The sequence below is a fragment of the Schistocerca gregaria genome, chromosome 3, assembly GCF_023897955.1.
Source record: "Schistocerca gregaria isolate iqSchGreg1 chromosome 3, iqSchGreg1.2, whole genome shotgun sequence".
NCBI lineage: Eukaryota > Metazoa > Arthropoda > Insecta > Orthoptera > Acrididae > Schistocerca > Schistocerca gregaria.
The window spans coordinates 361,949,143-362,021,231 of record NC_064922.1 but is presented as its reverse complement, the minus strand read 5'-3'; positions in this window follow the sequence as shown (position 1 = coordinate 362,021,231).

Sequence of the window (72,089 nt, the reverse complement as noted above, 5' to 3'; positions counted from 1 at the left end):
GAATATGTGATACTTCAGCTGCAGCAGTTCTGTTATACACTTGGACCAGGGGGTCGCATTATTCTGTTGCGTAATCTGTCGGAAACTAGCCCATAATATGTTTAATAAAAATCAAACTCCTCCAGCTGTAGTTAAGATTTTATATTTATTTGGCTACTAGTTTCGACGTTGCACCAACATAATTGATGTGGAGCATGCATTTGTCTCACCGCTGAATTCTAGTACTTAGCCACACACAACTGATTTCATCAAAGTGTACGGACCTGAAGATGGCGTTGACGCAACGTCGATACTAGTAGCCAAATAAATATAAAATCTCAAGTACAGCTCGAGAAGTTTCATTTTTTTTTTAAACTGTACCAGCTGTGTCCCGCCATAATCCAATTTAAATATGGATGAACGAAGATTAGCCCATAATAGTCTGCGCCAAGGTAGATACAGGCATCACATTCGCTGTACTGCTTAAGTACCAGCTGCACCGTGTCAGATAACGCATTTACAAAGTGCTATTTTTTAGTTGTTAACTGAATAATAGCTGCTGATTTGCAGAAATACCTCCACCCTCAATTCTTTGAAGAAACTAACTCCCTTGTGCCTCCCCAACTACGTGTAGTACAGTGATGCAATTTTGCAGGTACAATAAGCGGTACATGTGGGTACTGCCTGCAAAATGTCTTGCGAATAAAGCCATAAGGAAGTAATGGGTTAAAATGCTACGCCTGTTGCTTCAGTTTTACTGTATGAAAAGCAAAAACGTGTTGGCCTTTAAACGTTATTTTGTGGGGTGATGACAAAGAGAAAACGTTTATGTAGGTTTTATTCATATTTTCGAGCTTCAAACGTGACTGTGCTCAATACACTGGAGGTATGCATTAAAAAACGCCTTCAGTCACAATTTTTCATGTTTTATTCAGTACACTATGTTTTTCGGACCCTGTGGGTCCATATTCAAGTGTAATTCGTCTTAATACATGATTTATTTGTTCCCTTGAATGAGATGAAATTCATATTCCTGTCACGAAAATGTCTGATGTTAGCTTACGAACTTCGCACGTTAGACGCGGAAACAGGTATGATATAGTAAAAAAGATTAATATTGTAAACGTACTATCTTTTTCACTATTTCACACATATTTTCCGCGTCTGACGTACGAAGTTCGTAAGCTAACATCAAACCTTTTCGTGACAGGAATATGCATTTCATCTCATTCAAGGAAACAAATAAGTCATGTATTAAGACTAATTACACCTGAAGATGGACCCACAGGGTCCGAAATGTATCGTGTACTGATTAAAACACGAAAAATTGTGACTGAAGCGATTTTTTTTTTTAATTCATACCCCGAGTTTCGGAAAGGTTTGAAATCAGGTGAAAGTTTGTTGGAAGCCGCCAAGGCCTGTCAGTTTCAGATATTGAATTAATATTGTGTGGCTAATTTGTCTTACGCTGCCTCAAGGCACAACTTTAATGGTTGGCTTAACTGCGTTAAGCCTTTAATACAGGGTATACATGAAGTCTGGGAAAACTTTCAGATATTTATTGCACGAGAACTAAACATTGTACATATGTCATACGTATTGTATTTTGAAGAGAAACCATGAAAGATTTTTTTGTTCATATATACCGCCGCCGCTTAGTTTAGTAATTTGCTAGTCACAAAGGTGGCTCTTCACTCACACTCCACTCCTCTTTGCCGTGCACAAGCAAATCGTGATAACGAATTTGTTGCCAGTGGTAAATGGCCTTCCTTGCTGGTTGGTTCTTACCGTACTTGGTTCTAAACACCCGTTGAACAGCTGTAGCACACTTATTTTTTGTCAAAATCCGACACACAGAAAGCTCGCTCCGCACCTTAACTCGACATTTCTGCGACTATCGCTGACTATCGGTAAATTACCAACCTACGCTGTGGCGGTATACACGAAAAAAGGCATACGTATGATATCTGTACAATTTTTGGTTCTTGTGCAATAAATAATTGTGTTCCCGGACTCTATGTACACCCTATACAAGATTGCAGCTCTCAGTGAGTTGATTACGTCAGCATTTTCAATTTTGAATACAGTCAATATCTGAATGAAACACTGAAAATTAAATTTTTGTTGCCCCTGGAAGCTGTTAAATAGGCAACCTGCAATAGAAATTGTTCTCAAGATTATCCGTTATATATCCGTGCTAGATATATATCTCGTGTATCTTCTATAAATAACAATAAAAAATTACCAACATACATGCGAGCTTACGTGGGTTTAAGTCAACGGAGTGGTGAATTAAGGAATAAGTCTAACTTAAAAATAGTCTTTACTGTGATAATAACAAAAGCAAGCCAACGAAAGCAGTCTCTTCGATAGTGCATATCTTTGCACATCTGTAAAATCAGAGTCTGATTCTGAGCGACGTGCAATAATCAAGCCGGTGTTTTGCTACATTTATATGCCAACACGCAGGATCCTAGAACCAAACACTCAAAGAGCAGTTACATGCCCTCAAACGTAACTTGCGAAACACCGTGCTAACTTATGGTCGTCGAACACAGACTTGGGTGCCGTAGTTTCCGCTGGCAGTCTGTGCTCTTACACTATACGCTGGTCTGAGACAAGCAGCGAAATTTCACTCTTTGTGAGCCGTTTCAGAGCAGGCAAACTTGGTGGCTTTTCTGAACTTCAGGCAAGGAAGAAGTATGTAGAGCCTGGAACGCCACCCTTGTGTGTGTGTGTGTGTGTGTGTGTGTGTGTGTGTGTGTGTGTGTGTGTGTTTTCCGTGACGTAGAATGAAGGCTGAAAAGAGGGCAGTCACGATAGAAAGTTGCTGACAGCGCTTCTTTGTTCGCGAGTAGTTTGAACAGCGACGACAAGCCCTGACTGCTATAGCGGTAAAGTGTTAAATCTCCACATTCTCATTGATGACGTGCGATCGGAACCGTCAATTTATGGGCAAATGGAGACGTTTGTTAATTCTATGGAATGCCATCGACTGGTATTTCGTTGCATCTTGGTGCGATGAAAGTGCAGTGCAAAATCGGATCATCACGATAAACATATTTGTGAATAACTGCCTTAATGATCAAATCAGTGTGACACCCACACTTTAATTTCTTTACATATTTGTACAAACGCGCAAACAACAACTCATGACTGAGTCAAGTTACCTTTCATTATGAATGTGGGTGCATTCGACGTCTGTTATATGTTTTCCAAATGATAGAGCACAGCAATAAGTCGTCCTATTCTTCAAGGCTTTATTAGACAAATCTAGATTTCGGCTAGTGCCTAGTCATTAACAATGCACTATTTCATAGTACCAATGCATTTCCTATTACGTCAGTCCCCTCTTGTTCGGGCTTCTGTCACAGATCGTTCAAGAATACTGAGCAGTCACAAATTAACTGTGATAGAAGCCCGAATAACAGGGGACTGAAGTTCTAGGACATGCATTAATACTATGAAGTAGTGCATTGTTAATGGATAATCACTAGCCGAAATATAGATTTTCCCAATAAAACCTGAAAGAAAAAGGAACTTCACTTTAGTTCCTATGACTGATGCTAGTGACATATAACTGTCTACTAATAATGAAATACTACCGTCAAATTCGTAAAAACGCGAATTCGTTTCATCGAATATTTTGTCAGTGATATGTACCCTGTTGATTAGTCTTTTTGAAGATCGATTTTTATGTCTCACTTTATCTTAGGTTTCATTAAGTTTCCTGAGGTGAATCTTGGTTTAATGCTCTAGTGTTGTAGCTTTTTCTTTCTTTCTCGTCAAAAATAAATGTTTCTTTTCTTTAACACTCGTGAAGCTCAGAAACTTTTACACGTTTAAGGTGCTCAATTGTTCAAAACACAAAGAATCGAACCCAAGTTCGACGCACGTCTTCAGAAAGGTTTTACTGAGTTAATTTATGATTGTGAGAGATCTTACACTTTAAGTTGTGTAATAAGCCACAAGTATCTGAGATCATATTACAAATGTCACTCGTAAAATTATTCTGCGGTTGATATGAATGCATTGCTATGTAATCATGTATATAGTTCTGTGAAAGAACATACGACGTTGGAAAAGTTTAGGGTAAAAGTAACTCAGTCAAATATGCACGCTGGACCTATTCGTTGTAAATCAAGGGGTTCATATTTGTTTGAATCTTTAAAAATATGGGGAATAACAGAACAGTTCCGACTTCATATGCAGGTCAGCGAGTTTTGCTTTCGTGCAATTGTTGTTTCAATATGTGTGTCAAAAACGTACATCTTTCCGGAGAGGTAATAACTTTTGCATATCGATCGCAATAGCAAGGGGAGCTGCTAATCGTAAAATCTGTAGAAGACAGATAGTGTGCCTAGACGGCACCCAGAAGAGTCCCCTGTCTGACTAACAAGATACTCACAGGAGTTCCCCGAGACCGTAATTTCGCGGGTGCCGTCTTCTGCCGCGACTCCGACGTATCACACGAAGTAGGATGCTTTATTGCAGCAAAGACAGATCTATTAGCCTAATAACTCGCATGGCTTAAGTATACTTCTTGCGTTAAGAAAATCTGATGTTTTAGGTCAACGATAAGCCATCTGTTTACATTAACGAACCGTAACAAAGCGTTACGGAAATGATAAATAAACACCAGTGGAAGACTCTGCAGAAGAGACCCTCAGTAGCTCGGTACGGGCTTTTGCTAAAGTTTCGAGAACATACCTTCACCGAAGGGTCAAACAGTATATTGCTACCTCCTACATATATCTCGCGAAGAGACCATGAGGATAAAATCAGAGAGATTAGAGCCCATACAGAAGCATACCGACAATCCTTTCCACGAACAATAGGAGACTGGAATAGAAGGGAGAACCGATAGAGGTACTCAGGGTACCCTCCGCCACACACCGTCAGGTGGCTTGCGGAGTATGAATGTAGATGTTTTTACTGTCCCACTGTCAAACGGCGTTGTGGCAGAGCTAGAGTGCACGAAGACACAGAAAGAACCTTAAGAATTATTTTAAGACTAATTTAGTGCCCGCTGTTTCACTACTTTTGGTTTTCTTTAACCGAATTTTCATTTTGTTCTAAATTTTCATGCTAATTAAGGCTATACAAGCATGGTCTTTTCGGAATGTGCTTCTGACCAAAAAGAATTTCTGGTTGCTGGATTCCAAAGTTTTATTAACTTCCTTTTGCGTTTTCATAGGAAGTTTCTTCCTCTAACACTATTCAAATGGCTCTGAGCACTATGAGACTTAGCATCTATGGTCATCAGTCCCCTAGAACTCAGAACTACTTAAACCTAACTAACCTAAGGACATCACACAACACCCAGCCATCACGAGGCAGAGAAAATTCCTGGCCCCGCCGGGAATCGAACCCGGGCACCCGGGCGTGGGAAGCGCGAACGCTACCGCACGACCACGAGATGCGGACACTCTAACACTATTTCTTTACATACAACTGAAAAGTGCCATACCAGTTTTCATAGATTAAGCTCTAAAAATTTTAATGTAACGACATATTTTCTTAAAATTTTTCATCCTTTATTCCGTCCACTTATAGGTTGAATTTCCAAATATAGCCAAACAATGCTGTCTACAGAGTGTTTCAGAAATGACCGGTATATTTGAAACGGCAATAAAAACTAAACGAGCAGCGATAGAAATACACCGTTTAATGCAATATGCTTGGGACAACAGTACATTTTCAGGCAGACAAACTTTCGAAATTACAGTAGTTACAATTGTCAACAACAGATGGCACTGCGGTCTGGGAAACTCTATAGTACGATATTTTCCACATGTCCACCATGCGTAGCAATAATATGGCGTAGTCTCTGAATGAAATCACCCGAAACCTTTGACAACGTGTCTGGCGGAATGGCTTCACATGCAGATGAGATGTACTGCTTCAGCTGTTCAATTGTTTCTGGATTCTGGCAGTACACCTGGTCTTTCAAGTGTCCCCACAGAAAGAAGTCACAGGGGTTCATGTCTGGCGAATAGGGAGGCCAATCCACGCCGCATGCTGTATCACACGATCATCGAAATATTCATTCAGGAAATTAAAGACGTCGACCGTGCGATGTGGCCGGGCACCATCTTGCATAAACCACGAGGTGTTCGCAGTGTCGTCTAAGGCAATTTGTACCGCCACAAATTCACGAAGAATGTCCAGATAGCGTGATGCAGTAATCGTTTCGGATCTGAAAAATGGGCCAATGATTCCTTTGGAAGAAATGGCGGCCCAGACGAGTACTTTTTGAGGATGCAGGGACGATGGGACTGCAACATGGGGCTTTTCGGTTCCCCATATGCGCCAGTTCTGTTTATTGACGAAGCCGTCCAGGTAAAAATAAGCTTTGTCAGTAAACCAAATGCTGCCCACATGCATATCGCCGTCATCAATCTTGTGCACTATATCGTTAGCGAATGTCTCTCGTGCACCAATGGTAGCGGTGCTGAGGGGTTGCCGCGTTTGAATTTTGTATGGATAGAGGTGTAAACTCTGGCGCATGAGACGAATCGTGGACGTTGGCGTCAGTTGGACCGCAGCTGCAACACGGCGAACGGAAATCCGCGGCCGCTGTTGGATCACCTGCTGCACTACCTGCGCGTTGCCCTCTGTGGTTGCCGTACGCGGTCGCCCTACCTTTCCAGCACGTTCATCCGTCACGTTCCCAGTTCGTTGAAATTTTTCAAGCAGATCCTTTATTGTATCGCTTTTCGGTCCTTTGGTTACATTAAACCTCTGTTGAAAACTTCGTGTTGTTGCAACAACACTGTGTTCTAGGCGGTGGAATTCCAACACCAGAAAAATCCTCTGTTCTAAGGAATAAACCATGTTGTCCACAGCACACTTGCACGTTGTGAACAGCACACGCTTACAGCAGAAAGACGACGTACAGAATGGCGCACCCACAGACTGCGTTGTCTTCTATATCTTTCACATCACTTGCAGCGCCATCTGCTGTTGACAATTGTAACTACTGCAATTTCGAAAGTTTGTTCGCCTGAAAATGTACTGTTGTCCCAAGCATATTACAACAAACGGTGTATTTCTATCGCTGCTCGTTTAGTTTTTATTGCCGTTTCAAATATACCGGTCATTTTTGAAACACCCTGTATTTCTAAAGGAGAAGTGAAATACAAGTCTTCATAGATTTAACTTTGAAAATGGTTTCATGAAGAAATAACGTAATAAACCATTTCACCCCCATTTCACTCCCGATCGGGTTTCCGAAAGAGTTTAGGTTAGGTTAGGTTCGGTTTCCATTTTTCATAGATGCAGCTTTAAAATTCTTTATTAATAATTTAATAATGATTTATTATCAAAAAAAATTCACCTACTACTTTGCCCTCTTAGTGATTAAATTTCCAAAAATGCTGAAACACTTCTTTCGTTTCTAATTGAGAAACCAAATAAAAACTATAGTTGTAGATTCAAAATTGCCTTAACAACGACATATTTTCAGAACGCCTTTCAACCAGAATTTCATCCTATTAGGAGTGGAATTTCGGATAATCAATTCTTAAAGGAAGCATACAGTATAAAAAATAAACAATTTTTTTCAGCCTTCAGTTGTAAGGTAATTTTTAATCGTTTACCTAGGCTGAAAAAATTGTTTATTTTCGGTACATTTCACGGTTGCTGACACGCTGCATTATGTTAAAGATTCATACTGTATAAGGTCCACACCCTCTCTGAATATCCATTTTATACCTTTAGCGGTTGGGGCTGGGCGATGACGAGTAAGTGGACCGGTTCAACCCTATTTCACTCCCTTAATGGTTGAATTCTCAAAATCAGTGAAACACGACTTTTTTCATCTCTAACCGAGATGCCGAAAACTAATTTTCAAAGGTTTAGCTTCAAAAATGCTTTCGCAATGACATATTTTCATAAAACTTTTCATCCCCTATGTCACCCCCTTAGGGGTTGAATTTCAGAAAACAGTGACTTGCGTGTGTTTTATTTCTAATAGAGAAGACAAATACAAATTTGCATAGATTTAGCCTCAAAAATGCTTGCATAATGAAATATTTCCATAAGCTCTTTCATTCCCTAGTTCACCAATGCAGGGGTTGAACTATCAGGAACAGTGACAAGAGTATTTCTTTATTTGTAACAGGAAAGTGAAGTACCAGTTTTCGTAGATGTACCATTAAGACACTTTGGAAGTTCTTTCACTGTTTTATTTTATTTTTTATTTTACTTATATAAAAAAATTGCCAGTCAGTGTTTCACACTTACAGGGTTTCAATTTGCAAATGTGCTGAAACACATTTTTCGTTATTTCAAATGGCTCTGAGCACTATGGGACTTAACATCTATGGTCATCAGTCCCCTAGAACTCAGAACTACTTAAACCTAACTAATCTAAGGACATCACACAACACCCAGCCATCACGAGGCAGAGAAAATCCCTGACCCCGCCGGGAATCGAACCCGGGAACTCGGGCGTCGGAAGTGAGGACGCTACCGCACGACCACGAGATGCGGGCTAAGTTCCTCTTCTTTTGACCTCCATGCTCTTAGAGTATCTGAGGGCTTATGTTATTTTTCTAATTTACTTGTATAAGTTCTTCCAAAAAGTTAGGGAAAGGGGCGTCCCTATAGGCGTGCTGAAGCCATGCCTCTGTAGTGAAGTAAGCCATGACTATAGTGAACATCCTGATCACTCAAGTTTGGGGTGGGAACGACGAGCCTGCAACTCATTCTTCATGCAATAACTCGTTTGCTGTGAACAACAAGTTTGTTTGCGTGGCCACGCACATTTATTTTGCAATGGTTTGGTTGCGCCTTCTAACTTCTGGGATAATTCGATTGTTTGTCTACAAAATTTTTCCGTCAGTGGGTGAGACGTGCAGCGAACGGGAGACTGTTTGACCTCTTACGCGTTACCGTGGTTCTCTCTTCGACAGAAGCGCCGTTGGTTGTGTGGTGGCCCTCTGCGAGATGCCGCGAATGGCATGGACTGCCATAACAGACCTGAGGTCAGTCGTCTGTAGTGTGTCTGAGGTGTCTGTTACTTGTGTAGCGGCGTACTCCGGCTTCCCATTGCTAGAGGCACGTATGCCTCGAAGGGCCCTATTAGCACCATGAAGAGGAGATCAGGAGTCTTTGCGCCATTTTGGAATTCTTGTGGAGCCTGCAATAAATTGGTAATATTGTGATAATCTGTTGTGGTGTACTTGTTGTTAGGTATTCATACCCTTGTATGCTGTCACCACTGTATTAATTCTAGGTGCTCTAGAGAGCTGAACTATGCGCCGATCGTTTCCTTCTACACGGTCTCCGAGAAAGCGATTTTTTGTACTACGCATCCTGTGCTGAATAGATCTAAAAGCCGAGTTAAGTTTATTCTCATGTCAACGTTTGAACAATGCTGTGGCCTCAAGTTGGTCGTGTTTTCTTAACGTTCAAATCCATTGTTATTAACATGACAAGTGTCCAAGTGCCATCCCTTGTTCTTCAGTTGTATTGGTTGCTTGTGGAAACAAGGATTGTGATGACCACCGTGATGGCTGATGTTTGTTAAAAACCCAGGAAGCAGCCATTTGACACTGGGGCTTGAACTTGTGTGTTTCTAATTGGAGCCGCGCTGTTTAAGTTACGTAAACTGGGTTTTAATTAGTAGTGTTGTAAGTTAGTCAATGTCTCAGTTTGCCATGATATAAACTAGTGAATGGTAATTATTAAGTGGTGTTAGTTACAGAAAATCGCTTTTTTATTCTAAAGGTCGCTACTGCTCTTTTGAGACTTCAACTGTTTCTAATGAGATGCATCAGCTCCTATAGGTTGATACTGGTTGACAAAGCTGTGTGCCTAAGATTTACGTTAAGTGATATCTGTGTATTTAATTTTTAAATTTTAATGTGCTTATTATCTGAAGTTGTGTAACTATTGTTGCTCCTTTTAAAATCTGTTCACTATAGTGAACTTTGTTAACGACTTTTACAAGTTTCAGTAATTTATGTGGTACCTGAGAGTTCATTCTTCACGGAATTGAATTACACGGAAGCGCATCTACAGTGATGCTCTGCAAATAAAACTTAAGTGCCAGTTAGAGAGTTCCTCGAACCAACATCACAATAATTCTCTATTATTCCACTACTGAACAGGGCACGGAAAAAACAAACACACAAATCTTTCCGTGTGAGCTCTGTTTTCTCTTATTTTGCTATGATGATAGTTTCTTCCTTTGTAAGTTGGCGTAAACAAAATATTTTAGCATTCTCAGGAAAAAGTTGGTGATTGATATTTCGTGAGAAGATTCCGCCACACCGAAAGGCGCCTGTGTTTTGATGGTGTCGTCTCCGAATCCTGTATATGTCAGTGAGACTCTAAGCCCTATAATCCACGATAATACAAAACGTGATGTTCCACTTTGAAGTTTCTTGATGCACTCCGTCAATCCTATCTGCTAAGGATCCCACACCGCTCAGCAATTTTCCATAACAGGACGGACAAACGCAGTGTGGGCAGTCTCTTTACTAGATCTGTTGTATTTTCTAAGTGTTCTGCCAATGAAATGCAGTCTTTGGTTTTCCTTCCCCACGACATTTCCTACGTGTTCTTTGCAATTTAAGCTATTCGTAATTGTAATTCCTAGGTACTTAGCTGGAGTTACAGCCTTTAGAGTTGAATGATTTTTCGTGTAACCGAAGTTTAATGGATTCCTTTCAGCAATCATGTGGATGAGCTCACATTTTTCATTATTTAGGTCAATTTCCATTTTTTGCACAGTACAGATATCTTGTCTAAACCGTTTAGCTATTCGTTTTGAACTTCTGGTTACTAAACGATAAACGACAGCATCATCTGGAAACAACCCAAGAAGGGTGCTCATATTGTGCGGAATATTTACTTCGTCTTCTTTGGTGAAGGAATTTTGGAAGGCTGTGTTTAGTAACTCTACTTCAGCCGCACTGTCGTCGAAACTATTTCCATTGCGCAGAGAAACCATTGATTGTGTCTTGTGGCAAGCATTCTTTACATACGAGCAGAGTTTCTTAGTTTTTGTGCCAGATTTCGTCACAAAGTTTTTTTTTCTTTTTTTTTTGTGAAAACGATTTTAAGCATCTCGTATTGAAGACGGCATTAAATTTCGAGCACCAGTAAAAGAACCCAAATCTTGGGGATTTAATTTGTCTTTGTTTAGTTGTTACCTAAGCTCTATGATACTGACATCCGTTTCGAAACCTTTTTCACCTGAGCTTTAGTTGTTGTGTAAAATTTGTTGTTTCAGCATTGTTTCATAGGAACCACCATCACACTTTTGAACTGTTATTTATTGTTGCACTAAGTCGTAATAAATTGTAATATGAAATACATAGCATGCATTATTCGCCCTGTGAAAGTTAAATCAAGGTTTTTTAGGTTTTAATATTGAAGTTAGAATTTCTGTGTAATAAATTATTTTAACCAAAATGTGCAATGTAGTTTCGGCCGTTCCTACAACAAGTTTGTGTTCAACGACGAGTAAGACAAAGAGAAAGAACTATTACTTTTGGCTTTTGGAATATACAAGTTCGGATTACATAGCATCAAGAAGTTTTTAAGACTACACAACGATACAAGCTAGATACCGGAAATGAAACAAGGCAAATGGAAATGGCAAGGAATGGAGATTGTATCTTTTTTCAGCATAGTGAGTAAACGTAAAAGATCAAACGTAGGTGTGTTCACAGCACTGTGCACTAAGTACATGAAGAACATTCGCAGTTGGGACGCTATTAATGAAAGGACAACAGCAGTTGATCTTGGCCTACGTGGCCATAAAATTTTGGTAATCGTTGTGCATTGCCTCAACAGAGTAGGCAGCATATTTGGAAAATGATGAGATTTTACATTTATACCTGACCCTATTTCATAAAGGGAGACAAAAGAAGACCGAATCGGGTTTAATGGCCATATTACTAGAAAAAGTGCCTACAAAATACGATGTTTTGTGGAGGACACAGTAAATGATAATGGAGTCAGATTAATAGAGACGAACAGTCTGACTTCAGTCTTAACTGCCTACGGGGAACGTGCAGTCAGTGCTTGATGGTTTTATTAGAAAGCAAAACCCCTTTATCGATCGAAGCTTGTTCTCCGCCACTAATGAACCTGTCATATACAGTTAAACCGTTATACGGTACACACATCCCTTAGAAGCTACAGCTGTCTACAGAATCTGATACCTACTGTATCAACCCATTACAATGTTTGCTAATGTCTGACGCCGTTAACGCCTTTCATCACTAAGACTCGAAACTTCAGTCTCCCTGGCCTACGATCATTATATTAATTAAAAGAACTGTATCCAAGCTCTAAACGTCCATTCATCTAGTGTCATAACTTTATACGTTCATATATGTTACGATGATGGCTTAACTTTACATAATGTCCTAATAAATGAAAAGCACCAGGTTGCTTTTGTTCCACAATATTGTAGAAAAAAGCAAACTGGTGCTTTTCATTTATTATAATATAGTTCTACCAAGAACCGACGGAAGAGTCTGTTAATATTACATAATGTCTTTCGCCAACTGACTCCAATCTGTGAAAGAAAATGACGTGACAATGTGTCATATCTCAAAACTTGTCTGTCTTATCGCTTCAGTCGTTTTGATGTTTTGACGATACTAATTTTTTTAACAGTGTTGTTATAATTTCCATGCTTTTGGTTGCGATTTAAAATAGAATAAAAAATTTTCTTTTTTCAAAAAATACTTCTTAGCCTTCAAAATAAAGAATGTGTTCCGTTCAAGTTGCAGGATTCTCAGTGTTGCGTCAGAGGAAAAGTTAGCGATCCCCTGGCCTACAGATATGCTGTGATAGTGGACTCTTAAGACATAATTCAGAACAGAAACGGGTAGGATATGGTCGGTTCGTCTTATGCCTCGTGTAATAGAGATAATTCAAACACAAAAGTGCGATCACGCTCTTCTCAGACGTAACCGGTTCAAATCCCACATGTGGAAGTAATTTTCGTGAATTACTGTGTTGTACTGAGTGAGAGCACGTGACACCTGTCTTTCAGACAGGTACGTCGAACTCGATGTAGCAGCGGCTGAGAGGAAAAGGTTATATGGTGCAGCCGCTGTACCCTCCTGAACATCTCTCATCATCATTTTCGCCACTATATTCCGATAAAACTCATGTCTCACATGTTCATAGAAGAACAGTAATCCTTATCCATAGACATCCGCAAGGCAGGGCAAGAGGAGGCATTTGCACCCTCCTGGAATCTGGCTACAGGCTTTGTGGTCGCTACAGAACTCTTTTGAATTTGTAGTAATCATTATCTGCGACTCCACTAAACAGTAGATGTATAATTTCCGGACGCGACAGCAAATACTGCAACTTTAGTAAATATAGTTGTATCGCTCTACAGGCGAAACTATGCCGATTCCGTGGCGCTGTTGCGTTCCGTTGCTGTACATAAAAGTGCAGGAATAGTGTCTTCGACCTTTTTTAATCGCTTCGTCGCGCACCCCTTGCCGAGCTGCAGAAAGGAGACGGTCCAGCAGCCCAGTTCCCGGGATCCATGGCCAAATGCCATCAAAACATAATCATGTAAGTAGTATACGTGTCATTCACCCACCTCAGTTGTTATAACGACGCCGACTCCGTGTTCCGAAATGGGATCACAGCAGCACTTTATCGTTTACCTGCAGGCAAGGAGAACCAATAATGGCTTCCTGATTCTCCATTCAGTTTTACACGATAGAGCTACTGTAGTACACTCACAAGAACGCAACCGATTTACACTACTAGTTTGCGCATCTAAACTTAAAGCCAAATACATCAACCGAAAAAAGAACATTTTCCACTCTAGAAGAAATAGAAACGTGTGAAATTTCAAGGTCTAAATCATGTTCTCTCTAGGATTGGGACTTTCTCAAAGTGTACGAGTGTAACCCTGCGTCGCGTGCAGTCACGGATTTACGAAATATGCGTTCCAGTTGACACGACTGGACATTAGTAAGACAGAATGGTTCAGTCCTAGGTTGCTGAAAGTCGATTGTAGCGGCCAATCTGCGAGTTGTTTTCGGAGGTTTTCCGCTTTCATCATGTCGTATACTGCCGTTGGGCTACAATTTATGTAACGAAAAAAAATATTTTTGCCTGTGAAATATATTTCGGTCAACTGCAAATGCACCGCTCACAATAAAATCCTGAAAGGATGAAAGTAATGTCACACATACATTAAAGGGAAAAGATGTGAAGTTTTGTAACAAAATAAAGTTAGTTAAATAATCCCTTTTTGAAGTTTATTTCTCGTTCTCCGCCTCAAGAATTAGTATCGCATTTTCTCAATCATTCTGACGATTTTACGTGTTTGAATCATTAACCCATCACCCAAGCCGATGTCGCATCATGATTTTTGCGAGGATATTGAGTTGTTGATTATTATTCCGTCGTCAAGGCGTCGCTACGTCGCGTATTCAGCAACTACACGACGTAATTCCAGAGATAACACACCCTTTTGCTATGTTCAGAATGCGTCATATTTCGGTGTAAACTTATGACTAATACTTCCAACCGTAAAACTTTTATACTTCAGATGGGTTTTAAAACAATCCAGTAGCGCTTAACATGCGCACTACTATTGCAGAAGTATAAGAGAGAAGTGAATTTAACATCTCCATTGCTGAGTTACATTGCAGTCACAGCGAACTTACTCCTCGATGCGGCTGCAACTCTTTCTAGGATAAATATTATCTTTGGTCAATTTATGGTATGAGGTTTAACCTTTGTAAATAATTTCTTTTAAAATTATTTCTTAAAGTTTCTGTTTCATATCATATGGTATTCTTTCATTCAATCCTTTCTTCATGAGAAGTTTTGGTATTTACATAATATTCTTGTTAAAATGTCAAGAGGGTAAATTTTGTTGTCAGTAGCTCTCATCACTGTCAGGATGACTGATTTTCCTAGTTCTTTTGGCAAGAAAAGGGTATTCATTATGGGTTCTATAACTGGGGTGTTACATTGCCCAGAAAATTTCCGTATTTGTCAATGTATCATATAATGGGAATGACAATGACAGAGACAAGAGCAAAAGTAAAGGTCCTTAGCAGAACAATTGAAAGCATTGACATTAATAAAGGTGTCCACTGTCCTATTCAACATAGCCCTGCATAGAGCAGTAAATAAAATCAACAAAAGAGGCACCATATTTATGATAACTAGCCACATATGTGCATATGCTGATGACATTGCTATAGTAGGAAAAAATACCAATAACTCCTATAAACATACCGGGCAATGGAAACAGAAGCCTTAAAAATTGGCCTCATAGTAAATGAAAACAAAACAAAATATAATGTAATGTCGCAATCTGAGGCCAGAAGAACTCTCAAAAACCTAAACATCAATGGGAAATGCTTCCATGGAGTGTCCTGTTTCAACTACTTGGGAGCCCTAATAACAAACGATAACAGTATTGGTAAGGCTATAAGGGAAAGAATACAAGCAGGAAACAGAGCTTACTTTGCAAATATGCAGCTCTTCAAAAGTAGCCTTGTTACAAGAAAAACTAAATTGCTAATATGTAATTCCCTAGTCCGGCCAGTTATCACGTACGGCTCAGAGGTACGGACGTTGACAGAACACGATAAAAATGCTCTAAGAAGCATTGAGCGGAAAATACAACGCAAAATCTATGGGCCAATAAGGGAGGAAGAAGACTGGAGAATACGCTACAATGCCGAATTACAAGAGTTAATACAAGGCAGGGACATAGTAAAATTTGTGAAATCACAGCGAATACGATGGCTAGGACACTTTGAGAGAATGGCAGAGGATAGAATACCAAAGAAAATGATGAAATGTATGATCCATTCAGTTAGGAGAAAAGGGAGAGCTAGAAGAAGATGGATCGATGAGGTAATAATGGATATCAGCAAAATGGGAGTCCGGTGGTGGAAAAGAGCAACAAATAACCGAGAAGTGTGGAGGAAGATTGTTGAAGCAGCCAAGGCTCACCAAGGGCTGTAGACCTACAGAAGAAAAAGAATAAGTTTTTGTGAATATTTTCTAGCTTTATTTCGTAAATCTTTGGATAACCTGGATTCAATAATTTTGAGGATGTAATTTCAGATCGCTGAATCAAAAAGGTGCCACACATATTCCCATTAACAACACAAAATATGCGTTTTTTTACAGACAGTAGTATAAGATCTGCGTATTTCTTATCAAAATTAATTTTTGGGACGTTTTACATTTTCAAATTCATCGAATCAGTTGCTTGAAAACTGGCAGTGTCCCGCTCTTTGTAAAGTTCCTGCGGACGCCCATGCCATTAGCACACTTAGCTCGCAAGTTGTTTAAATGGAGTCAACTAGATAGGCCAGCACCAGGCAGCGAGTATGGCTAAATGAACGTCTTCCGATGCTAGTCTTCGCTAATGCTGTAGCACATCAGTAATCTTGGAGCAAGATTCGTCTATTACCTGCAAGAGTCCTTTGTATGTCAATAGGGGCATAAAACTAATACCGTTTTCCACCTGCTAATGATATATTGCCATCGTCCAGTTTTTGAATACTAGAGAATCGCATATTACGCACGTCCTGAAACCGCATCTACTCGAATTACGAAAGTAAGTGATTCGTTAAGCTATATCATTTTTCATTTGTGTTCTTGTTCATTTGATGCAAATAATTTCTTGTCCAAATGAACCAGTGTTTATTTTTACAATTATTTCGGTACCAGCGGAATTTTTCCTTTTGTTTACTTCGAGCAAAAGGCGGTGTGCAGAAGTGGTGACTCTCATTTTACGTATAAGTTACGTAAGACTCGGTATAAGGGCCTGAGAGTTTTCCGCAGTTGTTGACCATTAAGTCTAATGAGTACAGTCTGATTTACGAGCAGCACACCAGCTGCGGCTGATGGTCGCTTCACGTTTTCGTTTGTCAGATCGATAAGAAACGGAACGCCGTTTCTTGGCTCGATTCCCGCAGAGCGCCCTTGCGCCAGGCGGCCTAGGTCATGTTGCTACATGGCTCTCCATAGCGGTCCTAACGAACTCCCAACACACCCACCTAAAGTATAAAGCACACGCTTAAACTGTGTTATTATTTATCTCAGATAGCACATAAAATGGACTTAGTGAGCGACCGTATCATCATGCAAGGAAACAAGTGTTTGTTCTGTGCATTTGGCCAGTCAGTTCATTGGCAGAAATTGCATACGAATAAATATTTGAGTCTTCACAATACTTCCTCATGTTTGCTATTCCGTTTTAAATCTATAAAATAACGAACTTGGCCGCTGTATATCCTTTTAATATTGTATTCTAGTTTTCAAACGACCTAGCAGTAGAGCTGGTGGGGTTTATTTTCTCTGAGAAACCATGCTGTCAGTAGTTCACGTAACTCAGAAGCATCGGGCGAACGATAAAGGCGTTAGCGTGTATGTTACGAAGTACAAGATCTCTGTGTCACTTCACACAATGACGGCTGTGTGCAGACATTAAATTCCACGTAACGATATCACTGAACACGAAGATCACAGAGAAACATCTTTGATCGTAGATCAGTTTTATGAAATTATTACTGTGCTGAAGCACAATACATTTCCAATCATTGTTCTTAGTTGGTAAAAAGAGTTTCAATGTATGAAGAGTGATATAAACATAAGACATTGAAGGAACTACAAGCAGTTAACCTTGCGCCTGTCGATTGTCTCTGTCATGTATCCCGCCTCGCATAGTCACTAAGAAACAATCACGTGAACCACCTTCTGCCAATTCTGTCACAATACATAATTTATTGGCGTTCTCATAGAAAGTAAGCTATTAACTCATTTCTGCAAATGACAGAAAAAGTTTTATGTGAATAAATGTATGTTGATCTTGTTAACATCATTTACGTTGATTGTTAAATGAAACCTTAGCTAGTAAATAAAGCAGAAGTGTTCGCTTTCTTGTGCCTTCGTTAAAGCCAACATTGAACTGACTTCTAGAGATGGGTTTATTCTTTAATGTTGTTACACACCACAGCATTTTCCACTGAATGTTCTGTTACTTTCAAGAGTAAATTATATAAATTGAGAATTATTTACTTAATAATCATAATTATCTTACAGCCTCCATAACTCTACACAATAGGATAACAACTTTTAGTAGACCATAGATAACAAGATAAGCATCGTGACAGTATCTAGAAGGAACAGTAAGATTCAGCTCCTGGTCAAGCCATCTTGATTTATCAGTGATATCCCTGAGTTTCTCCACAGGAAGACCGAAATGCCTCTGCCGAAGCTTTCCTCGCAGAATTTTCTAAAGATCCGGGAATAATTGAGAGTTTACTGTAGTTTCATTTACCATTACTATATCGTATGTTATCAAAGCTTTGTTGCCTGCCTCCTGCTTTACTGAATCTTTAGTAAATGTATTCAGATAGTACGTTAAGTTCATCCCAAACACCTGAAAACGGCAGAAAATTTTTGAGTGACAGTTTTACCTACGATGTCCTTCTGCTTGTATTCTATAGCTGTTTTATCTTCACATTCACCGGCGATCGTTTAAAGATCAGTCTACCTAGACTCGAAATGTTAAATATTTTGCTGGAGGGGAGAGAAATGTGAGAAATATTTCCAGTATTGGAGAACTCAGTGGAGCCAGAATAAATTTCCGGAAGAGGATTAAGACTTTTTAAATTTTAAAAGAAAAACTTGAGAGTTTATATCTAGGGAAAAGTTAGTAACTGCATTAAGATCTTGCAAATTGTACAATAAAAGTTTGACGGCTAGTTTCTGTGTAACATTATATCATTTTGCAATACACGATATTGCTAGCGAACGTCAGTTACAATGTCGGCATCTAGTTTTTATTAAAATGAGGGCATGATTATATAGCTACATCTGAGGATTTACGGTTCCTTTAGATGGAAAACATTTTACAAATGTTTTGCATAAATACTTACTCACAGCACTCTTAATATTTCTCGTAGAGCCCAGAAAACTTTTATAAAAAGGCATTTTGTGAGGGAAAAAGTATTTGTAACCAGCGGCTACTTTCAGTTGCTACAAGAAAATTGTAACCAGGGAAGATTTCCGCAAATAAAACAGAATTTCACATAATTACACGCAAGCTACAGAACGGTGCCACCTCTTCGCGAGGAATCATTTTAAAAATAAGGGTCAGATAGGCATCAAACTGCAACATTTTAGCTCTGTTCTTCCTACAACTTACCGAACTGTAGAGTTGAACGGTTTGTCAAATACAGAACACAGATTTTGTATGCGATAATAGCGAGACAAATTACTGGAATGAGAAACGCTATTTACGAATTCCTTTGAGGATAAAATTTCAAACAGTTGAGTTTCACTTGTTGTAGATTGCGAAGGTAATCTCACCTTCAGAATTATGGAAGCTCACAAACTGTGCTTACAGCGCAAAGGTTAGAGCGTTTCTGCCAGAGTGAGCGACTACTTTGCACGAGCCCCGTGGCCGGAGGGAGGTGACGCGGAGCGGCTCGGCCACGCGCGCGGTGGCGTGTCGTGGCGCGTACAGAGCGGCGGTGACGTCACGGGGTGGTCGCGCCGAGCGCCGCGGCCAGACTGCCGGCCAACGGCCCGGCCCGGGCTCGCCAGCGCCGCGGCGCGGAGCTGCGAGACACCCTGCCCGTCCCTTCCCTAGCCAGGAGCCTGCCCCTCCGGCGCAATTACCGCCGTCGCTGCCCATTGAAGGCGCCGGACGCTGAATGGGGGCCGCCCAGCTGGACAAGGAGCGACCCGCCCGGGCCGTCGTAGGGACCGATGTAGCGGGCAGTGGCATTGCTGGACATGTGCTGATCAGGGGCTGGGTTCTGGGCGAGGGGCTAGGTTCTGGGCGAGGGTCACTATTTTGAATGCATCCCTTCCATCACCGCAAATATAACTTGCTGTCACCCCCACATTTAAATTTCCATACCCGCCTACCATTTTACACTAAGAGAAAAAATCATAAAACCAAAAACAATTAATGCGGAGTAATCAGTCTAGGTAACATACGAGGGCTATCCACAAAGTACATTACATTTTGGAATTAAAAATAAATAAAGTATTGGATTCTTTATTATATACAGATGAAAGCCACACTTAAATACTACTTTTCTACATAGTTGCCATTTAAATTAAGGCACTTATCGTAGCGATGGACGATCTTGGAAATTCCTTCGTCGTAAAATTCAGCCGCCTGCGCCTTCAACCACGTGGTTACGTCTTCCTGAAGCTGTGCGTCGTCATCAAAACGCTGCATAGCCAACCACTTCTTCATTGCTGGGAATAAGTGGAAGTCACTCGGTGCCAGGTCGGGACTGTACGGCGGATGAGGAAACATTTCCCACTTAAAAGATTAGAGAACTTCACACGAATGGCATTTGCCGTGTGGGCCCGGGGGTTGTCGTGAATCAACTAGATCTTTGAGCCCAACTTTCGCCTGCGCTTGTTTTGTATTGCTCTTCTGAGGTTGTGCAGAGTTTGGCATTACCTTTGAGAGTTTATTGTAGCGCCTCTTTCCAGTAAATACACAAAAATCACACCCTTTCAGCCCAAAAGAAAGAGGTAACCACGTGGTTAAAGGCGCAGGTGGCCGAATTTTACGACTAGGAAATTTCCAAGCTCGTCCATCACTACGATAAGTGCCTCAATGTAAATGGCAACTATGTAGAAAAGTAGTATTTAAGTGTGGCTTTCATCTGTACATAATTAAAAAAATCTCCAATACTTTGTTTATTTTTAATTCCAAAACGTAATGCACTTTGTGGATAGCTCTCGTATTTAAATGGTAACATTACCAGATCACACGTTCATTTAAGCTCCAAGATAAGCCATTACAAATTTAAAGTGCCAATACATTTACACTGAAGAGACAAAGAAGCTGGTACACCTGCTTCATATCGTGTAGAGCCCCCGGAACAAGCAGCAGTGCCGCAACACTACGAGGCAAGTACAAAAAATCGTTCAATAGGTTCTGAGCATTATGGGACTTAACTTCTGAGGTCATCAGTCACCTAGAAGTTAGAGCTACTGAAACCTAACTAACCTAAGGACGTCACACACATCCATGCCCGAGGCAGGATTCGAACCTGCGACCGTAGCGGTCGCGCGGTTCCAGTCTGTAGCGCCTATAACCACTCGGCCACTCCGGCCGGCATGTGGCAAGTGCTCGACTATTGTCTGAAGTACTACTAGAGGGAATTGACACCACGAATCCTGCAGGGCTGTCCACAAATTTGTAGGAATATGAGAGGGTGAAGATCTCTTCCAAACAGCACTTTCCAAGACATCCCAGATATGCTCAGTAATGTTGTTGTCTGGGTAGTCTGGTGGCCAGCGGAAGTTTTTATTCATAAGTGTTCGTGGAGCCACTCTGTAGCAGCCGGTCGGGGTGACCGAGCGCTTCTAGGCGCTACAGTCTGGAACTGCGCGACCGCGACGGTCGCAGGTTCGAATCCTGCCTCTGGCATGGATGTGTGTGACGTCCTTAGGTTAGTTAGTTTTAAGTAGTTCTAAGTTCTAGGGGACTGATGACCTCAGAAGTTAAGTCCCATAGTGCTCAGTGCCATTCGAAACATTTTAACCACTCTGTAGCAATTTTGGACATGTGGGGTGCCGCATTGTCATCCTGGTATATCCCAAGTCCATCGGATGCAAAATGAACATGAATGGATGCAGCGGATGAGACAAGATACTTATGTACTTGTCATGTGTCAGAGTCGTATATAGACGTATCTCGGGTCCCATATCAAACTGCGCACGCCCGGCACCTTTATAGGGGCTGCACCAACTAGAACAGTCCCCTGCTTACATGCAGGATCCATGGATTCATGAAGTTGTCTCCAAAACCTTACACGTCCATTCGCTCGATACAATTTGAAACGAGACTCGCCCGACATGGCAATGTTTCCAGTCATCAACAGTCCAATGTCGGTGTTGACGGGCCCAGGTGAGGCGTAAAGGTTTGAGTCGTGCAGTCATCAGAGGCTATACGAGGGGGCCTTCGGCTCCGAAAGCCCACATCGATGCTGTTTGGTTGAATGGTTTGCAGGCTGACACTTGTTGATGGCTCACCATTGAAATTTGCAGCAATTTGCAGAAGGGTTCCACTTCTGTCACATTGAACGTTTCTCTTCAGTCGTCGTTTGTCCTTTTCTTGCAGGACATTTTACCGGCAGCAGCGATGTCGGAGGTTTGATGTTTTACCGGATTCCTGATATTCGCAGTACACTCATGAAATGGTCGTACGGGAAAATCTCCATTTCGTCGCTACCTTAGATCTTGATAACCTGCCATTGTAGCAGCAGTTACCGATCGAACACCTGCGCAAGATGCTTGTTTTATATACACTCCTGGAAATTGAAATAAGAACACCGTGAATTCATTGTTCCAGGAAGGGGAAACTTTATTGACACATTCCTGGGGTCAGATACATCACATGATCACACTGACAGAACCACAGGCACATAGACACAGGCAACAGAGCATGCACAATGTCGCCACTAGTACAGTGTATATCCACCTTTCGCAGCAATGCAGGCTGCTATTCTACAAGGGAGACGATCGTAGAGATGCTGGATGTAGTCCTGTGGAACGGCTTGCCATGCCATTTCCACCTGGCGCCTCAGGTGGACCAGCGTTCGTGCTGGACGTGCAGACCGCGTGAGACGACGCTTCATCCAGTCCCAAACATGCTCAATGGGGGACAGATCCGGAGATCTTACTGACCAGGGTAGTTGACTTACACCTTCTAGAGCACGTTGGGTGGCACGGGATGCATGCGGACGTGCATTGTCCTGTTGGAAAAGCAAGTTCCCTTGCCGGTCTAGGAATGGTAGAACGATGGGTTCGATGAAGGTTTGCATGTAGCGTGCGGTATTCAATGTCCCCTCGACGATCACCAGAGGTGTACGGCCAGTGTAGGAGATCGCTCCCCACACCATGATGCCGGGTGTTGGCCCTGTGTGCCTCGGTCGTATGCAGTCCTGATTGTGGCGCTCACCTGCACGGCGCCAAACACGCATACGACCATCATTGGCACCAAGGCAGAAGCGACTATCATCGCTGAAGACGACACGTCTCCATTCGTCCCTCCATTCACGCCTGTCGCGACACCACTGGAGGCGGGCTGCACGATGTTGGGGCGTGAGCGGAAGACGGCCTAACGGTGTGCGGGACCGTAGCCCAGCTTCATGGAGACGGTTGCGAATGGTCGTCGCCGATACCCCAGGAGCAACAGTGTCCCTAATTTGCTGGGAAGTGGCGGTGCGGTCCCCTACGGCACTGCGTAGGATCCTACGGTCTTGGCGTGCATCCGTGCGTTGCTGCGGTCCGGTCCCAGGTCGACGGGCACGTGCACCTTCCGCCGACCACTGGCGACAACATCGATGTACTGTGGAGACTTCACGCCCCACGTATTGAGCAATTCGGCGGTACGTCCACCCGGCCTCCCGCATGCCCAATATACGCCCTCGCTCAAAGTCCGTCAACTGCACATACGGTTCACGTCCATGCTGTCGCGGCATGCTACCAGTGTTAAAGACTGCGATGGAGCTCCGTATGCCACGGCAAACTGGCTGACACTGACGGCGGCGGTGCACAAATGCTGCGCAGCTAGCGCCATTCGACGGCCAACACCGCGGTTCCTGGTGTGTCCGCTGTGCCGTGCGTGTGATCATTGCTTGTACAGCCCTGTCGCAGTGTCCGGAGCAAGTATGGTGGGTCTGACACACCGGTGTCAATGTGTTCTTTCTTCCATTTCCAGGAGTGTAGAAGATGCCAACCGCCACCCCATATTCTGACTGTTTACATACCTCTGTATTTGAGTACGCATGCCTATACCGGTTTCTTTGGTGCTTCAGTGTATTTAAGAATGCAGTTTCATGTTACTGGATAGACGTATGTAAAATTTTGTCTGATTGGTGTTTTGTGCATTGCTAGCCCGAACGAGAGAGAGGGGCGGCGTAGTCGCACCATCAGGTACTGTGGTATCGGTCGTCTTTTAGATGTCACGTGATCGATCGCTGAGGGAACGACCACTTTGGCTTTCTGTGGTGGACGTCGATCTACCTATTCCGGTCTGGTGTAGATCTCGTGATGACCTATATCTAGCATACTGTGCAGCACCGGCTCATTTGGGAAGGAGTTTACTATTCTTATATGGGTACACGGACGCCCTAACAACGTTAGATTCCAGTTACGAAGCTAGATTCTTTTCACTTTAGTTTGAACAATCAACAAGTGCCTGATCAAATACAGATTCGTGGGGTTTATTCACATCACTGAGGGAATGTGCAGTTTGCATCCCTTATTCTTCCCCGCACATTATACTTGCGCTGATTAACTGTTATCATGTCACATTAGTATTGTCAATTTATTGATTTCCTCGTACACGAAGTCGAAATTTTGTAATAAATCACCAGTTTATTTTGATCTGAATTTAATTGAAAGTAGGTAGTGCTCTCTTCACCTCAGGGATTTCATGTTAAGGCCAAATTTCAGATATCGTACTTCATTGTGTTAACCGTATAAAAGTGGCTCTTAAGGGGTGTGCTGGAGTCTATATTGTCTCTGACTCTGGTAAACATTTCTAAGTTCATTCATGCGGGTTGAAACCGGTATTACCTCGGCGTATCATAAAACGGCCAAAGGACTAAGCGAAAGGAGTGGACCTTAGGTCTGGGGAACATTAACCTTTAATTAAAGTCAATGAACAGAAATAATAAGTGTCACAAACTTGAAGTGAACATATATACATGAAGCCCATCAGTTGGCTTTCAGTATCCAAGCGAATATGACAAATCTTATAATGAGAAAGGCAATACATTAAAAAAAAGATAACTTTACACATGAACTCTGAATAACTATTTTGTATTAAAAATAGTGAAGAAATAACATTTATAATAATAAATTCCAAGTCAGAGAGCATTTATACGCAAAGCCCATCAGGTTTGCTTTAGTTACTAACAAATGTATAACAATTTGTCAAATGAGAAAGGTAATACCTTTTTATAGAAAATAGAAAACAATGCACACCCAAAGGGCTATCTTAAGTACATTTACAGAGAGTTGTTAAACCTTGCACAAATATATTCAATTTAAAGAAAGAGTAACCTTACATACGGACTCTCAAACTCTCAACTAGACAGACATTTCTCTTACAAATAGTACCCAGCTCATGGCATCTGCCAAGTGCGGAGATGAACCTCCTGCGGAGCGGCCAACACGAGTCACACCTGGTTGTGACATTCAGACACGACTTATCGGCCCGACCGAGGGTGCGGAGTACAGTAGGTGCGTCCGACTTCACTTCGCGGGTGCTTCTCCCCCTCAAACGGTTAATTCAGAGGCCTGTTATTGGGTGCACCTGGATCTTTGCGTTCAGTTCCGTCAGATTCAAGAACAAGAGAGAACCAGAACGTGTACCCCAGGCCCGCCACCAAGGTACAGATGTAGAACAACACAATTATAGTCCAATAAATCGTGTGTGTTGATGCAGCAACAACACGTTACAGTCAAATGTATCAAACTGCGTTATGTTAACAAAACCATAATCAATCACTCAAAACAACTTTAAATAAAAAGGCACGGTAGCAGTATCGCAAGAGCTAAACACATTGGGACTGCTAAATTTAGCTTACAAACAACAATTAAACCAAGTCAGGGTTGAGATGTTTTAAGTAATCGATCGAGCTCATTTCCACACGTGATGAGCCAGAAAAAAACACAAAATGATATTGTGTCCTTACGACGATCGACCCCTTGGTGGATGCCAACATTCAAACTCCGCACAAGTGTCTCACGGAGTTAGCGTACCTTGATACATCATACAGTTCAAGATCCACCAGATTGTCTGGAAAAAACTGAACACTCTCTTTTAAAACATTATACACAATAAGCCACATGCCTGGGATGGTAAGGCAGAATGCCGACGCTATTAGACACCAAGCAAGAAGAGTTCCATCAAAATGATGCAACAAATTACGTAGGGCTCTACCACACATAGATTACTAACAGATTTTCAGAACTCAGCATTCGTCAATAGTTCTTCTCAGGTGAGGTACACTTGCAATACGGGAGGCAGAAGGTGCGTGGCCAGTGAAAAACATGAACAGAATGACGTCACCTTATCAGTCCAGCAAAATAATTATCCATCAGGATCAGAGAAGCAGGTCGCCACTACAATCCCCCAATAAAATGTCATCGCTTAACGGCCACCTACTGCTTGGCTGCGCAGACCATCTGAAGACACAGCTGTTACAACTGTCACCTCTACAATCCTTTTCAAAACACCTCTTCACCGACTGGGTTACTTACCCTCCTTGGGCAATCGTACCTTCTCCTCCTCACCTACCAATTAAACTCACTCGCGCTCCCCCTGTCGATTCCCTCACTGCCGCGGCACCTAGCGACCGACTCAACGGCGCCGAAGGGTTAGCTCTCGGAACAAATATCGATACTCGCAAAGCCGGTATGGCTCACGGGTTATTGCAGCATAGCTTCAGGAAGATTTTGCTAAATAGAAAAAACTGCAAGAATCGATCTTTGAGAGAGATTGAAAAACAGGAAGATAATGGATATGGGCACATGGCTACATGGCTGTAAACGCGTTCCAAGGGAGGTACACCCACTTGACAATGTATGTTTGAGAGAATTAAAGCACACATGGAAACCTACCAGCCCTGTGGAACTGTTCTGTCTGCACTAGTGAGAGAAAAACCTATTTGGGTTTGATCTCTAAATGTTTATTTTATTTCATCAACCATATTTCATCTAGATTCGTCGCCTTACCAGTTTTAGACATTTCAGATTATTCCGCAGTGACGTAAAGAGTCAAGTGTGTAGTCTCCAGGTCTATTTTTCCATCTAATTTTGCCCTATTTAAGTGACCCTTACTACTTAAGTAAGAGCCGATGAACAGCTTCGTCACAAGACGAGTTCTACCTTGAACGCATTTCTAAGCCTTTCAGTAAAGTTGAAGATGAAATGAAATTACTGTTAGTGTTGTCCACTCAGTCAGTTGCCGCTGCAAGTACCGCAATATTGTACACTGCAGTCTGCTTTAAAATAACCCTTCAGTAAATCTCATGCTATAGCTGTGATACCCCGAGGCATCTTTATTGTGAAACAAGAGGGAGATAAAATACGAGCAAAATGACGCCAACCGCAGGGTACTGCACATAATTCAGTCCCACGGTCTGAAAATTGGGAAACTGATTCATGAGGCTCTTTTTGGTGTTATTGACAAAGCATCTTTCAGCACAATAAATCACGAGTATGTCCTCATGTCGAATGTTTGGTATGGAAGTCGGAATGAAGACTGAGGCAGCTGGTTCTCTTCTCTTCTGTCAGTCTTTTAAAGAGCAGCGCATGTATACCTTCTTTGTAATTCGACAGGAGCATTTCTCACCTGGGTGCATTCTTTTCCTTGTAGCAGCAAGGTGTGCTGCTTATATAAGACGAAGTCTATAGGCCAGTAAAATTTGTGCAGTTCATTAATGTACTTCGACACATTTACGTACTTTGAAACATATGTAAACAAAAAATAAGTACACATAATATAAGGTTAACACAAAATCTCCTCCCAAACAACGCAAGTTCATTTTACACTACTTCACATAAAAATGTATATTATTGTTAGGCTACACCTAAACTATAACAAACAAATGGGATGTCTCATTTGCAAGTACAAAGAATATCATAAGACAAAATAATTTTTTATATGATGCTTACCCCGCTCGCTGGTAAAATCGGATAATTTTCAAGTTAAGACAGCCTGTATAAGCGTGAAGTGACCTTAATACAGAGACAGTGAGTCAAGAAGTTTGATTGGTGAAATGGCGACTGAAAACATAGTTTTGTCACCTCATAAACATTGCGATGACCCCAAGACCATTGCTCCGTGTTCATTACGTCAGTTAAAGCTGCATTTATGCATCACATCCGATTTTACGAGCATTTTTACGTGCAGAAGTTCTGTAACTTTGAATCTCTGAATCTTGGTAAAGTATAATGGTATCTAAATAAGTTTCAAGGTTTCTCGAGATCGTCATCTTAAGAACATACAGTAAAACGTTCGACGATTTGACAAGAATAGATATTCTAGATGTTTCCATCCCCGTAACTGGTACGTTTGCTGCCCAAACATCGTGGTTTATCACTGTTGCCTCAGGAATTGCCCCAGAAGAAATGGTGCTTTTACAAGCCACCTAAGACCCACTGTCGACCAGACCTAATGCAAAAGAACCATTCGATTTACTCAATTTGCCTGGGTTGGAGAAAATATGAATATCTCTGTGATAAACAGAAACCGAGATACGATCCCCTGAAAGATCGCAGTTTCGGGCGGCTTTTTGGAATGTGTTGGCACCGTGCGTTGCCGTGCACCCACCGATAGTTATTTCTAAATGTTGTAACTCGTATCACATTCTTGTGTATGCCGCAATGACCATAATGTACAGAACCGAGCGAGGTGGCGCAGTGGTTAGACACTGGACTCGCATTCGGGAGGACGACGGTTCAATCCCACGTCCGGCCATCCTGATTTACGTTTTCCGTGATTTCCCTAAATCGTTCCAGGCAAATGCCGGGATGGTTCCTTTGAAAGGGCACTTCCTTCTCCGTACTTCCCTAATCCAAAGAGACCGATGACCTCGCTGTCTGGTCTCCTTCCCCAAACAACCCAACAAACCCCGTAATGTACAAAATTATAGAGTTTCACACTTTTCGGAGTCCTCTTTAAAATGTAGGTCTCCCTGTAAATGGCCGCTTGGATCAATACAAAGGCCGGCAAGCATAGCTAGCAAAGCACTGAGATGTTAAAACCAAACTTTAAGTTTGATTTTGTCTGCTTGTATTTCCAGCAGCAGTAAGTGCCGTGTTATCAGTAAAACTGTTGCTTCATTTTTAAACTCGTAACTTGTGTACGTTGTAAGGAGTGCAGTTCCTTATGTATCAACTACTGTCTTAATTTTTTAACTCTTAAATGGTGTGTGTGGTCAGTGGTGCTCGTCCTGATACGTCGGCCATTGATCAGCAGTTTGGACGATACCTCTTAAGTAAATAGTATCTCTGCATATACTGAAGTGCACAATGAAATTTAAAAATACTTATACCCTGTGCAAGGAACCACTTCAGTGTGAGGTTGCAAAAGGCCAATGATGTTTACGGTATTGGACGCCGGACATATTGTGTACCAGGCACCTACAATACTGGTTGCTAATGGTAACGAGGGGCTGGACTGGAAGTATCCAATGGTGAACACAGCATGGGGCTACGGAGCGTAGTGGAACTGATTAGCCGATGAGTAACTCACAGCAGTGCAACAGAGCTAGTGGTGTTGATAAATATCAAAGCAACGTTGCGTTTTATATCAACAACGACAGTTGTCGAAGTTGATATTTCGTCAGATAAGAACCCATGGAATTTCGCAGGGTGAGGAAGTATTACCAGGTGAAATATTTGCGTTCCTGCAAGATGAGTCAGTGGACCGTGCGGACAATGTACATGGGGAGTACAATGATAACGATACGTGCTTCACAAGTGAAAGTGATGCCGAAACAGCTGTCGAGGCCGGCCGGAGTGGCCGAGCGGTTCTAGGCGCTACAGTCTGAAACCGTGCGACCGATGCCTCGGGCATGGATGTGTGTGATGTCCTTAGGTTAGTTAAGTTTATGTAGTTCTAAGTTCTAGGGGACTGATGAGCACAGTAGTTAAGTCCCACAGTGCTCAGAGCCATTTGAACAATTTGAACCAGCTGTCGAGCCACGTAGTTGATCATGTTCTTCGGTCAGGGAGCCGTAATAAAGGACAATTGTGGTTCAATGAGCGGGAACTTAACATAATCATGTACACTGAAGATCATACACAGCATAGAAAAACAAATTATGAACAGATTTCGAATAAGTCCGTAGCAATACGACCGTCTAGTGCATAAGAAAAACTGCGGATATTCAATGAAGGATAAGGCGAGTTTGGTACAAAAATTAATGTTTTCGCGATTCCAGGATGGTCGATGCAATTTACGGGATGTGCATGATAACGGGCTACTACGTTACGCGCGTCAAAGCGCAAGACATAGATTACAGTGATTTCAAGGGATGCAGTGGATGGTTGCATAACTTCTAAGAGTGCTACATAGTTGAAATATTAAACAAAGCGTCAGCTTGGCGGATTGCAGGAAACTGTGGAACCGGCCCGAAATTTTGTACGTGACATAAACGATCGTATCCCATCGTTCAGTTAGTAATTTGTTTTCAACTACGACCAATCGTAATGTGAAGAGGAATTGCACGCGAAAGGAACCCTGGAAATCAGAGAGTTGTATCAAGATAAACTAACATCAATGCCTTAGCGGGTTCATATACAATTATGTCGAGAGTTAATCTGGATGGTAAATTGGCTGGAAAGTTATTTATTGAGCTTCGAGAAATTGGAAGTGCTCTACACCCTACGTTTCTTTTTAGTGTGCGTGATCTTGCAAGAACATTTATGTCGGACAAGCAAGAGTGAGAAAATGGACGTAACTGAACTACAACTATAGAATGAGCGCCATTTTTGGCAACTAGCAGGTCAAAATAACTCGCTTTCACTTGATTCTTGGTGTGCGGTGAACTATCTCCCCTGAAAATTTGTGACGTTGCTGTTAGTATCACTTGGATCAAATGGACAAATTCAGCCTCTGAATATTGTTTTTCCTATGACTATGAAATATTTCATCGCACTATCTGCAGCTACGCCTTAAGCGTAGCCAGTTTCACAGTAAGCTCCACGGCGGACTGTTTCGCAATTGGCTGCATGCCGTGACATTCTATCAGTTCTCATCATCTCGTTACACCAATATCATTGTATATGCATTCTTTAAGATTGGAGACCTAGCTGAACATTGCACTGTTTGGCTCAAATGGCTCTGAGCACTATGGGACCTAACAGCTGAGGTCATCAGTCCCCTAGAAATTAGAACTACTTAAACCTACCTAACCTCAGCACATCGCACACATCCATGCCCGAAGCATGATTTGAACCTGCGACGTAGCGAGCACTGTAACTTCCAAGGAATTCACCTTCGAATTTGATACTCTACAAGATAATGGTTTGTTCTGAACATTTCTTGAACGTGGACGATGTCAATTTTGTGAAGCATAATTTATACATAGTATGGAAGGCTGTCCTCTGTACCTCCCAGACACTCATTTTCTGTCCGCCACCTGATGCACATGGTGAGTCGTTAGCAGCTATTTGTTCCTGTCATCACTATTAACACTACACTTTCAAATGAGCCTTACTGAAAACCAAATTTGTGACCTCACGCTCAAGGAATTCCTTGTGAGTTTATTTGATTTTGAATATTAAATCAAAACAGCTTAGTGCAAACGTATCACTCACGTTATTTAGTACTTAGTCTATGTAAGAGATAAATAAGTGCTACTAGATGCTGTATGTATTCAGTTACCGATGTTGTTGTTGCTTTTGTTGTGGTCTTCAGTCCGAAGACTAGTCTGATGCAGCTCGGCATGCTGCTCTACCCTGAGCAAACCTTTTTGTGTCCGAGTAAGAATTGCAACTTACATGCATTTGACCTGCTTACTGTATTAATCGCTAAACTTTCCACACCTCATACTTCTCTCCATTACCAGTTTCACGATTCCTTCATGACTCTGGTTGTGGTCTATGAACTGACCTCTTCTTTTGGTCAATTTGTGCCTAAAATTATATGTTCATCAATTCGATTCAGTACCGCCGCAATAGTTACTCAATATAGCTGCCTAATCTTCAGGGTTCTTCTGTACCATCACACTTTAGAAGTTTCTATTCCCTTCTTGTCTCAACTGCATGCTGTCGACGTTTCACTTCCTCACCAGGCTACATCCCATGCAAATACCATCAAAAACGAATTTCTGATATTAAATTTGTATTAATATTAGCAAATTCCTCTTTCTTAAGACTGCTTTTCGTGCTACAGCCAGTCTCCATTTTGTACACTCACTACTTCTGCTATTATCAGTTATTTTGCTGCCAAAAGAGAAACTAGTGTAGTAGAATCTCAAGTTCTAATCTATTTACTTTAGCATCACTTGATATAATTCGACTACATTCCATTACCCTTGTTTTACATTTGTTAACGTTCATCTCATAAACTCTTTTCAAGACACTCTCCGTTCAGTTCATCTGCTCTTTCAGTATTACAATGTCACCTACAAACATCAAAATTTTTATCTTTAAGTTCTTCTCTAGATTTTTCTTTGGTTTCCCTTACATCTTACCCTTCACTTTCTGCAGGATCTGACAGTCATTTTGCAGGACAATGCTCAAGCACGTACTGTGCAAGCTGTTACTGATCTGTTTGACTGATGGGGCTGCTAAGTGCTACACCACCTACTGCACTCCCCTAATTTAAGCCCATGTGAGTTCACCTCGATTTCTAAACTGAAGGAAACGCTTCACGCCATTCGCAGCAGAACTGCTACAAATTCGTCGGGCAATAGACCGTGCCGCTCGAACTGTCAACACAATTGGCACTGCTGAGAGTATCCTACGACTTCCACATTGCTCGCAACGGGATATACACAATGCTGGTGACTACTTTGAAGGTCAGTAAAACTTTGAAATACGTATCTATTTTGTACGAGCTGTAAATAAATAGTTGCCACTATTAAAGTTCCAACCCTCGTACTTTCAGCAAGTCAAGTAATCGCTGAAATGAACCACTTATTAATTTATTTCGGTTGTCTAATATGATCTCTACCCGTAATAACACACCCTAAATGTCTAGTGCAGTTCCACTGCAAAATAAACTAATTCTATCTGGTAAAAACACAATATGAACCCAATTAAACCAGTCCTTTAAGAACACCGTTAGGTCCTTGGTAAAATCTTCTGCTGAAATTATCTCCTGCCTTAGGCAAATTTCAGCACAAATAACGATTTCTGCTTCATTGCGTAGAGCGCTGGTTCTTTCCCATGACCGCTTCTTAGGTCTACATTCGTCCAAAGTTTGACCTTCACTCTTTGAGTCTATACCTCTCATTATACTTTTCTGTGTTTCTCCAACCCAAAAAGTTTTATATTCTCTATCCGTGTAGTCGCCTCCTTTGTATTGTGGATTCCACATATCTTATGCGGATCCCGACACGTCTCCACCAAATGGCGCAAGTCAAGGAATTTGCAGCCTTGATGGTCGCTGAACCGTCTCAGCCCTGATTCAGACCCATCACTCACCTCTGTACCAACGATCAGAAAACGATCCTGCGATAGTGATAGTCTTCATCTTGCAAACAATACTGGCTGTCTTCAGCACTTCAGGTAGCCACCGGCCACCAGAAGGTCTTCTGATCCAAAGCGACACACGTCGGTAGTGCTAATGCGAGCTATACCTCCTGCAGTTGACTGCACTCTATCCACTATGTGGTATACGGAAGGACCCATTCCGCATACGCCTCGCCCTCCAGTATGCACATAGAGACCGGTTGGATTTCTTCCCAGGCTTGTTAGAGATATCGTAACGGACTTCGTCACGCGTTATGGAAGTGCGAGAATTTTCTTCGAAACTGTGTGCATGGATGCCGAATGCGGACATCGTCATGGAGCCGCGTGATGTGGCCGGGGGTTTGAGGCGCCATGATACGGATTCCGCTGCCGCTCCCGCCGGAGTTTCGGATCCTCCGTCAGGCACGGGTGAGTGTTGTCCTTAGCATAAGTTAGTTTAAGTAGTGTAAGCCTAGGGACCGATGGCCTCGGCTGTTTGTTCCCTTAGGAATTCACACACACACACACACACACACACACACACACACACACACACACACATACCGTCAGATGCGGCACCCTTGAGTCTAGCAGACCTCGCACCACACGCAGTAGTGATCCCATACCCTCATCCGGCTACCTGATTTCTTACAACTACCCATCCTCGCCACAAGACAGCCACTGCCAAGGTGGCCATCAGTATCTAATTACAACCTTTAAACTCACATATTTCTAGCTGCTGAGTATTCTTTAGAGTTTCTTTACTTCTTATGTATAATTTCATTAGTTTGCATAATAAAGAGATGATTTGAGAAGTGTGCAAAAGTGCACGGAATCGAAAAATTGGGAAAAGAAGAGGAATATCGATGCAACCCAGTTACGAATATATTACACGGGGGCGAAAATGTGTTCACCACTCTTCAGTCATGTGACTGCAAGCACGGAAGACACACTCGGCTTCTTGTGAATCGCGCGCGAGCACACACACACACACACACACACACACACACACACACACACACACACACGCACACACACACCGCCGTCTGCTTCACATCTGCTGTGCAGCGAGCTACCTTAATTTAAGTATTATCTGTATTTTTCTTACTTGTCACTTCTTCTGCGTGTTTTTGCTTTTAGGAAGCTTTAATAGTCGAGTGCTATTAAGTGTTCCATAGATCTCGTGTTTGTTTTGAATACAGTCAGAGAGTCCCTTTAGTCAGCCATAGTGCTAGTAGTGCTAGTGTTTGTTTTCAATACCGTCCAGAGACAGGTAGTGCTATTTTCCTTGTTTCTACAAGAAGTGGTTAGCAATCACAGTTTAGTCAATAATCAACCGCCTTTAGTGAATTAGTAGTCTAGTTAAAAGTTGATTAACACTCTATAGTAAATTGATTTCTTAGGATGGATAGGATGTGTGGCTGCTGTGTACGGACGCAGGAGGAGCTGGCCACTCTTCGCGAACAGCTGAGCGTGTTGATGGCCGCGGTCAGCCGTCTTCAGGCTGCTGCCTCGGAGTGTAGCGGCAGTGGGGAGTCTGGTGCGTCGCATGGTGCACCCCAGGTGTTAGATGCTTCACCCACTGTCCCTGCTGTCGAGACATCTTCGCGGGTACCGGGCGCGGTTGGGCCATCCTCTCCCCAAGGGGAGTGGCGGGTTCAGCGGCGTTCGCGGCGCACGAGGCGGAGGGTCAATGTGGAGGCTGGCCGTGTGGCATCGCCCGTTCTGCCTGTGAGTGGACATGTGGCTGCTCCTTCAGCAAGGTCCGAGCAGGCACACGGGGGGAGGGGTTTATTAGTTATTGGGAGCTCCAACGTTAGGCGGGTGATGCAGCCCCTTGGGGAAATAGCGGAAAGGTCGGGGAAGAAGGCCAGTGTTCACTCTGTCTGTTTCCCGGGGGGTGTCATCGGAGATGTGGAGGAGGCCCTACCGGCGGCGATAGAGAGCACTGGGTGCACCCGACTGCAAATTGTTGCTCATGTCGGCACCAATGACTCTTGCCGTCTGGGTTCAGAGGTCATCCTCAGTTCGTACAGGCGGTTGGCGGAGTTGGTGAAGGCGGAAAGCCTCGCTCGCGGGGTGGAATCAGAGCTAACTATTAGTAGTATCGTTCCCAGAACCGATCGCGGTCCTCTGGTTTGGAGCCGAGTGGAAGGCTTAAACCAGAGGCTCAGACGATTCTGCGGAGAGCTGGGGTGCTAATTTCTCGACCTCCGCTATCGGTTGGAGAAATGTAGGGTCCCCCTGAATAGGTCAGGCGTGCACTACACGCCGGAAGCGGCTACGAGGGTAGCGGAGTACGTGTGGAGTGCACATGGGGTTTTTTTAGGTTAGAGAATTCCCTCCCTAGGCCCGACAAGACGCCTCCTGAGACGTGGCAAGGCAGGAGTAGGCAAAATGCAACAAGGAATAACAATATTAATGTGCTAATAGTAAACTGCAGGAGCGTCTATAGAAAGGTCCCAGAACTGCTCTCATTAATAAACGGTCACAACGCCCATATAGTACTAGGAACAGAAAGTTGGCTGAAACCAGACGTAAACAGTAATGAAATCCTAAACTCTGATTGGAATGTATACCGCAGAGATAGGCTGGACAGTGAAGGGGGAGGCGTGTTTATAGCGATAAGAAGTGCAATAGTATCGAAGGAAATTGACGGAGATTCGAATTGTGAAATGATTTGGGTGAAGGTCACGGTTAAAGCAGGCTCAGACATGGTAATTGGATGTCTCTATAGGCCCCGGGGCTCAGCAGCTGTTGTTGCTCAGCACCTGAAGAATAATTTGGAAAATATTTCGAGTAGATTTCCCCACCATGTTATAGTTCCGGGTGGAGATTTTAATTTGCCGGATATAGACTGAGAGACTCAAACGTTCATAACGGGTGGCAAGGACAAAGAATCCAGTGAAATATTTTTAAGTACTTTATCTGAAAACTACCTTGAGCAGTTAAACAGAAAACCGACTCGTGGCGATAATATATTAGACCTTCTGGTGACAAACAGACCAGAACTATTTGAATCAGTTAATGCAGAACAGGGAATCAGCGATCATAAAGCGGTTACTGCATCGATGATTTCAGCCGTAAATAGAAATATTAAAAAAGGTAGGAAGATTTTTCTGTTTAGCAAAAGTGACAAAAAGCAGATTACAGAGTACCTGACGGCTCAACACAAAAGTTTTGTCTCAAGTGCAGATAGTGTTGAGGATCAGTGGACAAAGTTCAAAATCATGGTACAATATGCGTTAGATGAGTATGTGCCAAGCAAGATCGTAAGAGATGAGAAAGAGCCACCGTGGTACAACAACCGAGTTAGAAAACTGCTGCGGAAGCAAAGGGAACTTCACAGCAAACATAAACATAGCCAAAGCCTTGCAGACAAACAAACGAAATGTAGTGTGAGGAGGGCTATGCGAGAGGCTTTCAATGAATTCGAAAGTAAAGTTCTATGTACTGACTTGTCAGAAAATCATAAGAAATTTTGGTCCTATGTCAAAGCGGTAGGTGGATCAAAACAAAATGTCCACACACTCTGTGACCAAAATGGTACTGAAACAGAGGATGACAGACTAAAGGCCGAAATACTAAATGTCTTCTTCCAAAGCTGTTTCACAGAGGAAGACTGCACTGTGCTTCCTTCTCTAGATTGTCGCACAGTTGACAAAATGGTAGATATCGAAGTAGACGACAGAGGGATAGAGAAACAATTTACTCAAAAGAGGAAAAGGCCGCTGGTCCTGATGGGATACCAGTTCGATTTTACACAGAGTACGCGAAGGAACTTGCCCCCCTTCTTGCAGCGGTGTACCGTAGGTCTCTAGAAGAGCGAAGCGTTCCAAAGGATTGGAAAAGGGCACAGGTCATCCCCGTTTTCAAGACGGGACGTCGAACAGATGTGCAGAACTATAGACCTATATCTCTAACGTCGATCAGTTGTAGAATTTTGGAACACGTATTATGTTCGAGTATAATGTATTTTCTGGAGACTAGAAATCTACTCTGTAGGAATCAGCATGGGTTTCGAGAAAGACGATCGTGTGAAACCCAGCTCGCGCTATTCGTCCACGAGACTCAGAGGGCCTTAGACACGGGTTCACAGGTAGATGCCGTGTTTCTTGACTTCCGCAAGGCGTTTGACACAGTTCCCCACAGTCGTTTAATGAACAAAGTAAGAGCATATGGACTATCAGATCAATTGTGTGATTGGATTGAGGAGTTCCTAGATAACAGAACGCAGCATGTCATTCTCAATGGAGAGAAGTCTTCCGAAGTAAGAGTGATTTCAGGTGTGCCGCAGGGGAGTGTCATAGGACTGAGGCTTTTTGCAGATGATGCTGTGGTGTATCGAGAGGTTGCAACAATGGAAAATTGTACTGAAATGCAGGAGGATCTGCAGCGAATTGACGCATGGTGCACGGAATGGCAATTGAATCTCAATGTAGACAAGTGTAATGTGATGCGAATACATAGAAAGATAGGTCCCTTATCATTTACCTACAAAATAGCAGGTCAGCAACTGGAAGCAGTTAATTCCATAAATTATCTAGGAGTACGCATTAGGAGTGATTTAAAATGGAATGATCATATAAAGTTGATCGTCGGTAAAGCAGATGCCAGACTGAGATTCATTGGAAGAATCCTAAGGAAATGCAATCCGACAACAAAGGAAGTAGGTTACAGTACGCTTGTTCGCCCAATGCTTGAATACTGCTCAGCAGTGTGGGATCCGCACCAGGTAGGGTTGATAGAAGAGATAGAGAAGATCCAACGGAGAGCAGCGCGCTTCGTTGCGAAAGCGTTACGGAGATGATAGATAAACTCCAGTGGAAGACTCTGCAGGAGAGACGCTCAGTAGCTCGGTACGGGCTTTTGTTAAAGTTTCGAGAACATACCTTCACCGAAGAGTCAAGCAGTATATTGCTCCCTCCTACGTATATCTCGCGAAGAGACCATGAGGATAAAATCAGAGAGATTAGAGCCCACACAGAAGCATACCGACAATCCTTCTTTCCACGTACAATACGAGACTGGAATAGAAGGGAGAACCGATAGAGGTACTCAGGGTACCCTCCGCCACACACCGTCAGGTGGCTTGCGGAGTACGGATGTAGATGTAGATGTAGAATACACCTTGTTAAATTTAGTAGATTCGTTGTGGTTAATTTGGTAAGTTCTAAACTAATTAGAAACTACTAGAGTTAGGAATGAATTTAGTTAAGCGCACAGCCTGCGGTGGAGCACAACCGCAATTACTACTGTTCGTTACTCGAGACATCTGAGCCGAGTTTCTGTAGCGAAACTCTCGCATACGGATTTAAGCCCTTTGTGATGCACGTAATAGGCTTTATTTGCTGTTAAACTTTACTAATTGCTATTATTTCATAGTGATGGTGAGGGTATAAATCAATAAATAAGTATGACTATATTTTAAATATTGCCTTGGACAGCACGTATTCGTGTTACACTTGCCATTTCTGGTTTTTGTTTATAACATAGGTCATCCATTTTCATGCTTCGTAGCACTCGTAGCAAAGGTGTTCGAGCTCTCTGTGTATTAAAAGAACGGTACAGCTCTTCGGACGAGTCATTTCGTAGCTTCCTCTATCGACTCAACAGCAAAGATCCAGTCTTTCTCTATATTCAGACTTCTTATTTACAGTATCAACATTTGTCTTCTTCGAATTATATGTAAATATTTCCCACTTGTTACTACCTAATCTTTTCAGAGACACTGCTGTATTCGTGTGTTGCGAAAAGAGCCTTTGCTTTAGTTCGTACCTAGATGAGCTATATGAAAGAGTAATGCTGCTTTCTAAAACAAAAAATCGGTCGAAAATAACATGATGTGCCAATGTCTTCCTGATGTAAACGGAACTTCTTTTCCAGTTAAGTCAGTTTACAGGTACATTATATTCATGGTCATAGACTTGGGACTTGCTCGGTCTCTTAAACACTCAAATGCCACTCTACGAGTGTACGAGTACTTGTTGAGAGAACACTGCACTGGTGTACTGCGTTCACGGTACCAAGCACAATATTTAAGCTAAGAATCTTGTCGCCATCATCCTTACCGCGCATGTTGTAAAGACGTGTTTAGTGTTTGAAGTATTGTGCCCGTTGACTCTTTTGGTACTGTAGGTTATTGTACCGAGAAATACAGCGTCAGTCACAGTTGCTTTTACCACTACAGTCCAGTGAATATTCGCTTTGACAGAGTGTGATCAAGGGTTTGTTGAACGTCATATGCAGAAGGTAACAGGGTTACACACAGTTTGTCAACAAAGTCTGTTATATTAAGATACTTGCTAGTTGCAGGTTGTCATTGTCATTAATAATTAGAATGAACAATAAAAAACACCTCCTAAACCTGCATGAAAATTACTGCATACGAAAACCAAAGCAGAAAGGAAAGCCCTGTATAACAAACAAGTACACATGACAAACATCTCATTGCTAACACCAACAGGCGAAATAATAGAGTAACACTCAAACAGAGGATTATTATCATAATAAAAATCCCATCCAACCTCTTTCCACTCGCTTGTCCACGAACTCCTCTACAAAACCGAAACGGAGATCAGTTCGACACCAAAATTTTCAACCACTCTGACAGCTATTGCAATATATTCAGTTTTGCACAACTCGCCCTGAATAACAACACACACGCACACTCACACGCACACTCTCACGTGCGCACACACACACACACACACACACACACACACATATATATATATATATATATATATATATATATATATATATATATATATACACGGAACAGAAATGGATAGATGTTAGTTTTCAGCACATACTTCGTTAGATTGACAACGTGTATGTAAACAAATCAAACAGGAAGAGACAAAGTGAACACAATTGTTACGACTGTAAATCACAGTTTTCGGAAAAAGTATCTACAACTAGCGACAGAAGACAAACAGTGCTCCACAGCAATTAGGTCAAACTACATTAAAGTTATGCTTATGTTTCGTAAGTGAAGTTACAGTGCGACCTCCAGCATATGATCTGATGAGAGGAAACGCAGATGTCAACTAAAAACGCGAAGAACTACAAGTAATCTATTACTTACGTAAAAAACAAGACCTGAACTGTTTTATAATCTATAAATATGAATATCAAAACAGAACTTTATCATTCTAGATATCACTGACGATGCCTTACAGTAAAAGGCGAAACGCGTCTGGAAGAAATAAAATGCTTTGAAGTACGAAAAGGAAATTATTTACAAAAAGAATGTATCTGTGCTTAGCCATTAGTGTAACAGAAAAATCTCTTCTAAGACACAATCTCGATTTATAATTGGACATAACTTTTAAACTGTCATTCATCAACTATCTGCATTTAGTCTTCCGTATCTCAACCAGTATCATTCGGCAGACGTTCTCATGCCAGCTTGCGCTGCAGTCCTTCATCTCCCTGTCAAAAGCAACATTCACTGTGATATGTAACATATATTCTATTATTTGGTTATAAAAACAAAATCAGTTTATTTTCCATTAAAGCTTTTTGACAGACACCATCCAGCAATTATACTTTCTAACTTTTTAATACTTCTTTATTGAGCACTTGATCTACGTAATCCGTTGTGACTATTTCCTGTTAGAATACTTTCCAATTGCCTTGTAGTTGATTTACAATAGTTATTCTGCTGCTAAAATATCGTTTCAGTGCAGTACGTCTTCTGAAATTTTTCGTCAGTAAGTGATCTTTTGTACGAGAGTGGTTTACCTTGGGTCTGTTTCCAGACTTCCTTCTCTAGCTACCCCAGTAGTAGACGTTTAGTATATTTCCTTATTCCATGTGTTGACAGTCACATTTTGTGTGCGACAGTCTTCCTCTGAACTTAAAAAAAAAATTACTATGTAAAGTTAAGGGTTTTGAAATGTGGAAACATGTTCCAAAATACAACATGGTCATGTACCTAAGAATTAAGTAGATGTATTATAAAAAACCGGTTACAGGTTAAAAACATTTAGAAATTGAAGCTCTTAAAATTATTAAGACATTACAGAACATTTGTTAATTTGTAAATATCATATGTTCCATGGTAAAAGACATACTTCTGTTTCAAGGTACAAAACAGTGCACGACCGACAAATTATAGATTAAACGTCCACACGTTATGCAACTAGCTTTAATAATATACAGGATTTTACTTGCCACAAAATTCTGTAACTGAAGAATAAATAATATGTTTCAAATAGCTTTAATATATTACACAGCACTTAAATACGTAGAACTGGAAATGTTCTTGCAAATGCTGCACGATACACAGCCTCATCTCTATCCACCTTTAGGAAATGGGCCTAACTATGACAGTCCCTAGTGAGTGATTCTACGTGTGATTCTATAATCTGTCACTAGTTTGAAGACCGCAAACATCATGCGTTCCTAGGTAGAAAAGTTTCCCCTACTTTACCGGTCCATTGCAAGTGTGACACATTTTTGCTTAAACGTCTCCAAAATCCGAAATGGCGCTGCTACTGTAGTTACATCTCTTAAGAATATGCTACTTTTCTCTAGACAGAAAACTTAAAAGCTCCTTTACAAGTTAAAAGTCAGTCGGTGACGTAAATATATTCCGTAGCACCAAAAATTTTGCATGTATCAGTCGTTTTCAAGAAATGTCTTTTCTTTGGGTGTATGTTATTACATGTTCGCAATATTTAATAGATAGAAAACTGCTTTCTTTTTCACTGACCTTTATTACTTATAATTTTGGTTGCTTGACTCAAATACTACATAAGATATCTTTTCATACAATTAGACTGAATATTATAATCCAATTTTCGTTTACTTATAAACTTTACTGTTACATCTCTAGTTCTTTGTTTTAAGTCGTCTTTGTATATTCCGATTAGTTTTGTGATAATCTCTTTGTAGTGTATCCACTATTTCTAACATTCTTTAGAGATTCGCAGCTATATCATTCACTTAGCTAAGCAGTTACAAACGCCCTCCATTTGCTTCGATACCTGTGTAGCATTGGCATGTTCAATGTAGATGTTACTTGGAGATTGCGGCAGATTGCATCTTTGTCTAACGTTTTTAGGAATTATGCTTTATGTATGTGGACGTCTAATTTTTAATACTGCTCTTTGTTCTTCGTAAAATTATCTAATTATTCTTCTGTCTCTATAGTCTAGGTGAACCATTACTTTGTTCCAGTTGGCAGTGTTAAATGTTTTCCTTACTGTCAGCGAAACCTTTGTAAATTTTCATGTTGACTCTAAAGCCTTCCTAAATTATACTACGGAGGCATAGGAAGTCTTCTCTTCTGCCTATGCCTTTTCGGAAGCCAAACTGGTCTTTTACAAAACTAACTTCAGTTTTATTCTTAATGTGTCTGCGTATTATTCTTGTTAATATTTTAGAAGTATGAGTTAGAATTCTCAATGTCGTGTGGTCTTCACATGTAGCGTCTTTGTTCTTCATTGGAATCATTACCATGATAATATTCTTACCGTATTTTATATGTCATTGATTAAAACATATATGTAAGTTGATTTGGTTCAGGATGTACTGCTTCAAGGATTTCACCTGGGAAGTTATCAAAACCAATGACCTTCTTTTCTTTGAGATCATTCAATACTTTTTCGAATAATTCTTTTCAAATTTCAGGCCTCAGTTCTATTTGTTTTACACATTCTCCTTCCTTTATTTCACGGTAGTTACTCTGACTCAGTGTTTTTCATTTATCTATTACACCTTCTCAATTTTACTTCTAATTTGCAATTTATACAGTAATTTTAGTTTGTACTGTTAAGTCATGATCATTGCACGTTCCGTTCCATTTGCGGGAAGTGATTTGGTATGTGTAAATTGATTTCTTTGTTTCTTTTTTCTGCCCGTAATATAGTCAGTTTGAACTTTCACATTCTCCATGCTATATCAACAAAAATCTCTGGACGACACAAGTACCTGTTACTGTAAAACAAGTAAAAGTTTTTGCAAAGCAGTATAGCCGATTAACCAGCACTGAAAGATCCCTAGCAGTTTAAATCAATATATCTAACGGCATGAGAATAGTTGAAGCTTCAGTACTTTCGAGTCCTCGTAAGTGGAGAAATACGACTGTAATTCTGGTATCGTCCAGCGGATAAACTGTTATGTAATTGAGACGCTTGTTCCATTAATGAGTGTCGAGGACGTCCAATAAAAAGTCTCTAGCGGTACTGCAGCTGTAGAGCAAAACAAATTCCAATTAATCGATGATGCCATTGTCACCACTTCGTTGGGTCAATCAGATTCTTTTGTGGCGAATTCCTCGAACGTAATCTAGTAATTAACAGCTGACAAGTGGCGCCGTTTCATTTCGTCGCGATTCCATACGGCCATCCGAAATTATCGTACAGTTACTCCACCACAAGTTTGGAACCCCCCCCCCCCCCCGAGAAAAACTGGCGAATAAAGTCAGCAGTGTGAAACAGAAAGCGAGGAAACCTATGAGGCTATGGTACCAACATGGTGGCCTTTTAGGAAGGTAAATACAGAATGTAATTTTTAGGTGGAAAGAGAGTCATGTGACCTAACACAGAATTACGTGAGACAAACAATAGCTTCGGTCATTAGAGACTAGCTTTATTCATTCTCGAGTTATGTCGCATTTTGTGAAGAACAAGTCAGGCACTGACGGTAACACATCAAGGTTACAAAATGTGTTCGACATGCTGTCCAGCGTGTTCGCGTCGCAGCCTCATACGTCTTTCCCCTCTCTTATCGTATACTTCTTGAGTAAATTTCTGTTTATGCAGTTGTTCATATGTTAGACGTAAGGTTCTACGTTTATAGACTGCCCTGTACCGTAGTTGTACGTACAAGGATTCTTCAGTGCCAAGGTGAGTCATCTGCTATCTACATTTTAGACAAGCACCTTGAACGGTAGTCTCGTTAACAAGAAGAAGAACTGGCGTCCCTTGAAGACGGGACTTGAGTTAATCGAAGCACTACAATCGTTCGTGGGCAGGATGACAGAAAACGTTTCATGAAGGAGTGTCATACACCAGTGGATATCCAACGCTTCCATTTCGAGTTAATACTCTTGATGTTTGTAGCTAATGCATTAAATGATAACACACCGGCCCATATTAGCATCTGGAAGCTACTAAGAAAGTTGGTATACGTAAGAGTGCGTCCCTACATTGGAATTTGGAAGTAGGGAGAGTGGAATGAAAACCCCAAGCTACCGTCCTGATTTAAATTTCTTCATTGTTTTCCTAGTCTATAAATACTATGGAGAGTATGAAATCGCCGATTCCTGTCCGATTAAATCTGCTGTCTCAAGTTCCGCATAGAATGGTGTCAGAAAATCAGGACTTGATCCCCCGGACGCGATACGGCTTTCGTAAGGGCAGACGTACTGTTGACATTATTACATCTTTTCCGATGGACATTGAAAAAATCCTTCTTGACTAACGGGTATCTGTCGGCTTCGGTTCTTGAATTTTCGAGGGCTTATGACAATGTTACGAGCTCTTTAAGTGCTCATTAAGAAATTGTAGCTGCTACACTTTACGATACCATTTTTATTAATGGCTCTAAGCACTATGAGACTTAACTTCTGAGATCATCAGTCCCCTATAACGTAGAACTACTTAAACCTAACTAACCTAAGAACGGCGCATACATCCATGCCCGAGGCAGGATTCGAACCTGCGACCGTAGCGGTCGCGCGGTTCCAGACTGGAGTGCCTAGAACTGCTCGGCCATTCCTGCCAGCAATCATTTTTTATGAATTGTCTATAGCTTGCTCGGCTGTCATTCGGTCTACGTCCGTGACCAGGACAACGTGTTATACGGAACTCGCATTGTGTCCCAAGGCCTTCCAGAGGGTGCGATACTGACCCCATTACTACACACCTTTATGTCGCCGACCTACAGACTATTTAACCCCAACGTCATTGTCGTTCAATACGAGGACGATGTTTTTATCAACGACTATTCATCTTTCTTTTGGGTAACAAGATTATGGTTTCAAGACTCATATCTCAAGCTGGCGAAATAGGAGTTAGTAAATGGACCAGCTTTGTCGCCAGAAAAGTCTGCAACTGTGATATTCACGAGAAAACGACGCAATCACGTCTCATCTGAACTTCAGCTTGTCTGATAACAAATTTCCTGTTTAGTCAGATGCCAAGCTACTTGGCGTCTACTTCAACTGAAAACTGACGTGCACACGTTATGTTGTTTACCTCTTAGACAAGGTGGAACAAACTGCGAATATGCTGCGTATGGTTGCCAGAGCTTGATGGGAAGCGGAACCGACAGTCCTCTTTGTATAAGGCCCTGATCCGCTGTGACTTCGGTTACCGCAGCATCGTCTACGGCAACACGACGAAATCCGCGTAAAACCGATGTCGTCCATTACAGGGTGCTTCGTCTTGTTCTTCCAGCCATGAAATCAACGTCCACCAACTCAGTGGAAGCGTCAAAAATGGCGCTGACTATACGTCAGCAGATGTTCTATAATTTTTCCTTTAGTTGGTGCTCCATATTTGACTATATCTCCTTCAAGGCTGAGGTTCAGATCTGCGCGCTCTCGCCGGCACCTCACAGACAAAGGACGAGCAGAACTCCGTTAATGACTCACCGCTATGATAAATGGCGACCGCTAGTCCGACAAGTCTCAAAACTCCTTTGTTTTCGCTCTCTGTTTGGTACTTTTTAGCCCGCAGCTCGTGGTCGTGCGGTAGCGTTCTCGCTTCCCACGCCCGGGTTCTCAGGTTCGATTCCCGGCGGGTTCAGGGATTTTCTCTGCCTCGTGATGGCTGGGTGTTGTGTGATGTAGTTAGGTTTAAGTAGTTCTAAGTTCTAGGGGACTGATGACCATAGATGTTAAGTCCTATAGTGCTCAGAGCCATTTGAACTATTTTTTGGTACTTTTTAACCCCAGTCCCTATGTCGTATTAGCCATCCTACTTCAGAACGGGGACGAACAGTAATGACGACCTGGAGCACTACCTTACCCGATGATGTCCGGAGAATGCTTTCGTCTACAAAGATTGCTCTAAAAGTAATGCAGGTATCGGATACGCCTTCTTTAGCCCTTTTAACGAAACGTAAACTGCCAAACGTTTGCATTGCAACAGGTCACCAATGCGTTGCCCGTACTGAAGCCATTGATAGCCTCACTAAGCATTCCTTACATCCGCGCTCAATAATGCTGCTTGTCACGACTTGAAATGCACACCTCCCAGCATTATAAGGACGGCCGCCTGTTAGCCATCCAACCGAAGGTCTCCTCTCGGCCATGGTTCACCTCGGTGAAGCTTAGTAGACGCTCTGTGACCACTAGCAAAAAATGGCTCTGAGAACTATGGGACTTAACTTCTGAGGTCATCAGTCCCCTATAACTTAGAACTATTTAAACATAACTAACCTAAGTACATCACACACATCCATGCCCGTTGAAGGATTCGAACCTGCAACCGTAGCGGTCGCGCGGTTCCAGACTGTAGCGCCTAGAACCGCTCGTGCACCCCGGCCAGCGACCTCTCCCAGCCGCTTCTGGACACTGTGGTCAGGACACAACAGCGGTGGCGGATCTGACGCATGTCGTAATGGCGTCTGCATACTTTACTGCACAGATATTCTTGTACAAAAAAAGCAGGTTGCGAGGGGCTAAACCCTCCCTGCAAGTAAAATTTCTTTACAGGTTCGATATATATAGATATTATTTGCTCGCGAACTATCCAAAATACTCTTGTATCCAGTTTTGACTTACAAGTTGTGTGATCTAGACCTCTCATCGAATCAATCCGATTGGAAAACTGAGACGTCAGCTTTCAAAACGACGCCGTTATCCAGATTTCAATTATAAATTGTCCACTTCGAAACCTAGTTTTAATTTTGGCTGTATGGTCTTTGCTGCCCGAAGCCAAAAATAAATAAACAGATAACAATGATTCCTCATTTGCATATAATCACTACTGTAATCCGTACAGCGCTCAGTGAAATTAATTTGCCTTTCTTTGTTTGTGTGAAGGGCCAGACCTCCTAATTAACTGCATACTTCGTTAATCCAGTAATTTTGGAAACAACATAATTAATGTAAAGCGTACCAGAAGTTGGCATTATGCACTCGTGGGGACACAACAGTTTGACGTCACGAGCGGGGTGGTCGCTATGCAACTGTATTAAAATACGGAAGTTTTTGGCTGAGATGCATGTGGCTGGCAAGTTGCCGCATGGTGGCTGGGACAGGTAGATGAGTCGGCCCTGAGTAACTTTCCGAGTCACTGCTGCGTGTTGGGGTATGAGGAGGGGAGAGGGGCGGGGGAGGAGGGGTAACTGCTTGGCTACGAAGCTCTGCGCTCACGACTTTGAACTTCCGTAGTGGTTCTGGTAAGCTATGTCGGCACTCGCTTATGAACACAAAGCAAAACGGCCGAGTCAAATGGAAATTAGATCCCAATGGGAAGCGGAATGGCAAGCCCAAGAACACAAAGGCAAATATAATGGATACAATGCCACTTTCCAAGATTACCTTGGTTTCACAAAATGTCTGTACAAAGAAGAGCACACTCTACGGTTACGAGGATGAGACTGAATCACGGAAACTTTCCTGCCCATTTATTCTGCCTTCGTCTTAGGACTTCGGACACCTGTGATTGCAAAGGCTCAGATATGGAAGACATTAATCGTCTCAACTTTGCTTGACAAAAGTATGATCAAAACAGAGAAAAAATTCCTCTCTGAACTGGGACATCTGGGAATTCCTTTCTCTTTAATAACTATTAGCGTACTAATAAGCAAAGCTCATGTGATGCTTTGATGTCTCGCCAGATTCATTTTAAGAAGTCATAAGAAATTTGCCCAACGATATGTAAAAATGGTGTAATGACTATTTCTCCTATAGAATCGATTACATGTGATGTGTATTTTCTAAAGTGTCTGTGTTAACTGAAATGCTGTATATCATAGTTATTGCACCTGTCTGTGGCCAAATAGTGTTACATTGCTGAAGGCAAAATAAGACAAATAAGAAAAGGCCAGGTCCTGTTTGTACTAAAGCTGAAGTTCAGAATATTCATTAAAGACACTAAAACTACCTCCAGACATGCTATAGATAATCTAAAGACAGCGTAGAGTAAAGAGACGAATTCTTCAAAATTATTATCATGGACATAAAGTAAATAATAAAAAGTTATTAATATTTTTACTGAAAACTGTTGGTAATATAACAGATGATACAGATATTCAACCAATGCTTACGACGAACAATTAGATAAGTGTTGAAATCAGTTAAAGAATTATTATGGTTATATTATTGTTGATGAAACACATATTCTTATAAATAATCCTAAAACAGTGCCAAAGACAATGTTTCGCCTCATGTAGTCTCTAATCCGAAGGGCAGCGTCACCATGTGTGATTTTTCTTTTAATGCCCGTGTGTTATGTTCACATGAGTGAATTTATTAAGTTAATGTTTTTAAAATGTCCGTACGAGTAAATTAGTGCTGTAATCTGAATAAAGAGGTGAACCTGACTCATTTCTCTCCATTTCGTTTATTCTGTTTAAAGTTTCAAAAAAAGATAATTGTTTGGTGGAGATGTTGTGGTCTGCCCTTTGAAGACGGGTTTGATACATCTCACCATGCTACTTTATTCTATACAAGCTCCTTTATTTCCGAATGACTAATGTAACCTACATACACGTGAAGGTAATTATTGAATTTATCTCTTTGTCTCCCTTTACAATTTTTCGCCCCACTCTTCCCTTCAGCACTAAATTAATGGTAAATTTATGTCTCAGAATCTGCCCTAACAACAGACCTTTTCTCTTTAATCAAGTTTTGCGAAAAATTTCTTCTATTTCCGCACTTCTATTCTGTACCTCCCCATTAGCATTCTTCTGTAGCACCACGTTTCAGAAGCTTCTATCCTCCGCTTATCTGCACGGCTAATCATCCACGTTTCACTTCTTTACAAGACGTCACTCCAAATACTATCCATCAGAACTTCCTAACATTTAATAATACTCGTATATTAGATGCCAACCAAGCCCTCTCTTTTACAAATAATTTTATTGATCCTGCCAGTCTGCATTTTTTATCCTCTTTACTTCGGCCATCATCAACCATTATACTGCCCACATAACTTAACGTAACTACGACTTTTATTGTCTAATTTCCTTACCTCATTCCCTTACCATCACCTGATTTAATTCGAATATATTCCATTAACATTGTTTTGTTTTTGTTATCGTTCATCTTATATCATATTTTCAAGACACTGTCCATTCCGTCCATCTGCTCTTCTAATCCTTTGCTGGATCTGGCAGAATTAAAATATCATTGTAAAACCTCAAACTTTTTGTTTCTTCTCCTAAAATTTGATTCTTTCTCTATATTTTTCATTGTTTTCCTTTACTGCTTGCTCAATGTACAGATTGAGTAATATTGGTGATAGGCTACAACACTTTATTGCTCCCTTCCTCTCAATTACTGCCTTCCTTTAATGTCTTCTGAGTCTTATAACTGCCCTCCAATTTCCAAACGGTTTTGTAAATAGCCTTTCGCTCGCTATATCTACCTTCGTAAAATCACAGGCTGTATCCCAATCAACATTGTCAAAAACATTCGCTAAGTCTGCAAACGCTACAATGGCGGAAAAAGTCGCAAAACGAAGAATTAATGATTCTAGAGTAACATATTTAAGTAACAGCATTGCAATCTCAAATGTTAATATAAGCATCAGATAAGCTTTGAAAATGTGAAATGCTGGTACATTAACACCGTTGTAGCCCTCTAGACTGTTGAGCATAAGCATGTAAACGTGCTTGCATTGTGCTTTACAGGTGCCATATGTCAGTTTCTGGTATGAACTTCCATGTCTGTTGCACTTGGTTGGTCAGTACAGGGACGGAAAATGCTGTTTATGGTTGACGCTGGAGTAGTCGTCCCATGCTGTCCTATATGTGCTCAATTGAAGACAAGTAAAGCGTCATCCATAAACAGCATTAAACATCCCTGTATTGACCGACATCTGGAGATCAAGCAGGGAAGGCAACATGTCGTAACTTTGTAGAGCATTTTGGGTGACAAAACCAGTATGTTTGTGATTGCTGTCTTGTTGGAAATCACTCTCTGGAAAGCTATTCATGAATGGCAGTACAATAGGTACAATCACAAGATTGACGTGCAGTTTTGTAGTCAGGCTATGTGGGGTAACCATGAGTGTGCTCCAACCGACAGACGAAATCGCACACCAGAACGTAACTCCAGGTGTATGTTCAAAATGGCTGTGATCCCTATGGGACTTAACTTTTGAGGTCATCAGTCCCCTTGAACTTAGAACTACTTAAACCTAACTAACCTAAGGACATCACACACATCCATGCCCGAGGCAGGATTCTAACCTGCAACCATAGCGGTCGCGCGGTTCCAGACTGTAGCGCCTAGAACCGCTCGGCCCCTCCGGCCGGCTCCAGGTGTATGTCCAATATGCCTAGCACACAGACAGGTTGGCTGCAGTCTCTCGATTAGCGTCCTCCTAAACAACATACGGCCGTCGATGGCACCGTGGCAGAACATGCTTTCATCAGAAAACAACACAGACTTTTCCTTGCCCTCGGACGAGCTCCCACTGAAGTCGCAATCATGTTTTCCTGTTGTCTATATTTGGTCGGGTGATGCTGAGGGAATTAGATTAAGAAATGAGGCCCTTAAAGTGGTAAAGGAGTTTTGCTATTTGGGGAGCAAAATAACTGATGATGGTCGAAGTAGTGCGGATATAAAATGTAGACTGGCAATGGCAAGTAAAGCGTTTCTGAAGAAGAGAAGTTTGATAACATCGAGTATAGATTTAAGTGTCAGTAAGTAGTTTCTGAAAGTATTTATACGGAGTGTAGCCATGTATGGAAGTGAAACATGCACGATAAATAGTTTGAACAAGAAGAGATTAGAAGCTTTGTAAATGGGGTGCTACAGAAGAATGCTGAGGATTAAATGGGTAGACCAGATAACTAATTAGGAGGTATTGAACAGAATTGGTGAGAAGAGGAGTTTCTGGCACAACACGACAAGAAGAAGGGACCGGTTGGTAGGACATGTTCTCAGGCATTAAGGGATCACAAATTTAGCATTGAAGGGCAAAGTAGAGGGTAAAAATCGTATAGGGAGACCAAGTGATTAATTCACTAAGCAGATTCAGAAGGATGTAGGTTGCAGTAGTCACTGGGAGATGAAGAAGCTTCCACAGGGTAGAGTAGCATGGAGAGAAGCATCAAACCCGTCTCAGGAATGAAGACCACAACAATAACAACATTTTTTTTTCAGGCAACGACTTGTGTGAGGCCACAATTTCGGGTAAATGTGCTTGTTTTGAATAAACTGAAACATAACGCATGTTGTTCTATCCTACGGCTCTGTGCAATATGGGACTTAACATCTGTGGTCATCAGTCCAATAGAACTTAGGACTACTTAAATCTAACTAACCTAAGGACATCAAACACATCCATGCCGCTGCAGGACCTGCGACCGTAACGGTCAACGCGGTTCCAGACTGAAGCGCCTAGAACCGCATGGCCACACCGGCCGGCCTTCTATCCTACACTCCTATTCCACAGGATAAAATTTTTAACATTTCCACTGTTCTTCCTATTCGTTCATTAACTTGTTTAAGAAATTCACTAGCTTATCTATGCTAAATCAATGAGTCTCATTATTCATCGGGTTTTCTATAATGTATTAAAGCAACATGGCCGTACCGAACCACTCTTGTTCAACTGAGCCATTTATAACGGTTTTGTTCTAATCAACATTCGTATTTTGCGGGATGAAACATTTTAAGTTTTCCACAATTATTTCTATCTGTTTATTAACTTTTTTATTTGTCCATCCTAAATCAGTGTGTTTCGTGTTGTGTGTTTTTGTAAGGGCTTAAAGCAACAGAGCAGGGCAGAACCTGTCCTTCGGATTAGCCATTTAGGCGTTTAAGGCTACTGTCGTGAGCATATACGGAAAGAGGTAGAAGGATAGTGTAACTATCACTATGGGCTAAATGATTGGAAGTCCATGTTTATTGACAGAATGTGGGTTTAGGAGGCTTGTCTACGCTGTAAAGTGGGATAGATGGTGACCTGTCGCATCTCTGCCCAAAGAGCACAACGCTGGTGCATGCGCAAGTGTATCGGAGGACACGAGTCATCGTACGTTGTTGAACATGGAGCTCCACAGCAGACCACCTCTGCATATTCACATGTTGATCCGAAGACACTATATTTTACAACTTCCGTGGGCATGGGACACTAGGGATTCGACCGTCGAGCAATGGAAACGTGTTGGAGTTTTGGGTGAACAACATTTCTGCTACACTTGGTCGATGGTCGTCTCCACAAACGCCTCATCGCCGTGAATGGCGGCTTGAAACACGCAGTGTGACAAGGACGCTTTCTGGTGGGAGATATACTATGCTATGGGAGACATTCTCCTGTGCTTACATGAGACCTGTGGTAGTAATCGAGGACACGCTGACAGCTGCAAACCACAGGCATTCCTTCATGAACGATGTCTTCCCCGACCGCAATGTCGTCTCTCACCAGTATAATTGTCCATGTCTTGGAGTCAGATGCGTGCTACAGTGTTTTAAATAGCATTAGCGTGGACTCACGCTGACGTCTCGGAGACGAAATTCAACTGATGTAAATCCTATCGAACCTAATTGTGGCGCTATTGGGCGTCATCACCGCGTACGTAATTCAGCGACCCTTTCTGAGGCGAGTTAATGACCTGTGCGTAGATATCGAATGCTTCAAACCTGCACAAGCCTAGAAACAAACAGCTGGATCCCGGACACGTAGAATCAGTGATGTATTTCGTTCCAAGGAGGGTCAAACTAGCTATTAAGCAGGTGGTTATAATGTTTTGGCTCATCAGTGTGTATTCAAATTGTTGGTTGGTTGATTTGGGGTTGACAGGGTCAAACAGTGAGGTGATCGATCGCATCAGAATAGGAAAGGAAGTCGTTCGTGACCTTCCAAAGGAAACATCCCGGCATTTGCCTGAAGAGATTTAGGGAAATCACGGAAAACCCAAATCAGGATGATGGCCGGGCGCGTATTTAAACCGTCGTCGTCCCGAATGCGAGTCCAGTGTGCTAACCACTGCGCGACCTCGCTCGGTATTCAAATAGTCTGTGGAGGAAGTCGTAAGTAGAGGGTAAAAATCGTATAGGGAGACCTCACTAGAAGTTATGAGGTTGATGATTGTGCTATTCAGACACCTATCATGTATCGCCTTGACGCTTCTGTGAGCCAGTAAATTAGTTAGGTGTATTTTATCCGATTTGAAATTTGCTAGCATTAATCCTCTTGATGTAGGTAATGGTGTAATAGAACATAGCTCAGCTGTTTGAAATGTATTTCCAAAAACAGGTTGCAGAATTAACTTTCCTGACGGATTTTGATGATTTTGCTACTGCCTTATAGTGCAGGATGTTTCAGGAGGGATAATAAATATTTTCGGAGGTTTCCTTACAACATGTGTCTAATTTTTATTTCTTACAGAGATACTGCTGTTGGAGGATAAACAAAAGGAATACTCGTAGAGCCACGATGTGTAGCCGCGCGGTCTCAAGCGTTTGTCACAGTCCGTCGGAAGTTCGAGTCCTCCCTCGGGCATGGATGTGTTTGTTGTCCATAGCGTAAGTTAGTTTGAGTTAGATTAAGTAGTGTGTAAGCTTAAGGACCGATGACCTAAGCAGTTTGGTCCTATAAGATCTTACACAAAAAAGGCACTCGTAGAAGGTGTTAAACAAAGGTTTAAATGACTATGTTTAAAGTTGATTTTCGTAAATTGCACCTCCGACTTCAATGCACTTTCGAATTCTCTTGACCACATTACTTGTGATTCTGATGAGGTGGTATTGGTACTCTCACAAGGGGCTGCAGTGGTCATAATTCTTTCAGTATGTCTCTTGTGTTTACATTTTCATTGTACACTTCGCTTTTCACCCAGCCCAACAGGCAAATGCCTAAAGGTGTAAGATCGTGGAGCCTTGGTGGCCCAGAAATGCGGGTTCCTGCAGATCCATATTGCTGGGAATGTTAGGTTTAGATGATGTGTCACCTGTTTAGACAAAAGACGAAATGATGACTAGGATTATGGACAGCGCTGCATCCATTAAAGAAAATGGTGAGTACGACCTCAGGACAGCTACGCGTGGCTAGAGAATGCGAAAGCGCGTTGAAGTAGGATATGGAATTTATGAAATTCATTATTGTACGAAACCATTTCCCTTTGCTCAACGCATTCTGTATCTGTGTGGGCTACTTTCTAACAGCTGTGCCTCTGTAAATAATGAAAGTTTAAGCAAATTGAGTAAGGAATTAGACTATACCTGAACCGCCCAAATGTTTTCTCTTTCTGCAAAATGAGGGAGAGGAAGGAGAAAGGAAAGAAAAAGGAACGAAATGATAATATCAGCTGCATCCGGATGTTATGTGGAAAAGGCAGCGAATAATGAAAATATGTGCGCGATCGGGACTCGAATATGGGATCTCCTGCTAACAGGGCAACTCCGGTAAATCATTGCGCCATCCGGACACAATGTTTATTGCAAATGCATGGACTACCTGGCATAGTCCCCGGCCTATCGGCATTCCCACCTAGCGCCACCCATCCACAATACCCGTCCATGTCCTCCATGGTCGCTAACTTTAGATTCCCGCAGGAGATCGAACGTAACCGTGTATCCACACTGAAGGTCGTGGATTCATTGCCCATCGAGGTGAGTCAGTTATATGAAAGCATTGTGTCTGTTCCTTTGAACATGTCATTCGGCAAATATGTTAGGACCCATAACAAAAGAATGATTAATGGAACTCTGGCAGTTTGAAGCGAATTCGATATCACGCAAGGCGTGCTTCTTTCACATATTACCTTATCGAAACCTTGACCCATAACCTCTTTTCCTTCCTGTCACCGGACGCGGCTTCTGGAGCCCCGGAATCTGTGTAAAACCGTTTCCGTATAACTTTGAAGAGAAAGGTGAAAGTCAGACAAATGATTTTATTGAAAACAAATATTACTAAAAAAATACACTGCCTGACAGAAAAAACTGAAGCACACGTAAGGAAAAAACACACAGCCAGACACAATAATTGAAGCATATAGAAGGGGAAGAGGAGGAAACAAAATGAAGCTACACCGGTTCATACGATACGTCTTGTTACTTCAGTGATAACAAATGTAAGTCAAATTTGGAAAGAACTTGTCAGTGTGGACCAACTTACCGATATGACGTTTCACCCACTCTGGCCTAGAGGGATGCCCTGATTCGAAAATAATGGTGTCTTAAACCCGTTTTCTTTTGAGACATGTTTGTCTCTGAATGTGGTAAGTTCTACTTGATATCCTGGATATCCTAGGCTGGGTTGACGTCTGGTCTGGTCTACATTTACATCTGCATACATAATGTAAAAGCTACCGCATGATGCACTGGGGAGGGCACCTTTAATCACTACTAGTCATTTTCTTTCTTGTTGCAAATGCAGCGAGGGAAATACGACTGGCTTTAAGCTTTGATAGCAGCCCTAATGACTCTTATCTTAGTGGTCTTTACGCAAAATGTACGTTGTCGTGCAATCACCTTCAAATGTGGTCTTTAAATTTTGCCAGTAGTGTCTGACGAAAAAAACACCTTCCCTCCAACGATTCCCATTTGTTCCCGAAGCATCTCCGTAATACTCTTTTGTTCATCTAACATACCAGTAAAGATACCTTGTGGGGATCCTAAACATTCGACAGTACTCTGCAATGAGTTGCAATAGTGATCCATATGCAGTCTTCTTCACAGATGACCTACACTTTCGTAAAACTCCTATTAAACCGAAGCAGACCATTCTCCTTCCGTACTACCATCTTCACGTGCTCGTTCCATTTCGTATAGCTTTGCAACACGACGCCTATGTATTTAACTGACGTTATTGTGCCAAGAAGCACACTACTAATGCTGTAATCTAACATCACCGGAATGGTTTTCCTACTCATCTGCAATGACTTAGCCGGCCGCGGTGGTCTCGCGATTCTAGACGCGCAGTCCGGAACCGTGCGACTGCTACGGTCGCAGGTTCGACTCCTGCCTCGGGCATTTATATGTGAGATGTCCTTAGGTTAGTCAGGTTTACGTATTTCTAAGTTCTAGGAGACTAATGAGCACAGCAGTTGAGTCCCATAGTGCTCAGAGCCATTTGAACCATTTGCAATGACTTATATTTTTCTACATTCAGAGCAAACTGTCGTTCACAACACCAACTAAAAATTTTGTCTGATCATCTGGCACCCTCTTAATGACACCTTCTCTTACACCACAGGATCATCGTCGTCAGCAGACAGCTGCAGGTCGCTGCTCACCTTGCCCGACTGATCGTTTATGCAGATAGTAAAAAAAGAGCGGTCTTATCACACTTCGACTTCCTACGATACCCTTGTCTCTGATGACTACTCGCTGTGGAAGACAACGTGTTGGGTTCTCTAACCTTAGAAGTTTTCGATCTACTCCCATGTCTGTGAAGCTATTCCCTGTGCACTCGCTAACAGTCTGCAGTGGGGCACAGCATGAAACGCTTTCCAGAAACCTAGGAATCTGGACTCTGATCGTTGCCTTTCATATATTGTTTCCAGGAGATCATAAGAGAAAAGAGCAAGCAGCGTTTCGCAGGGAAGATGCGTTCTAAATCCATGCTGACGTGTGACAAACTTTTTGTCTCAAGGAAATTTGTTATATTCGAACTCAGAATATGTTCTAGAATTCTGCATCGAACCTGTATTGAGGATACTGGTCTGTACTTTCGTGGGCCCGTCTTTCACCCTCCTTATATTCAGGAGTCACCTGAGCTTTTTTGTTGTCGCTTGGGACTTCGCGCTGGGTGAGAGTTCCGCGATATATGCAAGCTCAATAAGGGGCTAAAGCCTTAGAGTGCTCTCTGTAAAATAGAACTAGGATTTCATCTGAAATAGAGAATTATTAGTTTTTAACTATTTTAGTTGCTACTCTACGGCAGCGATGCCTCTAGGCACGACCGCCTTTCGGGTATCTATGTGGCGGTCAAACGGAGCTATGTTTGCATTATCATCCAGCTTGAATGATCTCTAAACCCGAAATTAAAAATTTCATCTCCCCTTTTGCAGTATTTAATTGCCACACTAGACTGGTGAACGAGTGACTGGGTAGAAGCTATCGGTTCGCGTAGCGATCTTGAGGAAGACCAAAATTTTCTATGGGTATTTTGCTAAGACGCGACGGTGGAAGTCGGTGAATGCTTCACGGATCAGTCTTTTTACAGATGCACGAATAAATGTTAACTTTTGACTGTCGTCATTTGCACATTCTTTTTGGAATCAAAAGGTCAGCAGTCTATGCTCTCTAAACAGTTACAAAATCGTGTTGTTAAACCGCGTCGCGTCTTCTCCTTCTTTAATCCAGCACTTATTCAATTGGGGACAGATCAAAGAATATTGTTAGTCACGGGAGTAGCACAACATCCCACAGACAAGTACAAAGATATTCGTGCCTTGTTTGAACGCACAGTGTCCTGCTGGAACGGCTCCACGATACTATCGCAAGAGAGGTAACACATTAGGAGGCAGGATGGCTGTGATGTACCACTGTGTCATCAGATTTCTCTCAGTGACTACTAGCCGTGACGTGAAGTCATATCCCATGGTTCCTCACACGAGTAACACTACTGTGCCCGTCCAAAACATTGGTCCCCAGGTCGCCGACGTACTCCACAACGATGATCATCTGGAGTAGCGCAGGATGCTCAACACAATGCGACGCCATCCATCAGTAATCCATGCTTACTGGTCACGACACCTCGCCAAACGCGGTCCTCTGTGCAGCAGTGTTAACGGCAGCATGTGCATAAGACTGTGATGTCCATGTCCAGTTGCGGATAATTTACGCAGGATGAGACGGTACTGCAGGTAGAGCATTACTTGTTCTCGGACGACATGCCCAGAAGTGAATGGGTTACGAAGGGTTGGTGCACAATATGACGACCCTCCCTTGTGGTGGTCGATCGGAACCTTGACGACGATTATGCCTGTCCACACGTTTTCACACAGTCCAACATCGGACCACTGTCACACCTAAATGCCCCACACATTGAATACTGCACGAATCGATCAGTCACTCTTTGAAACTCTGTTAGGTGCAGATAATGCTCTCTCACACGAGTACCCACCATCTACGTGTCCTCCGGTGACCACTTGTTATCAAATCTGGCAACAATACTGTACACGAACAACACTATCACACTGAACTGTAAGTCTGATCAGTTACATACCTGGCGATGGCTTGTGTGTGTGTGCCAAGTTATAGCGACATCTGACCATGTCTTCTATGTGGTTCCCACTGTTTGTCAGGCAGTGTGTTTAATATCATCTGTTCTACTACAATTAGGAAACAATTACAAAACTATGTCCACTTTCCGATAGCAGAATTACGACGGTGCAACCATCATTGTAGTCTTAGAGTATTCACCGATCTCCAATCAGCGGAATGTACAGTGGCCTACAGCTGTTGGTATAGGCTGAAATTAGTTTAGCGGTATGAGTACCCTGCGTTGCGTATTTACTGTAGTGCGAGTAGCAAGAGAATGCCTTAATGTTTTTGACTCGGTGTTTTTACAAATTCAGTTAACAGGCGCACAGCTCTCACCAATTTCCTGAAAAGCAGAAATAAACTGTACCATTCTCGTCGCAAAAACAACAAGTGAGTCGTACAGAGGTTAAGCATCAAAACCCCTGTTTCGAGATACTTTTTGCAAATGCAGAAATCAGAAAAAGTAACATGTTATGACCCAAGTTATCAAAAAGGGTAATAGGCACTCCTTGAACTATTTTGTCGTCTTGGAACAAGTAAACAAAACTGGTGAATGCAAAGCAGTGCCAACCGAAGTGGCCGTGCGGTTCTAGGCGCAGAAGTCAGGAACCGCGAGACCGCTACGGTCGCAGGTTCGAATCCTGCTTCGGTCATGGCTGTGTGTGATGTCCTTAGGTTAACTTAGGTTTAAGTAGTTCTAAGTTCTAGGGGACTAATGACCTCAGACGTTGAGTCCCACAGTGCTCAAAGCCATTTTTTTTTTTCCAAAGCAGTGATTATATATGAAGAGAGCTGCATCGGCACTGATATACATATAAGCTTCGTGGAAACCAAAATGGATGGCTTTGAACAATATGAGGTGAAATCTGATGAATCAGCTCCTTGCACTAAGGACAAAAACGAAACACTGCGCAAGCGCTAAATAAAAGTACAAGGGTAGACAAAAACATGGAACACCAAAAACGTAACACATTACCGTGCGTAATACAGTGTGTGAAAACCGCTGGCAATCAAAACCAGCTACCATTCGTCTCGGGATGAATAAATATATGTCTTACATCGTTTTGAACGAAATCTTATACCATTCTTCCTGTAAAGTAGTGGAAAGTTCAATTAATGACGATGGAGGTGGATACCGAAAACGTACGCTTCTGCTCAAATTACACCACAAAGGCTCAAACTGGTAAATGTTGTGGCCATGGGAGATGCGAAGCCGGCCGGGGTGGCTTAGCGGTTCTAGGCGCTACAGTCTGGAACCGCGAGACCGCTACGGTTGCAGGTTCGAATCCTGCCTCGCGCATGGGTGTGTGTGATGTCCTTAGGTTAGTTAGGTTTAAGTAGTTTAAAGTTCTAGGGGACTGATGATCTCAGACGTAAAGTCCCATAGTGCTCAGAGCCATTTGATTTGGAGATGCGACATTTCATCCTCAATCTCACAAAGCCGACACAGGACGATATGAACAGTGAGCATAGGAGCCCTGTCATCTTGGAACTCGGCTTCAGCAATGAGGAGTTAACGCTGTACCATCGGATGAACCTGATCAGCCAAAATGGTCAAATAATCCTTGGGAGTAATGTGATCTTGCAGGGACATGGAATACCCCGATATGTCGCCCCAGGTCAAAATCGAATTCCTGCCATGTTTCCCTCCTGGTACGTAAACTCGCAAATAATATGAAAATAGTGTGAAACAAGACTGATTCGACCGAATCACTTTCTTCCTTGTTCCATAGTTCAGGTTTCATGGTCTAGGCACCACGTTTTCCTCACACGGGCATTCACATCACTAATGGTCTTTTAAATTCATCTACCCCAGCAATTCCGAGCTTACGGGCTCCCTTCGTGATGCTTTAGTGCTCACGGGGTTCGCGAGTGCGACATTCAGTTCTGTAGTGATTTTTGTAGCTGTCGTCCTCTTATTTTTCATCAGAATAGTCTTCAGTAACCGTCTGCCTCGGTGACGCAACACATACTTTCGTTCACGTTGTGTGGGTAGTGTTTTCCCGTTTTCCTCTTGTGCAGTATAAATGTTCGATACAATGTATCTTAATACGTGCAATACTTCGGCTACATTGGAGACGTTAACACCCACTATATGAGCATAAACAATTTGCCCACGTTCGAGTTCACTTCGCTCCGGCATAACGCACCCACAGATACTCAGAACAGTGTTCTGACCACGATTGAGACTTGTGATGTGTTGGTGACACTACGCAGGTGCCGTCCGTGGTCAAAAACCACAGCGCAATCTGCAGGATGGGCTAGCACATGCATTTATATTCAGGCACTCATTGCTCGTTGTGCTTCCATATCTTTGCTGAGCACTGTACCTCTGTCACCTCTTGACTGGCTCAAATCACGAAAAAGACTTTTCCTCCTATCACAGATACATTTAAACCTACATTGCGGCCGAGGCTTGATCCTTAAAAAGTAGTTAATTCCTTTTTTGAGTTCCTCAACAAATTGACTAATGAAATAGTTGCATACAGTGATGACTTATACCATCAGTTAGGATATTCACTGCTTCAGTTTCAGCATTTTTCCATGAATTGCAAAAACATGATACAGAAAGTGAAGGGAGTAATTTCTAATCTTACGGTAGTTCTAAAATTGAAACCGTCCCTCAGGGCCACAAACAGCAACCATTTTCTGAATAGAAGTAGCTGGCTGGAGTGGCCGTGCGGTTCTAGGCGCTACAGTCTGGAGCCGCGTGACCGCTACGGTCGCAGGTTCGAATCCTGCCTCGGGCATGGATGTGTTTGATGTCCTTAGGTTGGTTGGGTTTAAGTAGTTCTAAGTTCTAGAGGACTGATGACCACAGCAGTTAAGTCCCATAGTGCTCAGAGCCCTTTGAAGCATTTTTGAATAGAAGTAGACGGAAAACAGACTTCAGTTATCTGCACTAGAAGAAAGGCTCAACTCACTGGGTGTATTTCAATTACACTGAGTAAAATTTACTTCGTTGAATCGTTTCCGATTGGCATTTGGCTTTTGCATAGCCAAAATTTACGATGTGCTTGTAGTTGCTACGGGTTATTTGTAAAACGAACATACTGTTGTTTGCAAATACATGAATTTCAAATCAAGTTCTATCTTTAAGAAACTATAACTGTATATAGCGATATTAAGAACCTATAAGATACATTAATGATCTATTGATCTTATCATCTCATTAAATCATAAATTGTGCAGCAGAATTTTACAAAAATAAATAAATATTAAATCTTGAATGCTCCAATACACGACTTTCATTCCAAAGTTGATCTAAATTGAAATTTTTTTACTAACTGACAACAAAACCATCACAAAGTTGTGGTCGGTGGGATTCGGAGCACAGATTCAACCTGGGGATCAATGATGTCTAAATATGGCGTTGATGACCATTAATTATTTTCTACAATTTCCATGAAGGACCCTTATTTTACTGTTGTTGATAAACCCGCAGCAGCAAAGAGTATCAAGTAAGATCTGGATTTTAGGTTTCTAGTTTGGCTTGTAAAAACATTTGCTTATATTTACTGTATTTTTACAGTTACTTTGCCTTAATTGTAGAGAGATGGGGTACAGAGACAGAAGCAGAATCATAGAGCAATGGAGAACAAAGGCACAGCAAAAGAATACCTCTGAACACTACGATAGCAGACTTTCGGTCCGAGACGAATAACATACACTCCTGGAAATGGAAAAAAGAACACATTGACACCAGTGTGTCAGACCCACCATACTTGCTCCCGACACTGCGAGAGGGCTGTACAAGCAATGATCACACGCACGGCACAGCGGACACACCAGGAACCGCGATGTTGGCCGTCGAATGGCGCTAGCTGCGCAGCATTTGTGCACCGCCGCCGTCAGTGTCAGCCAGTTTGCCGTGGCATACGGAGTTCCATCGCAGTCTTTAACACTGGTAGCATGCCGCGACAGCGTGGACGTGAACCGTATGTGCAGTTGACGGACTTTGAGCGAGGGCGTATAGTGGGCCTGCGGGAGGCCGGGTGGACGTACCGCCGAATTGCTCAACACGTGGGGCGTGAGGTCTCCACAGTACATCGATGTTGTCGCCAGTGGTCGGCGGAAGGTGCACGTGCCCGTCGACCTGGGACCGGACCGCAGCGACGCACGGATGCACGCCAAGACCGTAGGATCCTACGCAGTGCCGTAGGGGACACTGTTGCTTCTGGGGTATCGGCGAGGACCATTCGCAACCGTCTCCATGAAGCTGGGCTACGGTCCCGCACACCGTTAGGCCGTCTTCCACTCACGCCCCAACATTGTGCAGCCCGCCTCCAGTGGTGTCGCGACAGGCGTGAATGGAGGGACGAATTGAGACGTGTCGTCTTCAGCGATGAGAGTCGCTTCTGCCTTGGTGCCAATGATGGTCGTATGTGTGTTTGGCGCCGTTCAGGTGAGTGCCACAATCAGGACTGCCTACGACCGAGGCACACAAGGCCTACACCCGGCATCATGGTGTGGGGAGCGATCTCCTACACTGGCCGTACACCTCTGGTGATCGTCGAGGGGACACTGAATAGTGCACGCTACATCCAAACCGTCATCGAACCCATCGTTCTACCATTCCTAGACCGGCAAGGGAACTTGCTGTTCCAACAGGACAATGCACGTCCGCATGTATCCCGTGCCACCCAACGTGCTCTAGAAGGTGTAAGTCAACTATCCTGGCCAGCAAGATCTCCTGATCTGTCCCCCATTGAGCATCTTTGGGACTGGATGAAGCGTCGTCTCACGCGGTCTGCACGTCCAGCACGAACGCTGGTCCAACTGAGGCGCCAGGTGGAAATGGCATGGCAAGCCGTTTCACAGGACTACATCCAGCATCTCTACGATCGTCTCCATGGGAGAATAGCAGCCTGCATTGCTCTGAAAGGTGGATATACACTGTACTAGTGGCGACATTGTGCATGCTCTGTTGCCTGTGTCTATGTGCCTGTGGTTCTGTCAGTGTGATCATGTGATGTATCTGACCCCAGGAATGTGTCAATAAAGTTTCCTCTTCCTGGGACAATGAATTCATGGTGTTCTTATTTAAATTTCCAGGAGTGTATGATTCGTTTTCTGATACAATAACTGCACGTTCTTTCCTTTTTTGATGTGTCTTGGTAGAAGACTTCAATTTGACTTTGTGAAAGTTTTCATTCAAACTCACATAATGTGATATGTCTATATTTCCTGCTGATTTAAATTTCCTTTTGTTCGGTTTGCGGTTTTTTCGTATAAATTTCACCAATAATCAAATTCCACCTAATTACTTTTGAACAGTGGGAACATTGTATCGCTGCTGTGCGAAGACGACATGTACCCACTTCAGCTGTAGGTACGTTTTAGCAGTTAAGACGTACAGTTCTGTACCCTCTAAAGTTTCTGAAATTAATGAGATTTTTTATAAAAAAAATTTTTCTGCCACCAGTAACATTTTTCTTCTTATTAAGATTTAGTATGCTGCATTCGGGGAAGTGTTCTCATTTTCAAAACGGTTTTTCGTATGCTATGTCTTTTATTCGCAATGATTTAGAACTGTGAGTTACTGCATTGTTATGTTGCTTTTCGATGATCCACTTATGCAGAACTGAGTATAAATACAAAAGAAAACAGAACATGGAAAGCCTCACACATCGGAAACATCTTGATTAAATCACTTAACACACGAAAATGACATTTAAAATGGGGATCATTTTCAAAACGCGTTGTACAAAAAGGAAACGAAAAGAAAATCGTGGCGTGCACAGAGACTGTCAACAGTCTACTTCTCAAGTAGAGTCAATCTTTTTTTTAAATTTTATTTTACTTTCTAATATATCGTCCATTCCTCGCTCATAAATACCTGTACGGGCCGTTGTAGAGCTTTGCGCTTTACAGCCAGTTACGCCCATAGACTCATAAATTCACAAAAAACACTATTGATTTGGAACTGTGATCTAATTAGTTGCTGGAACCAGTAAGTTTTAAGTGACGTAAACAAAATACACAGCCTGTTTTGGGCCACTGTGTTTGCATCTTATGCCAACTTTTCTTCGAAAAAAAAAGTTCAAATACGTTTCCCAGTGCTAGATGTCGTTTTATTGTGAGTAATTGCGTGAGGAAAGGTAAAGCATAGGAATTTTCAATGTGTGTTGCCTATAATCTAGTCATTTGCTCAGTATGAATGGAGGCAGAGCAAATGATTTGCTCTGAAGTATCTTTCTCCACTTACATTACTACTTATGGTTTATGTGTTGAAAAATCACTGTATCAATTTGCTGGGGTAAGTAGTATGCAGATGCAGCATATCAGTTCAGTTGATCCTGCTACTTTGGTCAATTATTGTGGTCTCAGGACCAGTACGCAAAAGATACAACCTGTCCGCTATTAATGCTAAGACTATGATATAAGTTGTGTAATCAGTTAATAACATTGGAACAAACGTATTATATAGAATATTCTGTGTTGTATTGTAACACAATGAAAGTACGTAATGTCACTCCTAATTGTAATAATACACAGTGGAATATCCTGGTAGTTAAATTGCTTTTGTCTCCAACCTGTTTTATGTAGAAAGCAGAATATATGTCTGAGATCTCTCAAAACCATGGCTCGATTTCAACCAAATCTGGTACTGGAAAGTAGTGCAGTATAGCTTCCTAGCTCCAGTAGGAGTGCGGATATGGACAAATACATGTTTTTCCAGCCCCTAGCATATAGGCTGCCCCTTACAAAAAGTGTGTTCTGTGGGAAGTGTACTACCCTGTAAAATCAACCTGCTTGGCAGGGCAGCCTATGTGTCATGGGCAGGATTGGTTTTCTAGTCTCTGACTTGTAGGCTGCCCTGCATGACAGGTATGTTGTGTTGGAGCGCTATTGGCCTGATTTTCGTGGCAGTTCAATGATTTTCAAGACCTTGATGCGTAGCTTGCCCAGCATGACATTAGTGTTGTGGGATTAGTATCAGCCTGTGTTATTGAACTGTGTTATTGAACATGTACAGATGAGCTTGACTTGGGACAGCTTGAATGAATAGAGGAGGGGAAGGAAGGAAAGGGAGAAAAGGGAATGGGCAGACAGAGGGGAGGAGTGGGAGATGCAGTAGTGTACAGGTGGGAAAGGTAGGGGGGGGGAGGGAATTGGGGAGATGGAAAGAGGATTTGGTCAGAGGGTGGGAACAGGAAAATGTGGTGAGGCAGATGAGGTGGAGTAAATGGACCAAGGAAGGAGAAGTAGGAACTGGGGAAGCAGAGAGAGTGAGGAATGAGGAAGAGTAGATGGACAGAGGTGGGCAGATGAAGTCGAGAGACAGAGGGAGCAAGAGATAGACACAGAGAGGGGTAGGAGAAGGTCTGTTCAGGATACGTACCAAAGCTGTGAGGAAAAGGCTAGTATAATATAAATGTCTCTCCATCAGGACTGCTTGTCCTACAAACGAATACTCTCATCAACAAGAAATCACTTACTGCTGCCAGAGGGATTTTCTTCTTAAAGATGGCAAATCTTTTGTAGCTTTTAGTTCATGCACTTACCACTATGTTGTTGAGTTTGTATGTATAGACTTCACATGAACATTAAACTAACATAATTTCACACTCCTATTGAGCTACAATCATTGGTAGCGAAGATGTCAGAAGGTTGGAATTGCGCTCTTTTAATTATTTATCTCCTGTGACTCACAACCTCGACTTCGAGGAGTATCCGTTACGTGTAGGTGTTTTCCGAAATTAGGAAAGCTGTCGGTTTCCAAGGTGGCTTTTGAATATTGTCTTTCCTTTGTGCTGCCATGGAAGAGATGTATGCCCACAGGCTTCCCGCTTTTTCAAATATATACGACATGATATTCACATCAAAACTCATTCGAGCCTGCTGCGTCAGAAGCTTCTGAGGAATCCTTTGTGGTGCTACCAGTGGGGTGAGGGGTGGGGTGGGGGGTGGGGGGAGGACACCTGCGGCTGCTGCGATGTGTCGGCTTTAAACGAAGAACTTCGCTTACACGATCACTTACGCCCTTTACGTACTGTAAGCATGCAAGCGGAAACTCATCTCCCTGTTTAGATGCCATAATTTTCCCTTAGTTTCGTGGCTCGGTGCATAGTTTTGTTGTAATAGCCTTTGTGCCGGAAGGCAGTTCGTTGCTAACTTTGCGGTATATGTACGGTATCACATATCTGTAAACGCTGGAGCTGAGCGTATGTAGTACAAAGTTTCGCAGAGGTCAAGTTTGGTGCATCGTAAATCTTATATCTACATCTATTCTCAGTAAACTACCGTGAAGTTCTTGTACCACACTTTAAGGCTACTCCTGTTCCATCACGAATGGAATGTGGGAAGAGTGTTGAAATACTGCTTCTCGTGCCGTGCTGTAATTAGTATAATATTTGCTATATGTAGCGTTATTCGCGTATTCCTTGTTTTATTGTGAAATGTAAACATTCACAGCCGGAAATGTCATAATGAATAAAATATTACGGGCTATTATATCGTGCTAGAATGGACATCACTTTAAAACCCGACGTTTCGTCCACATATGTGGAGGACATTTTCAAGGGGGATCGTAGTTTTGTTGAATGTCCGATTCACGCCCTGGCTCGCTACTGACTACAGCAAAATCCCCCCCCCCCCGCCCTCCTTATTCAGAACTTGTGACGTCACGCCACTGCGCGGAAGCTCTCGGAGGTGGAAGTTTGCTGTAGTCAGTAGCGAGCCAGGGTTCGAATCGGACATTCGACAAAGCTACGATCCCCCTTGAAAATATCCTCCGCAGATGGGGACGAAACGTCTGGTTTTAAAGTGAAATCCATTCTATTACCGCATAATAATCCGGAAAATGTTATTAATTGTGATATTCCTTGCCTGTTCACTTCATATTTGTTTTTGAAAGTCTTTAAGTAGGCTCAATGTTAAGGTTTTTGTCCAAGTATCAACATTTCCATGGAGCTTTCCTACATTTTAAAAGGCCTATCACCATTCGTGCTGCTCTTCTTTGTACTCGTTCAGTCCTTTTCTATAGGTGCTAAACACTTCAACAGTATTCTAGAATAGATCGCATGATTCTTTTGTGAACAACATCCTTTGTATAGTGAGTGCATTTTAGCAGTGTCTTACAAAAGAACCGTAGTCTGACGCTTCCTTATTACTAGAAGAGCGTTTGTGATTTCATATCCCAAGAAACTGTAACATTCAGGTGTTTTCATGGTTTGGTCAATTTCACTTGTTACTCATTGATAATGTAGCCATAGGATACCACAGTTTTTCGCTTTCTAAAATCCACAATTTTACATTTACGAATATTTAAAGCAAGTTGTCCATTTTAGCACCATTTTTAAATGTCATCGAGATTCGGCTGAATATTTGTTCAACTCTTTCCAGATGGTACTTTAAATAGATAACTGTCTTGTCTGTAAAATGTCTAAAGTTGCTGTTAACATCGTCTGCTAGGTTGCTTATGACATGACAGATCAACATTGCATCCCATATGGAAGCAGAATCCAGATTACTGCCTACCGCTGTTAGCGTTCTCCCTATCTGAACGATCCAGACGCGACTGACGTGAGAACCCAATCCTTAACTGCATCTTGGCAATAATTCTCTCCTTTTCTCCTAGTTATTCAGTACCTCTAGTGACTATCTTGGTGGTCATCACCACTGGGATTAAAATAAGATTATTTTCAGACTCAGTGTTAATCAATGCAGTGGTTTTCAGTCTTCTGATTGTGAATTTTTATTTGTATTTTTCAGGAAATATTCTTACATAGTAGATCGTCAGTGGGTTCCCGACACATAGTTCACTGTAGAGTAAAATAATTTATCCAGATCTTTTGGTTCGTCACGTATGCTATGTCTAACTTGTACAGGGTTTTTCTACGTTACCAATATCATGAACAAACATTTTAGTTCTATAAATGAGTTATTGAAAAAGTAAGATATTTGTTTACTTCCAATTCATCAAGTAACACCTCGATGAAATTTTAGTTCAGATAACTGAGACAACATCAAATGTAACAGCCCAGAGATGAACGTGTTCACATCAAAATCTCATACAGGGGAGACGAGTGCCATCAGTACTAGGTCTAAGTATTTATAATGTTTACCCAAACAAATAAGGTGAAATGACAATTGGTAGAACTGTTGGTTAAGAATATACACCTCTAAAGTGAAGCACACAGCAATAAGAGTTCATGTACTTCCTTTACGTTGTTCTGACGTTTATTTTCAAACTGTTGAGTTCGACATAGCTTTGGTAATTGCAATATTGAGAACTAACAAAGATTTCCTGTTCCTTGAGAAAATTGAAAAGAACGAATCTAACAACATATTAGACAGTATAAATGGTTCAAATGGCTCTTACCATTATGGGACTTAACATCTATGGTCATCAGTCCCCTAGAACTTAGAACTACTTAAACCTAACTAACCTAAGGACATCACATGACACCCAGTCATCATGAGGCAGAGAAAATCCGGGAAACCAGGTGCGGGTACGCAGATAGATTACTGAAAAGGCACCAACAGGTATTTACCTTCAGAGTCACACCATGATGAGTTCGACGTAACTTCGTACTACATACGCAGACCGCCATGTTTTTGTTGTTGTGGTCTTCAGTCCTGAGACTGGTTTGATGCAGCTCTCCATGCTACTCTATCCTGTGCAAGCTTCTTCATCTCCCAGTACTTACTGCAACCTACATCCTTCTGAATCTGCTTAGTGTATTCATCTCTTGGTCTCCCACCCTCCACGCTGCCCTCCAATAGTAAATTCGTGATCCCACGATGTCTCAGAACACGTTCTACCAACCGATCCCTTCTTATAGTCAAATTGTGCCACAAGCTCCTCTTCTCCCCAATTCTATTCAATACCTCCTCATTAGTTATGTGATCTACTCATCTAATCTTTAGCATTCTTCTGTAGCACCACATTTCAAAAGCGTCTATTCTCTTCTTGTCCGAACTGTTTATCGTCCATGTTTCACTTCCATACATGGCTACACTAAATACAAATACTTCCATAAATGAGTTTCTGACACTTAAATGTATACTCGATGTTAACAAATTTCTCCTCTTCAGAAACGCTTTCCTAGCCATCGCCAGTCTACATTTTATGTCCTCTCTACTTCGACCATCATCAGTTATTTTGCACTCCAAATAGCAAAACTCCTTTACTACTTTCAGTGTCTCACTTCCTAATCTAATTCCCTCACCATCACTCGACTTTTGCTTTTGTTGATGTTCATCTTATATCCTCCTTTCAAGACACTATGCATTCCGTTCAATGGCTCTTCCAAGTCCTTTGCTGTCTCTGACAGAATTACGATGTCATCGGCAAACCTCGAAGTTTTTATTTCTTCTCCAAGGATTTTAAAACCTACTCCGATTTTTTTTTGTTTCCTTCACTCCTTGCTCAATATACAGATTGAATAACATGGGGGAGAGGCTACAACCCTGTCTCACTCCCTTCCCAACCACTGCTTCCCTTTCGTGTCCCTCGACTCTTATAACTGCCATCTGGTTTCTGTACAAATTGTAAATAGCCTTTCGCTCGCTGTATTTTACCCCTGCCACCTTCAGAATTTGAAAGAGAGTATTCCAATCAACATTGTCTAAAGCTTTCTCTAAGTCTACAAATGCTACAAACGTAGGTTTGCCTTTCCTTAATTTAGTCTCTAAGATAAGTCGTAGGGTCAGTATTGCCTCACGTGTTCCAATATTTCTACGGAATCCAAACTGATCTTCCCCAACGTCGGCTTCTACTAGTTTTTCCATTCGTCTGTAAAGAATTCGCGTTAGATTTTGCAGCCGTGACTTATTAAAGTGATAGGTAATTTTCACATCTGTCAACACCTGCTTTCTTTTGGATTGAAATTATTATATTCTTCTTGAAGTCTGAGGATATTTGGCCTGTCTCATAAATCTTGCACACCATATGGTAGAGTTTTATCCGGACTGGCTCTCCCAAGCCTGTCAGTAGTTTTAATGGAATGTTGTCTACTCCCGGGGCCTTGTTTCTACTCAGATGTTTCAGTGCTCTGTCAAACCATTCACGCAGTATCTCCCATTTCATCTTCATCTACATCCTCTTCCATTTCCATAATATTGTCCTCAAGTATATCGCCCTTGTATAGACCCTCTATATACTTCTTCCACGTTTCTGCTTCCCCTTCTTTGCTTAGAAATGGGTTTCCATCTGAGCTCTTGATATTCATGCAAGTGGTTCTCTTTTCTCCAAAGGTCTCTTTAATTTTCCTGTAGGCAGTATCTATCTTACCCCTGGAGAGACAAGCCTCTACATCCTTACATTTGTCTTCTAGCCATCACTGCTTAGCCATTTTGCACTTCCTGTCGATCTCATTTTTGAGAAGTTTGTATTCCTTTTTGCCTGCTTCATTTACTAAATTTTTATATTTTCTCCGCTCATCAATTAAGTTCAATATTTCTTCTGTTACTCAAGGATTTGTAGCAGCCTTAGTCTTTTTACCTACTTTATCCTCTGCTGCCTTCACTACTTCATCCCTCAAAGCTACCCATTCTTCTTCTACTGTATTTCTTTCCCCCATTCCTGTCAATTGTTCCCTTATGCTCTCCTTGAAACTTTGTACAACCCCTGGTTCTTTCAGTTTATCCTGGTTCCATCTCCTTAAATTCCCACCTTTTTGCAGTTTCTTCAGTTTTAATCTACAGTTCATAACCAATAGATTGTGGTCAGGGTCCACATCTGCCCCTGGATATGTCGTACAATTTTAAACCTAGTTCCTAAATCTCTGTCTTACCGTTATATAATCCACCTGATACCTTTTAGTATCTACAGGGTTCTTCCATGTATACAACCTTCTTTTATGATTCTTGAACCAAGTGTTAGCTATGATTAAGTTGTGCTATGTGCAAAATTCTACCAGGTGGCTTCCTCTTTCATTTCTTCCCCCCAATCCATATTCACCTACTACGTTTCCTTCTCTCCCTTTTCCTGCTGTCGAATTCCAGTCACCCATGACTATTAAATTTTTCTGTCCCTTCACTACCTGAATAATTTCTTTTATTTCGTCATACATTTCTTCAATTTCTTCGTCATCTGCAGAACTAGTTGGCATATAAACTTGTACTACTGTAGTAGCCATGGGCTTCGTGTCTATCTTGGACACTATAATACGTTCACTATGCTGTTTGTAGTAGCTTACCCGCATTCCCATATTTTTGTTCATTATTAAACCTACTCCTGCATTACCCCTATTTGATTTTGTACTTATAACCCTGTATTCCTCTGACCAGATGTCTTGTTCCTCCTGCCACCGAACTTCACTAATTCCCACTATATCTAACTTTAACCTATCCATTTCCCTTTTTAAATTTTCTAACCTACCTGCCCGATTAAGGGATCTGACATTCCACGCTCCGATCCGTAGAACGTCAGTTTTCTTTCTCCTGATAACTACGTCCTCTTGAGTAGTCCCCGCCCGGAGATCCGAATGGGGGACTATTTTACCTCCGGAATATTTTACCCAAGAGGACGCCATTATCATTTAACCATACAGTAAAGCTGCATGCCCTCGGGAAAAATTACGGCTGTAGTTTC